Source organism: Sebastes umbrosus, chromosome 8, assembly GCF_015220745.1.
Source record: "Sebastes umbrosus isolate fSebUmb1 chromosome 8, fSebUmb1.pri, whole genome shotgun sequence".
Lineage (NCBI taxonomy): Eukaryota > Metazoa > Chordata > Actinopteri > Perciformes > Sebastidae > Sebastes > Sebastes umbrosus.
This window is the reverse complement of record NC_051276.1, coordinates 16,908,037-16,980,125: the sequence shown is the minus strand read 5'-3', so window position 1 is coordinate 16,980,125 and position 72,089 is coordinate 16,908,037. Positions and strand designations below refer to the sequence as shown.

The 72,089-nt window shown below is 42.0% G+C and overlaps 4 protein-coding genes across 6 annotated transcripts in view; 1 reads left to right on the top strand and 3 right to left on the bottom strand.

Moving 5' to 3' along the window:
• LOC119492456 (leucyl/cystinyl aminopeptidase) overlaps positions 1 to 3,444 on the bottom strand; it is a 15,888-nt gene extending 12,444 nt beyond the window's left edge. For both annotated transcript variants that reach the window (XM_037776921.1, XM_037776922.1), the window contains exon 1: positions 3,074 to 3,444. In XM_037776921.1, coding sequence (XP_037632849.1) covers positions 3,074 to 3,101 — 28 coding nt within the window. In that variant the 5' untranslated portion in view covers positions 3,102 to 3,444. The remainder of the gene's footprint in view (positions 1 to 3,073) is intronic.
• Positions 3,445 to 5,060: 1,616 nt separating this feature from the next.
• Positions 5,061 to 12,603, bottom strand: erap2 (endoplasmic reticulum aminopeptidase 2). Its single transcript, XM_037776926.1, has 22 exons — positions 12,547 to 12,603; positions 12,306 to 12,391; positions 11,268 to 11,620; positions 10,968 to 11,154; positions 10,706 to 10,875; positions 10,475 to 10,613; positions 10,252 to 10,386; positions 10,024 to 10,144; positions 9,780 to 9,934; positions 9,585 to 9,698; positions 9,350 to 9,481; positions 8,874 to 9,005; positions 8,279 to 8,347; positions 7,981 to 8,156; positions 7,737 to 7,816; positions 7,443 to 7,626; positions 7,179 to 7,338; positions 6,917 to 7,101; positions 6,601 to 6,762; positions 6,239 to 6,379; positions 5,768 to 5,849; positions 5,061 to 5,506 (listed from the first exon to the last, which is right to left on the bottom strand). Exons 3-22 carry the CDS (start codon positions 11,426 to 11,428, stop codon positions 5,336 to 5,338), a joined length of 2,856 nt encoding a protein of 951 aa, XP_037632854.1. The 5' UTR covers positions 11,429 to 11,620; positions 12,306 to 12,391; positions 12,547 to 12,603; the 3' UTR covers positions 5,061 to 5,335.
• Positions 12,604 to 15,126: 2,523 nt separating this feature from the next.
• rgmb (repulsive guidance molecule BMP co-receptor b) lies at positions 15,127 to 63,203 on the bottom strand. Of its 2 annotated transcripts, none has more exons than XM_037776958.1 (3): positions 63,135 to 63,203; positions 19,259 to 19,803; positions 15,127 to 17,480 (listed from the first exon to the last, which is right to left on the bottom strand). In XM_037776958.1, exons 1-3 carry the CDS (start codon positions 63,169 to 63,171, stop codon positions 16,728 to 16,730), a joined length of 1,335 nt encoding a protein of 444 aa, XP_037632886.1. In that variant the 5' UTR covers positions 63,172 to 63,203; the 3' UTR covers positions 15,127 to 16,727. The 2 variants fall into 2 exon arrangements, with proteins under 2 accessions (XP_037632886.1, XP_037632885.1); XM_037776957.1 differs by lacking the exon at positions 63,135 to 63,203 and adding an exon at positions 23,574 to 24,260 and having other exon boundaries at positions 15,128 to 17,480.
• Positions 63,204 to 67,516: 4,313 nt separating this feature from the next.
• The window catches only part of riok2 (RIO kinase 2 (yeast)), a 5,367-nt gene continuing 794 nt past the window's right edge, over positions 67,517 to 72,089 (top strand). Inside the window, exons 1-9 of the mRNA XM_037776954.1 lie at positions 67,517 to 67,748; positions 69,052 to 69,190; positions 69,284 to 69,400; positions 69,722 to 69,897; positions 70,021 to 70,109; positions 70,251 to 70,442; positions 70,551 to 70,643; positions 70,823 to 71,248; positions 71,957 to 72,056. Of these exons, the coding sequence (XP_037632882.1) occupies positions 67,683 to 67,748; positions 69,052 to 69,190; positions 69,284 to 69,400; positions 69,722 to 69,897; positions 70,021 to 70,109; positions 70,251 to 70,442; positions 70,551 to 70,643; positions 70,823 to 71,248; positions 71,957 to 72,056 (1,398 nt within the window). The 5' untranslated portion in view covers positions 67,517 to 67,682. The remainder of the gene's footprint in view (positions 67,749 to 69,051; positions 69,191 to 69,283; positions 69,401 to 69,721; positions 69,898 to 70,020; positions 70,110 to 70,250; positions 70,443 to 70,550; positions 70,644 to 70,822; positions 71,249 to 71,956; positions 72,057 to 72,089) is intronic.

Here is a 72,089-nt window from a genome sequence, read left to right as displayed (position 1 = left end):
CTTTTAACTGAAATCGCTGTATTTCCTTCACAGTTCTCATTCATTCAACTGAAAAAAAAAAAAATAATAATAATAACTGACAAGTGCCCTCAAAAACAGGAAAAGGCAAATACAATGATTACCCATCATCTGGCCATGGCAATGTCACATATTACTGCATTTTACAAAAGCCTGCATTTCCACAAACTAACCTTCAGCATCGTGACAAGAGTTATGCCTTGTCTTACAAAATCCATGTGATTTTCTGGCAGCCGGATTCTCCCCTCTAAAATTCTCAGTAATTCTTGAAACAATCAGAGGCATGTTCAACTTCCTAATTTAATAATAACGAAAGTAGTGAAAACTCGAAGCAATGCAGGTCCCCTGTTTTGCCTCACGTTCCACTCATGCTTTTACAGGCTTACGACAATGCATTTTCAGTCTCAGTTGGTGATGGATTGTGGAAGGCACAGAGAGACAGTGAACCCTGAATACACAGTGTTCATACAGAAACAATGGCACCAAACAAAGGTGAGCTTTACGTAACCAAAAGGAAGACAAGAGTCCAGAAACGCATGAGGTGAATTTAGTTTCTTGTCTGACCTGTATAGTGTTACTGATAAGACTGTACGGGCTGTCACTGTGTCCCTGTCTGGACCACATTACTGTGGTATGAATGTCTATTAATAGGCTAAGAGCTAACTAGTGGGAAATGTGCAGAGGAGGATATGATAAAAATAAGACCCATACAAAACAAATCAAACTTGATGAATAAAAATTGTTGTAGCTACTTCCAATTGTTGTGATATCATGGCGAAAGTAATTTCATATAAGCAAGATGATGTGTTCAGATGACAGAAGCAGTTAATGTGATGGTTATCATCTAGACTACGATTAGAAAACACGCCAGGCAAATGTGAAACAACCAACAACTCCTGTACTTTCGTCAAGCTTGTTCAAGCTATATAAATACAGCAGTGGGCATGTCCACCTGCTGACTGTGCTCTTCCTGTTTACTCAAAACATGTATAACCCCACCTTAGAGTCATATAGTTAAATATATGTGTCTGAGTTTGACAGGTGTTTCTACTAATTCAGCCGAAGTCAGAACAGACACACTACATAGATGCAGGGTACTGAGCCACGGTTATTGGTTGGTTGGTCAATAAAAACGTGTGAAGAGGAAGTATCTGCTTCTGTTTTCTCACCATTATCTAATCAGACAATGAGATTGTGAAATGTGACTTTGGGCTTTTACTTAAAGATCACTAACTCACTTTAAGTCAGAAAAGCCAAGCACAAACAGGAAGAAAAAACAGGAAGTGTAACTGTTGTGATTTGGTGATTGTTTCTTCCAAGTTGAGACAAACATTGAATGATATAACATCCATCGAGGAGAACACAGTGTGTACACTGGGCTTTTTGTTTGTTTTAATTAAAGCCATGGACAGCCAGGGACCATAGTAGAGCATGACTTATCAGCTCTCCACAGCAACACAAAACAACGCCTTTATCAAACCAACATGCCTAAACTTTACTGGGCAAACAGTGCTGCTGTGTTTTAAAAAGAAAACTGGAGTCTTAACAGTTGCATACTGAGTTTCTGTCAAGGCAGCTGTTGTTTTTTTCTGTTTGAAATGTGTTGTTAGCTTTGTTCAGTTAAAATTAAATCAAAACGTTACATGAATAACGTTTTACAACTCTTCTCAGGGACTCCTCCCACCCAGCTCATCACCTGTTTGACCTGTTTGACCTGCTGCCCTCTGGCAGGCACTACAGGTCAATGAAAGGTCAATGGTCAGAAACTCTGTGCAATATTAATACACTGAATGTGAAATACATGTGTCTGTGCAATATATCCTTGATGCAATATACACCTCAAGTGCAACTACCTTTGTTTACATTTTATTTATTGCATCTACCCTACCTATTTTACAAGTGCAATTACCTCTGTTTACATGACATCTATTTTTATATTTTATACCTCTAGTGTAACACTTCTGTTTATATTTATTTATGACATCTACTTTACCTGTTTTATTTGCTTTATAACTGTGTGTGTGTGTTTTACCTGTTATATGTTTTTATCTTTTGTTTAAAAGCACATGACCAGAAGTGGCAACTGTGAATCTCGTTTATTTAAATTGCCCTGTTGCTGAAATGTGCTATACAAATAAAGCTGCCTTTTACTTCTTGTGTGTTATACTCTATTTTATCTTCTACCCTAGCTTTTATTTTTAGCTTGTTTTTATTTTCTAATCTTTAATGTTTTTATAACTGTTTTAATTATGTCTTAATGTTCTTTTGCACTTTGTCACAATGTTCTTGAATGTTTATATAAAGCACTTTGAATTGCCCTGTTACTGAAATGTGCTCTACACATAAAGTTGCCTTTTAATCTTGTGTGTTATACTCTATTTTAGCCTCTATCCTATATTTAATTTTTAGCTTGTTTTTATTTTCTAATCTTTAATGTTTTTATAACTGTTTTAATTATGTCTTAATGTTCTTTTGCACTTTGTCGCAATGTTCTTGAATGTTTATATAAAGCACTTTGAATTGCCCTGTTGCTGAAATGTGCTATACAAATAAAGTTGCCTTTTAATCTTGTGTGTTATATTCTATTTTAGCCTCTATCCTATATTTAATTTTTAGCTTGTTTTTATTTTCTAATCTTTAATGTTTTTATGTTTTTACAACTGTTTTAATTATGTCTTAATGTTCTTGAATGTTTATGTAAAGCACTTTGAATTGCCCTGTTGCTGAAATGTGCTCTACACATAAAGCTGCCTTGCCTTTCTAATCTATTCTAATAAACAAGCTTCACAAACTAGCCCATCCTGCTGTTGTGCTTTATACAGTCATGAGCAGTAAAAGGTTATCATGCCACTGCAGCAACGTCAACAGACTGAATCCCTCACTCTAAGTCACCAAACCAGACCAAACATAAAGGCTTGTCTAAACTACAAGCCCAGCCCTCTCAACATGTGTCCTCTCTGGTGAATGTCACTCCTAGCTAATGTCCTGTTAGTTATTAGCTGGCCTGCTGCTATTATATTAGCTTTGCTGTTTACCTATGATCTTCAGTGCTTACCTGTGCTGTTGCTGTCAAATGGATCCATGGTAGGAGATCTGAGACGTCCAAACACAAGAAAACACGTTTAAAACAGCTCGACACAGACGTTGTGTGTTTCTATCTGGCCTCAACACAACGCAGACTACTAGTCAGTCTCTTACAGTGAACAGCAGCCTGTATCCTCACTGCTCTCACGTTAGCGTTAGCTGGGATCCATAACTTTATAGCCCATAGCTGTTTAACAGACTAAATGCGACGGGCTTATCTAAAAAAAACTGAACCGTACGCTGTAAATATGTAAACAAATCTTCCTCTAACATGCTCGGTGAACTAACAAACGAGCAAATGACACTTTACTTCCTCCCAGACCAGTTGTTGTTGACAACCTCCCGTCAAGTTACAATGCTGACATCCTATTGGCTGTTGATTGGCCGGGAGGCGGGGCTAGTGAATATACGTCATGCATACACGCACGTCAACACACGCATATAGTTTTTATTAGATAGATAAATAGATAAAAGATAGATGGATAGATAGATAGATGGATAGATGGATAGATAGATAGATAGATAGATAGATAGATAGGTAGGTAGGTAGATAGATAGATAGATAGATATCCATCATTTTCTTTTAAAACATCATCTTTTTATCCATCACCCTATAAAACACCATCCTTTTAGACATCATTATTTTACTTCTATCTATCTACCTATTTATATTTATTTTACTTTATTTTATCTTGTTCTTTTTAATCTTGCCTTAATTTTATTTGCACCCTGACTGACAGCCAGCCGCCCTCCACCCCTCTCAAGTGCACACACACATAACAGTCACATGATATTGATCTTGCTCAGTTATGTTTTCTTTCTTTATTTTTTTTTTAATTTATTTTTTTTTATTTATTTTTTTCTCTTTAATTTATTTTTCTCTCCATTTTGTTTTATCCATATTTCATTTTATTTTATTTTGTTATGAGGAAAGGGAAGAAAAGAACACACACACACACACAAAATCAATCAATGAAGGTCATCTGGTATGAATAATATTTCAAAGAGCATTCTTCAACACTCTCAGCACCTAAAATATAGCCTATATGCCGGCCCACCCTGCAAAAACTCTACTGTATGGCCATGCAGTTATTATTATAGTATTAGTAGTGTATAGTAGTAGTATAGTATTATTATAGTAGATTGGTCTGCAGGCCCATGTTATGTGAAAAAAAACAAAAAAAAATTCCTCAACTGGCGGGCATGGGCCTCCACACCAACTGGGCTCCTCCTCCATCTCCTCTCTCTTCCCTCCAATGATTTCCTATGGATAGAAAAGGGCAGAAGCCCTGAGCTATCAAAGCAGGCTCACGAATTGACAATACGATACGATACGATACGATACGATACGCTACGATACGATACACGTCAACACATGCGTATATTTTTTACTAGATAGATAGTAACTTTATTGATCCCGAGGGAAATTCAAGTTTCCAGCATCACAGTCTCATAATGCAAAACATGTTAGTAAAAAGGCAGTAAAAAAGTTAGTAGTGCAAAGTACAAAGTACAAAAAAAAAAATACCAGATATAAAAATACAAGGAGATGAATGAAACTGTTAAAACTGAATATAGTGCAGGGTAACAGCTGTGATACACGACTATTAAAAAAAGTGAAAATGTAGTGCAGAAGAGACTTAAAAATGAGTATAGTGCATTATACTTGTGAGGACATTGTCCGTCTTTATATTAAGGACATGGAGGTAACCCGTTAACCCTACCCGTTACATGCTTACCTGTAACCGCCCCCAAAAAATAACTTTAAAACTAAAACCAAGTCTAACCCCTCAAATAAATGGTTAAGCCTAAATGACGAAAAAACAAACACATTTTACTATACTTGTGAGGACATTTTATTGTTTTATAGGCTATTCACACAGACACAGACACACACGCACACACAATGGTTGTACTTAACACAAGGATGTTTCAGAAACACACACAAAGCCAGGAGGTACAATGAACACTTTTATTGTCTATTTGGTGAAGTATCCATTTACACAGCATTTTATCTCTCTCTCTCACACACACACACACACATCTTCTCACACACACACACACACACTACTGCTCAGCTGCCACTTCCACCAATTATATTTTTTGTTATACCAAATAAGTCAGCTGATAATTTACGCAACACTAATTTATACAAAACTGTCAACTCTTCAGTGATATCTAGCACATTACAATTAGCAAATAAAAAATTCAAATATCCCCTTTATGGCATCTGTCAACCACCACCTCTCTTTCTGCTGTCCTTCATTCGCTCATTCAGCCACTCTCTCAGAGTCTCTAGGTTCCTCTGAAACCAGCGAACATTTTTCTGCACGTTTTCCAGGGCAACCTGAGCAGCTCTCAGCTGAGACGACTGCTCTTTGATGGACTCAAAGAACAACTGCACCTGGGGATCAAACACACATAGAATTACAAAAACACAAACAACTGAAAATTAGACACAAAAATGTAAATTCCTCTTTCAGTTAAAGTCACAATTATGTTTACAACAAGGTTAGCACACATGTACTGTATTAATGCTTAAGGTTTTACAGATATTTCATATGCCATGCAATACCAATAATAATAATACAAATGGTGAAATATTGGTAATCTCTAAATTGCCTTGTAGAATAAAGATTAGTTTAAGATATGAGAGCGCATTTACTTCAGTGAGTTCCTCTGGAGATGAAAACTGGCCTGTGGTGCCAATGATGATGTTTCTAATACAAAATGAGCCCAACTGGAACCTGCAGAGCAGAAAGACAACACGGAGGACACGCACAGATTAATATCTCTTCCTACAGTAAACACTGTTATTTAGGGCTTTTTATAGTTGCAGACTCAACTGCCCAATGTGTTGCTTGTGGTATAATCAGGTCATATTTAAAAACCTGTTCCACTTGTTATTTAAGCAACGATGGATGCCACTAAAAAGGCAGGTCTTACTGGTTTACACACAGTTTTTGCATCCAACTCACAACACCAGCTCAATGAGTAAAAAGCACTTTTTAAAGAGTATATATACTGGGTAAGATATTTAGTTTTAAAAGACTAAGGAAAAGTGCATTTTCATAGCATCACATGACTTATTTGACTTGTATTATCATTCACAATGTCTCCATTATGTTGCACTAACTTTTGAACCAGTGTGTCCCAGTTCTTTTTGACAAAGTTCCAGGCGAGGTGATGTCCCAGTGGGTTCCTGGCCACCATCAGGATGACAGAGGACAGGTCCTGGGATCGGATCACCTTCCCTTCAAGACCCAACTCCAGCAGTCTGCAACGTAAACACACACAATATAACCTGCTCTGTCAACGCCATTATCTGCCATCGCTTGAAGAGCCTCCACTGAAAGTTGTTTAGCACATCTGTAGTATAGACACAGAATAAATGCTGGATATCTGTAGTACTGGGATGCAATACCCTGTGTTTGCCACATGGTGGCAGCATCAACTGTGTGATAGGTAATAACTGAATGTAAGAGGGAGAAGATGTACCTGTGTAGTTTGTTTGTGTCTTTGCTGCATGTCAAGGCAAACAGGATTTTGCTTTTTTGCGCTGCAGAGAGAGAGATGTTGTATGTGTGTAGGAGTGAAGCCCAGCCGTGGTCATCCTGAGCTCCAACTGAAAACACTGTCACTGCCACATCTGTTGGCAAGCTGTGGTAAACACAAGCAGAGACGTGCACATTAGAGACATGGTGAAATTATATCGTCCAACCTAGCACAGGGAACAGCTGCTGTTTATGTGAATGATATAAGTGGTTGTTGACTGATAATGATGTGTGTTAAAATATAATTTAGACAGACATACTTGAGTGTACCGTTGGACTGGAGCCAGTCTTTGAAGCTCTGACGTGCCTGCTCCAGACAGGGAGGGTCATCCAGGTGGCAAGCCAGTGACAAGAGCTCTGACCTCAGCCGTCGCTCGGACACAGTGCCCCCATCGCTCCACGTCTGCTGGTCAATGACTGCACGGAAAAATCGCAGGATGTACCTCTGCACACAGAGAAACGGCATCTCACATGAACTGCATTCAAATACATATCATACTAAATGTGTACTCGTCTTCTTACCCCCAGGTTGCTCGTTACATCATCAAACTCATTCCTTTTCTCAATCAGCCCGTAAAAGGTCTCCAGATAGCCCAGTCCTTGGAGGAGAGGCACAGTGTGTGTCTCCAACTGCAGGTAACCAATCAGGTCTAAGGCTTTATTGAGCGTCAGATGACCTGCCCTTTAGAGACATACAGGAATATTTAAGAGGTTAGGTGCTATTTCAGGTGGGATAATTTAATTAAATCTGTCTTGTCTCACACATACACACAGATAGATGCTTACGTGACCAATTGAAAGGCGTTGTGTATCAAGTGAGTCCTGTCTTTGTAGCTCAGAGCAGTGTGGTTTTCCCTCAGCAGTTTTGTCATCTCATCCCAACCACCGTCCTCGTAATGAACCACATAATAGCCCGTCATGTCAGTGTTTACTTTCACCCAGCTGACTTCCTCTCCTATATGTATGCTGTCTAAATGAGACATACATAGCAAATGAGAGAGGATTGAAAACAATATAATGGCAAAGCAAAAATGAAGATATGCATGAATTATATTTAGCACAGTCTCTCTTCCCTGTTACCTGTGTGTGTTGTCATCAGGTGTCTGTGGGTGGTGCTGGAAGCATCTGTCTTGTATGTCAGAGGGATATGCCAAAGGAAACTATACAAGAAGAGAGATTTTAAAAAGAGTTACTTCAGATTAAAGGTAATAATGGGCATATAGCTGCAAGAGCAAAAACACAGAGTAGAAGAGCAACGTATAGTGTTAACAGAAGAGTACTTTGGATAGTGATAAAAACTTTACAAGTGCATATGCATGCTCACCCCTGTTGCAGTGTGGACCAGAGAGGGTCAGAGGGCATCACTGTCCTCAGGAACCTGTCCTGTCTGAGCAGCAGATGGGGCCCCTTCCTGGTTACCGTTACCAGAGGGACACCTTTCTGCAGAATCCACGTGTTCATCATTGCTGTCAAGTCCAGGTGTTCCCCTGCAAACAGGTACTGCAGGAGACAATGCATGCGACCACACCACGTCACAAGGTCAGAAAATAATCGTGTGTGAAACATATAAGAGGAAACACATAAAGAGGGGTCAGTGAGTGGGTGCTTATATGTTTACTCACTGCATTCTTGGAGGCCTGGTTGCTGCTGTAACAGTGTTTTCCTGAGATGAAGTCCTCCTCAGAGCATGTCTGGAAAACAACAGAAATGTTTTTTTAAATCCCATATACCTTACGGCTGATCATAATGCATCATAATGTTTTAAAATCTGAATGTGCTCTTTCTACCTTCATGGCAGCTTTTCAATTCCAATTCAATTCTGTACAATTCCCTTTGAGAGACTTTAAACTTGCCTGCGATTGGTAATCCATCATAATGGACACCATGTCTGCTTTCATTTTTGTCAATGCTATGTTATCGATGCATGGCACAGTGGTGTAATCTTTTAAAATCACTTACAATTGCATTACTGGCCAAAGATAACATCATTTTGATGGCAATAAAAACAGACATAATGTTCATTTTGATTAATTACCTACTTCATGTAACTTTCTAGTCTCATAAAATTGATTTATGCACCATAATGAAATGAATGGAAAACAATGACTGTCTGGAAGGAGGGAGACAAATCAAAAACATTACAGCATCCATTATGAAATGTTTAGCAGAAATGTAAAATATAGTGAATTTCACAATGAATGTAATTTGTGTTTGTACATTGGCGAGGCTGTCCCACAGGTCCTGGCTGAGTGCATTTCTGTAGCTGTATTTGCGGAGGTATCGTACGATCCCTCGCTGGAACACGTCATCCGTCAGAAAGTGTCGCAGCATGTGCAGGACACACGCTCCCTGGTGGGAGAGAGAGAAGAGCTGTAGGTTGGTTTCAAAGCAGTTTGAATGCTGTTCGTCGTAAATGTGAAAAAGATTAGATTTTATGTTACAATATTAATATAGAGATCAATAGTTATACAGTCACAAGTTAAGAGGCTGATTCCAACTATTTTAAACCAGGCCCATCAGAAGTGAGTAACAGAAACATCAGGGGTTTTCTCATTTACGACGTTTGTTTTATTCATCCCTGATTTTGTAGACCTACATCCCCACAGATAATACTCATAATGAATTGCCGCTATCAGTTGAGTAACCCTCTTTGTGACTGAAGGCACGACAAATGTATGAGACTGAAAGCATACTTTGTCATAGGAGACTGTGTCAAACATCTGTTTGATCTGAGTGGGGTTCTCCGCCGGGCTGGATATCGGCCGAGACGAGTTGAACGAATCAAGACCAACCGCTGAAAAACAGGTGTGCAGTAGATATTCCTCCTGCAAGATGGGCACAGAACAGGATCATCAGTCCTCTCTCCTTAATATTAATCCACCATTCTTAATCAATTACGTTGATTGTCACATTGAACAAAGCACATACCACTTTGAGGTCAGGGTAGGTGGCTTCGACTGAAATGTACTCCATGTATCTGGCAAATCCTTCATTCAGCCAGATATCGTTCCACCACTCCATGGTCACCAAGTTACCAAACCACTGCACGCAGGATTATTAAGATTATGCCAAGCACTTTATCCTGTATGTCATTAGAGAGCAGACGCAGTGTCACGTTCTCACCTGATGGGCGAGCTCATGGCCAATCACCATAGTGACCCAGAGTTTATCAGAGATGGAGGATGTGAGGGGATCGAAGAGAAGGCTGGTCTCTCTGTAGGTGGTCAGACCCCAGTTCTCCATCGCACCAGACTCGAAGTCTGGGATTGCTATCAGATCTGAGAGAGGAGAAACACAGGTCAGGAGACAAAAAGTGATAGACAATATGTGAAAAGAAGTCACAGGAGGAAAGCTGAACAAAGCGTACCTTGTTTGGGTAGAGGATAGCGGATGTTGAAATAGTCCTCGTAGAAGTCTAGCATTTTGACAGCGACCTCCAGGGCGTAGTGGGTTTGCAGCCACTTCTCAGGGGTGGCATAGATGGACACCTGCGGACACAAAATTGCATGAAAAAAAACAACATAAAAGTGTCCCTGAGAAAGAAACATTGTTGACAAGAAATGAAGAAATTCAAACATCACCAGGGAGACCACACCTGCACCCCAGAAGCTGTTGTTGCAGTGACAGATTTGAAGTCACCGATGACAAAAGCTACGAGGTAAGTGCTCATCTTTACACTCGCATCAAAGTGGTCCTCAAGCAGGCCGTCGTTTATTTCTACCGTCTTTACCTGAAATACACAAATAACTCATTGCAGTCATTTTTCACACACACGTTTGAACATGTGTGCTAACTAGCATATATGCAGAAGCACTCACTACAGGCATGTTGGACAGAGAGATGTACTCTGGACTCCTCCTGATCCGTACGGAGAAGTTGGCTTTGAAGCTCGGCTCATCGAAACAAGGGAAAGCCATCCGAGCACTCGTGGGCTCAAAGTGAGTTGAAGCTAAGGTTCTGAAAAGAGGCATCAGCGAATACGTTTTGTAGAGTACAGACAACAATGTAGCTGGAACCTCCCTGTATGTGTACGATCTATGTGGTCTTACCTGGTCTCTCCTGTGCTGGTTCTGTAGGTGCTCTTATAGAAGCCATAGAAGCCTTCTGCAAATTTTGCCCCAAACTCAATATACAGAAAGTACTTTTGCCCGCTGCTGAGCACCCTGGGAGAGAAAATACCAATCTGCTCATGGGAAGGGTTATGAAGAACAGGAAGAACCTAGAACAGCAGGAGACGGAGAGAAGTCAGGTCCATTGTGGGTAACAATGACAAAACAAGCTGTAATAAAACTGCTCTGCATTTACAACTACCTGATCAGACAGATGAGCGCGGTTCTGGTCCACTATGGTGGCCTTGGAGATCTGCAGACCCTTGCTGTGTAACACAACCCAGTTTGTGTTGTTCTGGACATCAATCTGGATCAGCACTGAGCCAGTGAAACTGAGACTCGTGAGGTTGGGGTGCAGGAAGAGGTGGTAGTGGAGAGGAATGATGTACCTGACATAAAGAAACACTTTGCTTTTTTAATCAATGAATCAAAACATAGAGGTCCGGCAGTTTTCTTGTTGATTTCTCGGATGAGACTGTTAAAAAACGAGCGTGAAGGGTACCTTGGCAGGCGAAGGCGGCTCCAAGGGAACGACAGATTACCGGTAACCAAAGGAGAGTGTTCTCCTGCGGGGTGAGGAGGGCTCATTGCCTGCTGGGCGGGCTGACACCCTTCCAGAGACACGTGGAATAGAGACAGCACTAACAGCCTCAACAACACCATTGTAGACGAAATGTCCTGATTTTTTTTTTAAAAAGCCAACTTTGTGACAGGCTTCCAGCTAGTATTGAAGTTTACCACATCCCAGAGGTGAGGAGCAATGAAGGACCACCTGATGTGAGTGTTGAACGTCTGCCAGGATGATTTGTTCAGAATATGGTTGAATCAGAAATGTCTGGACCTTTTCTCTTAAACCTGAAAGAGATTAGAGCAGAAAACACCACATACATCTCTCAGTGAAACTTTTATACCACTGTTGCTCCTGTTTTCTAGCAGAGAGTCCAATCAAAAATTGACTGTCTTACCACTAATATCTTCCTGTCTCCTTCAGCCAGGTTTATGGTTGTAGTTATGGTTTCAAAAGTTACTATCTTCACTGTAAAACTTTACTACCACTGTGAAATTGTTATCTATACGCCATTAATCTGCCACAAACTCATATAGCTTGCCATGTAGAAAACCTGTCTCTGCCTCCAGTATGTAAAGGTGTTTATGTCAAGGGGACAGTTTTGGACCTTGCAAGCATTCACACATGAATCCTGTTAAGTAGTTTGGACAAAGCTGTGTGTACATTTTAGGCTCTAACCACAACACACTTCAGCCTGAAGGAGACTCCAACATGTGACAAACGAGGCACATGATTTTCCATGAACAAGTTGAGGACACAGCTATAACTGTGAGGTGACAACAGCTGCAGGAGCAGAACTGCAGTTCAACTCAGGCTGCACACAGGCAGTAGTTGTTCTGTATCATGCTGATTATGATGAAACAGAAATGTAACTAATTGTGGAAGATTGTTATGAAGTTACAGTTAGTAAAGTATCTGCTCTAGAAGGTGTGTTTCAACAGAAATGAATAAACAATGGTCAAAATGCTTTACCTCGATCATTTTAGCTTCATCATCCTTCCTCGTGTTCTTCCTGCTCTGTTAAGTTTCACTTTCTCTTTACAAGCTCCCGCCCACTGCTGCTGAGGCAGAAACACACAAAAAACTACACTGTGTGTGTGTGTGTGTGTGGGTGTGTGTGGGTGTGTGTGTGTGTGGGTGTGTGTGTGTGTGTGTGTGTTCACTATAAGAGTGTTGTCTAATGTTCTGTGTGTTGATATGATCAGTGTCTTACCTCAGATCTAACAGCCGTAGGCAGGTGTGTCTCCTGTTGTTCATATGACTCTTCACTGACTCTCCACTGTCCACATGGCTGTCCTGTCTCCCTCTCTTTCTCTTCCTGTGTGTGTGTGTGTGGGTGTGTGTGTGTGTGTGTGTGTGTGCAGGTGTTCACTATAAGAGTGTTGTCTAATGTTCTGTGTGTTGATATGATCAGTCTTACCTCAGATCTAACAGCCGTAGGCAGGTGTGTCTCCTGTTGTTCATATGACTCTTCACTGACTCTCTACTGTCCACATGGCTGTCCTGTCTCCCTCTCGTTCTCTTCCTGTGTGTGTGTGTGTGTGTGTGTGTGTGTGTGTGTGGTGGGGGTTCATTGTTTGTATTTAAAGTCACAACAATGTGGACATGTCAATCCCCCCACAATGCAATGCTCCTGGCTAAGCCAAACCATGGATGTGAGCCAAATGGCATGCCCCCATTTCACACACTCACAAATACACTAAGTGCACACACACACACACACACACACACACAGAGAGAGAGAGAGAGAAAGAGAGAAGACGAGGCAGTTATCACTGAAGCTACTCTAACTAACAGACATGGCTGAGCCATCCAGGGGTCTATTTTACCTTCCTATCATCTACTTATGGACAGGTAAGAGCTTTCCATTTCTAATACATGATTATGGTGAATATTTGAATCAATGGGCAAAAATAATTCACATCACTGTTTGGTGAAATCATAAATATCAATAATCGACTTCTCAGCGGGACTTTTCTTTCTTGGCTGTTGGAAGTCAAGTCAATATTATTTATATAGCCTAAAATCAAGGATTTGCCTCAAAGAGCTTTGGAGTCTGTATAACATATAATACCCTCTATTCTTAGGTTTTTATATTATCAATGGGGCAGCCTAGAGGACTATTAACTCCTCCTTTGGATTTATTAAAAATTCAGAAGGACTGCAGCACAAAAACAAGCGATTGACATATTTGGAGTTGTATCTGACAATAATGTTAAATACATGAAGGATTTGATTAACTGTTACACACTCATATGTAACATAGTGTTATTTTGATGTTTGAAATTCCTTTCTTATAATCTAACAGAAAACATTTTTTTTACGCAAAATGACTCATATCTACAACCACTTTATACATGTTGTGTTTGAACCAGTGTTAATTAACCACAGGCCAGGATCTCTCTGCATCCTAACATCCTCTTCATGTTGTCCTCCGTCATCTTTTAGGAGGGGTAGAGGGGGACATGCTGGCCTCTCTTGCCCCTCCAGTCCACCTGTCAGGGGAGAGGCTGGGCTGGACCCTGCTGGTCTGTATGGTGAGTGACTTCAGGAGAGGGCACCTAGAGGTCAGCTGGAGGTCACCGTTAGAAGGACACATGTCCAGCTCGCCATACAGCTTTGCTGCAAACAGGAAGCATCGTGGCAACAGCGCTGTTGCGATCATCACGGTGTCGACCGGTGACTGGCCATCGTACAGTTGTGCTGTGAGTCACAGACGACGCCCTAAAGTCCCCAGGAGACACCGCGTCACCTCATCAGGTAGGACTACAGCTCATCATCAATTTGGTTTCTGTCACAAATAGAAGTTGCTTTTTATTTTATATTTTTATTAAATTATTTATCATTTCAGATCATAAAAACAAGATCTGCTCTGAATATGAAGAGACGGAAGGTACATTTTAATTGTTTGCAAACAATTAAAAGCAATCCCTGTGATTCATACAGATGTTGTTCCTCATGTTTGTCTGTGTGGTTTGATCTCCAGATGCTGCTGTGTGGACAAACACGGTGGTTGTAATGGTTATGAGGCTGCTTCTCATGAAGATCATCGTCTTCAACACTTTGATGACCACGTACGCTGTCATTAAATGGTAAGAGGATGAGTCTGTGTGCCTTCATGGTGTTGTCTAAAAGTGTGAAAAAGTGTTTTATCCAACATAATATGTATTTGTTCTTAACAATGCATTTGACATTTCAGATGGTTGGAAACGGAGGGCTTTTGATGCACCGTGTGACCTTGAAGAGCAAATTAACCCAGAGAGGGGAACTCTTTCTTGTCTGAAGTCTGCACAGCGAGGATTTCTACACTGGAAGAAGTTGAAAACCGCCCTTGAGGTTGGCTTTTCGATTATGGTTTTATACTGAGTTTTGGATTGGAATCTCATGGATTAAATGGAAGATTATCCACTGTCAGGATCACAGGAGTAGCAGGTCTCACATGCTACCAATCTTTTGTCGCGCTCTTTTCAGCCTTTTCTCTTCGACATCGCAGGTGTTGCCGACTGTGGCAGTTGAAAACAGATCGTGTCTGTGAGGTCAAACCTGGTATCTGATCGAAACCTAACCTCAGACAGATGGGTTGGTGCACATGCTGTTAAACATGTGTGTGTGTGTGTGTGTGAGAAGATCTGCGTGTATACAAACTCAACTTTAATCCTGACTTCCCTGTATTGCTAAAAAAAAAAATATTGTGGGGAAAACTTAACTCAAGTTACAAATATACATAATTTTACATTTTTAGAATCTTGTTTGTTTTATATTACTGTTAAATGTGACATTAATAAACAGGAAGTAAGCTTGGACTGTTTTGACTTTATTGTTTTTTTAAATAAAACACTTGCACACAGTTTTTTTTCCTCCATGTTTTTTTTTTTTGAGCGCCTTGAGTAACACACTGACATAGCAACAGAGCACCACTAAGTGGCAGTACAATCACATCTGACATTTTCTTTTTAAATTATTATCCAACAGCAAGAATATGGAGCTTAACTTCCTCTACAGGACACTACGTTCATAAATAAGTTAAGTATTTCAACATTGACCAGTCACTCTTCACCAAACTGACACTCACACATGATGGAAGAGATCACATTGCCAAAAACTGAGACTAAGCTGATTTTGGCCAAACAAACGGGGCATAATTATACAGAACGATACATGTTAAGAAGGCTCATAGTCTTGAGGGTCTATCAAACGGCATACATTTCCCACAACACACTGCTGAAGTACATCTCAGCAGACAGAGTGGTAGCGTTCTCGGTGATTTGCAGTGTTTTGTCTACCAGTACCTAACACGTATCCCAGTGAGGAGCAGCTCATCACTTCTGGCAGTAGGAGTAAAACAGTAGCAACTTTAAAAACAGGGGAGAGAGTGTGAGGAGTAGGGTGCTGGTTTGGTGGTGAGTTATGATCTCCTTTGTACATAAAAACATACATTATCTGTCTTTGGCTCAAATTAACACAACAAAGAATACGGAGAGCGACATACATGAGCCGGTATCGTCACAGCCTGTTGGCGAAAAGGTGGGAACACCTCTGACATGATTTTCAGAGGAAATTAAAAATACATCCAAGTATATCACAAACTGGTAAAAAAAAAAAAAAAAATGCATTCACACACACACACACACACGCATTCACACACTCACACATATTTGAAATCAGGACTGAGGAAAAACAACAAATTCATACAGCAACAAACTGATGGCATTTGCTGTGACAATATTCATAATACATTCAAAAGAGAACAACTCACATTGACTTAAAATGAGACGCTGAGTTAAATCAGCTACGGAAAGAATGATGCATTTTAACAGAAAAATGGCAGCTCCTTGTATATTCAACAGATTTTTACTTTGAAAGGATCAAAAATCTAAATATAGATGGTCTCCAAAACTTGAGGCATTGGAGATTTTGGTGGAGGACAGTAAGTGAGAGGAAGAAACACTGATGTGGATTTGTTAAAAAAAACAAAAAACTAAATAAAGTGCTTCTGTTAAAACAAACATCCTCTGTCTGAGGTATCAAAGAAAAACCACATCAAATGACACAAAAAAAAAAAAACTCTACGACATTACACTGTGCACTGAAGACAAGCTATTTACAGTTTGGAGTGTATATCCACACACTCTATTCACCCACACAGGTACGTTTGTGTCACTGTCAAGTGTCTTATCCAAAGATGAAGATAGCCGTCATTACATCTCCTGTGTTATTCCTCAGAGGGCTGATTCTACCAGTTAGTGTTGCCAGTATGTCCTGTGCCAAAAACCGAAGTTCCCAGTAACTGTCCAGCCTGCTGTTTCCTCTCCACGTGAGAGAGGAATCAGTGCTCAGTATCAGTGCTCAGCAAAAAAACTCTCTAGTGCACACACATACACGAGCCTCCCGCTCTTACATCAACGCCATGCTCAGAGCACACAGCAGGAGCAGAGCCAGCCGTCTGATAGGTTGAGACTGTATGGTGGAGGTGGCAGAGCCGCGCGGGTAGATCCTCCATCTATCCCTGTGCGGGTGGAGACTCTCCATGTCCTTCTGGGCGCTGTACGCCGCCACCGTGAAGTTAGCATCCCCAGTGGTCAGGAGGTCAAACACACAGGAGTGGAAGTAAATGTCCTGCACCTCCAGCTGCTCCCTGCAGCGCTCCTTCGCCCCCTCTGTACTGAAAACCTGCGTGGCACCGTAGGGTGACGCTTGTGTCTGTGAGGAGTAGCTGGGCCGACGCAGCTGCTGGAGCTGCAGGCCGAGCGCAGGAGGGGAGAGGGGCAGGGGTAGATGCCCCGCCTGGTCGATGCGTTCCCCGCTGGGGCAGCCGTTCAGACAGAGCTGCAGGTCCTGGGTGGCATCGTAGGCCTGAGCCAGCTCCTCTGGGATCCGCACTGCCATGGTCAGGTAGCGGCCCAGCTGGCGAACGATTACAGTCACACCGATGTAGCCGGCGTGCAGCTCCACGTGGTGCCCTGGGCTGCGCTCAGAGATCCACAGAGCCCGGACCTTCCCAGTTGCACCTTCTGTTCCAGCGGACATGTGGATGGGGTCTCCGCTGCTCACGGTTCCATCATCGAAGGCAGCAGGGAGGTCGTCTGTGACAGCCTGGTAGACCCTCTGGTCTGTACAACCCTCATACGGTTTGAAGATGACGGTGATCTATAGAGAGGAAGTCAGGGACGTTATTAGAGACAGGTTTAAAGTGGGTTCAATGAATGACGATGATGGATATACATATGCCACCGCGACCCCGAATGGGATAAGCAGTTACAGATAATGGATGGATGGATGATATACAGTTCACAGTCACAAAGTCAATTCATTAGATATGGAACAAACACAACTTTCATCAAGGAGATAAGTAGAGCTGCAACAATTAATCGATTAGTTTTAGAGCTGCAACAATTAGTCGATTAGTTAGTAAATTAAGTGTCTTATAAAGTAAATTAATTGGCAACTATTTTCTGTTTTGTTATATATGATAGTCAATGAAATATCTTTGTTTGACATTCATAATCATGAGTTCCAGCCCTAATTAATTGATTTGTATTTAAATTTAAATGAATATCTTTATTGAGTATCTTCTGGTTGGAGAAAATTGAGAACTGTGCGTTCACTATTCGCATTGCAAACCATTACAGTCATACATGAATCGAGAAAAAAAGTCACCTGATTAATTGAAAAATAAAATGATCAATAGTTGCAGCCCTAGAGATAAAGGTAAAAGGTCTCTTTCTCTCTCACACACACACACACTTACACATGTTGACATTCACATTACACAGGTTATTGACTCTCATCACACTACATTTGAGAAATGACTAAATGACTTTTTAACAAGTTGTAATTTGACACAGCTATGCAAACATGCTGACACACACACACACACACACACACACACACACACATATAGAAACACACAGGGCTCCAGTGGTGAGTGGAGGCCGTGGTGGGTGCAGGGCGTGGTGTGAGCATTACGGTTAGCACTAGCATCATAGTTCCGGTGAATGGCTGCTTTGTTCACATGACAGCCGTGAGAAATGAGGCCTGGCAGGCCATTAAGCCTGGAGGGCTGTTAATGTGTGTGCGTGTGTGCGTGTGTGTGTTTGTGTGAGAGAGAGGGAGAGTGTGTCCCTAATAATCGTGACTAATAACTTGCCCCACCTCTGACACAAGGTCAAACCTTCAGCTCCCGAGTGTAGCAACCCTACTATTTGCTTAATGTGTGTGTTTCTGTCAACGTGTGCATGACTAAGTGTATGGATGGGTGCGTATGTGTTTTAATAATTAAAGCTATCGACTGAGCTAGAGAGGGCAGATCATCGGGGGAAACATCAACATGGCTTCTTTAACGCCACAAAGATCACCTTGTGTGGCTCGCCATCCATTTGGTGGTGCGTGTGTGTGTCTTTTTGTCATAAAGGGATAAGGACCCTTAACACACATAGTGCTGTGCTAGAGTGCAAGGAGTGCCACTTATGAGACACACACACACACACACAAATCCTTGCAAACACACACATGAGTAAACAGTGGGTCCTTTCACACATCTCATTCCATGTTATTAGAGGTCAGGCTACATGCAGCCATTAACCAAGTTAGGTTTCCAACACTGCTCCAGTCACAAGAGATAGTCACAAGATTCGGCTGTTTGCCTCACACCTGTGAGTCTGAGGGAGACTCGGAGAGCGAGACAGAAAGAGAGAGAAAAGTAGAGCAGGGAGAGCGAGCGTAGCCTCACATTGATAAGATTTCTTACTCTGAGGCACAGAAACGCTACTTAGAGGTCATTATAGAAAAGACGTTTCTCTCTCTAACACACACAAATAAACTAGATTACACCAGCTGCTCTCACTTAAGAAACTCTTTCCGCCTTAATAACTGCTGATTAGACCACGTTTCTCTCCGCCTCCCCCTTATAACAGCTCTCCCCTCACCTTATTGGTTGCTGTGGCGCTGGAGCCCGGCACCACGGGAACATTAGTGACTTGCACCGACAGATAGTCATTATCGATGAGAGGCCACGCCCCCTCCACTTTGCAAGTCTGGAAGCTGTCCTTAAACGTCCTCAGGTGTGGGTCCCCGAACAGCCCGCAGAACAGGTAGACGGGCCGCGGCGAGTGGCCGTGGCCGTGGGAGTGCGTGTGAGCGTGCACGTGGGAGTGCGCATGGGCGTGTTGGGTGCGACTGTGGTAGTTGCAAGGCTCGTGTTGGACCTCGGGGTGCGTGGGGGACGTGGGACCGTCTCTGGAGCAGTTCCTCTGGCTCATGAGGTCGGAGATGCCCAGCACGGCCGAGTGGAAGACCAGGTTCCCCCGGCAGGACTTGGCCGTCCTCGTGGTGCAGGCCGAGTACGCACGTAGAGCCTTGCAAAACTCGGTGTGGAAGCCATCCACGGCCGGCGTCAGGTGGGAGGTGAGGGAGACGAAGTCGGTGGTGCACTTCTGGATGCGGCACTGAGGGGTGGCCACCTGGCACTGACCTGGAGAGGGAAGAGAAATATTGTTAGCAAAGTAATGTCATTACAGGAACAGTAATAGTGATCGGGGACCAGCTAAAACAGCCTTAAAGATGATCACACATCTGATAATGAGGGTATGTATGTACACTATAAGAGCTGGATTTAACTAGAAACGGAACGACAGAAGACAACTTACTTTGACCATAAACACACAATGCTACCTGTTATAATCCCAGCTAGTAAAATTGGAAAAAGAACCATCCGCAGGTTTAAAGTCTTGATGAATCAGTGGTGCCGCTCTGTGAGTGTAATAAACAATAAACCTGAAGTGTAATAAACCAAAGAGCAGCCAGAGAGAAAAGATAAAGAACGTTTTCCCACAAGGAGTGAGATAATACTGCTTATATAGCCAGGGAGCACACACACATACAGAGTTATAGACAGAGAGAGCAAGACAATACAAGGTGTGCTACCATGACTTTATGAAGCTTATAATTGAGACTGTCAGAAAAGTTGAATTATGTGGTCATTTTCGAGGGTATTGTATTTGTGATCCTGTGTAGCATAGCAGATGAAATACACAATCAGAAATATATCTTTATAAGATATAAATGCAAGTTTTTGTTGTCACTTTAATGGTTGTTTACAGCTTTGAGCACCAGAGCAGGCTGAGGTAAGGAAATGCGTCCACAAGACTGATTATTCTGTCCTCGTATACCCATTAGAAACAAATTTCTTGGTCCGACATTGTCCCTGATGTTTTATTCGTTGCTATATTTCTAAATGTAACGGGGGTCAAACCAGCCTTTTATATCATAGATCATCAGAGAGAGAGGGAGTCAGAGCGAGAGAGAGAGATTAGAGAGCAGTCCTAATGCATCAGTCACAGCGTGCTCCTATTAGATTAGGCCAGAGAGAGGCTCTGCAGTGTATGGGCAGCTGCACACACACACACACAAATAGCTATCTTAGAAGGAATGCTGCTTGTGCTTCCGTTAAACGCACGTAGTCAGTGATCTTCAGATGGTGGTGTGGTCTCCTAATGGCCGAGCAAAACCAGGAAGCGCACAGTTTTCACTGAAATCAACAGATTTCCTTAAAGTCACACCATCACGAACACGCAAACACACACAAGCACACAAACAGCACATTCCAGGTCTTCTTTGTATATTATTTAATTTTGGGGCATGACGGAGTCGGGCGCCACCATTTGGGGGCAGTAGTGCTCTGAGTTTTAGAAATCAAGGTGCAGGTACGGACCCCCACTCGCACCACGCTTCAGAATCTCCCTCCTGCCTGTTAAATACTGACACCAACCCACAGACACACACACACATGCACAGGCTGCTGTCCATGCCAACCACCACTGTGCAGACGGTCTGAGCACTGAGGACACATTGTGTCTCTGACTGGCGCACCAACAGCCTCCTTCTCTCCCTCCTATCTGCCCCGCAGAACCTAAATACCGCTCCCAATCTAATCAGAGCGGGTTTATTCTCCTTCGAATGGGGTATCAGAATCATGAGCTGCTCTAAAAACACACAAAAGCACTCATTCACTGACATTCTCCCAGCAGGGTGACGTAGAAGAGAAGAGAAAGTCGACCGTGTAACTGAAGGACTCGGGTTCAAACTGCTGACTTATATAAAAGGTTAAAACCTCTCTGAAGTTTCACTCTTGCCTCCCTGTGAATGCGTCACGCAAAAAAAAAAATTGGATTTTCATATGATAATATTAAAACATAATTTTCATATTTTTTGCTCTTCAAAGCTTCCCTTCCGTGAAGCCGTCCTCCTCAGCGTCCTTTCTAAGCACACATACTTTCAAAAGAAAAACCCAATCTATGCATATAAATAAGCAATTAGTGGTAAGTCGAGTAGAGGTGGTGAATACTGAATCGACTTGAAAATATTGTTAAGAAGAGAATAAAGAACTCCTCGTGCGAGGAGCTGATGCTGGAGAGCCGTTCAACACATCCGGAGTCTGCTTTGTTTCATCCCCTGGGGTGAGTATCTAATATAGACACAATAAAACAGCCAGCAATGCCCACACCACTCCTTCCACGTCCTACCACAATATTAACCTCTCTTTTTCACTCCATCCCCATCTCCCAGGTCTCATCTCTTCTTTTCTCTCAAGACTCATCTGTAGCTCAAATCATTTCCCTCCATCAGCACTATACTGTGATGTACTGTAGTACTGTTCTTCTCTGTTTTCAGCCCTCTCGGTCTGATTCCCCACATCCTGAGGCACCCTCTCCACCATCAGACAGAGGTCAAAAGATCCCCAGCTGAATCTCTCAGGCTCAGTTTAGCGATTCTTTGTCTCCCGATCCGGCAGCCTCCAACTCCTCTGATCTCCGGAGATTAGAAAAGGATCCACTGGGATCATCTCTCAACCGAGGAGGGAATGGCTTCTTGTGAAGTGCTTATTGATCACCTTGTTGTGTGCACTTTCTCTCTCTCACACACACACACACACACACACACACTCTGAGCTCAAATCACACAAACAGCCCTCCAAGCTTAGAGATACAAAGCTTTACAGGAGAGCATGCACTCTTTCTCTCTCTCGACCAGACACTCAGGAGTGCAAACAATAGTCAACAACTCAGACATTCCTGCCTCCCTGTCTAAACAGACACATGATGGAGGTGACGGCTGCAGGCGACAATGAAGTAAAAATGTACAAGTTATAATAAATAACACAGACTAAATAATACGCATTCTTTCCAGGTGACGCACGTGCAGCAGAAGGTGCCAGCAGGGTCTTTAATGTGAAGTGGGTCTCTCTGTTCCCACCAGGCAGCGTGCAGAGGCGGTTTCTGTCCCGCTGCCTGAGCCGTGTTAAACTAATTACTGGAGGTGTGACTGCTCAACAGACAGCCGCCACAACAGCCGACCCCCTGCACACACAGCAACACACACACACTTGCCTCCTCCAAAAAAATAGCTGGTGTCTGGAACATTATACTGCTTTTTGCACTGTATGAAAAATGCATCTGTGATGATGAATTTAAAACCAACAATGTGGTAAATAAGTGGTCAGTAAACTATGGACACAGAGAAGAAGTCATTAGTGTCAGTAATCCTTTACAAACACCTTATTAACTTCCAGTGAACACACTCCTCTTTTGTTTATTTCATCTGTCCTGCAGCATGTGGCTTTGATTGGGATGTGTGAGATTCAGATTTTTTGGTGATTATTAGAAAACTTTAAATCACTTTGACAATCTCTTATGATGCATTTTATCAATTTGCATCATGCAAAATGAACATAAAACTGTATTCCACAAAAGGTTGTAGTCTGATTTACAACACAGTATACAGCCTTTGGTCCTAACTTTTTTATGATCAGATTTACATTCAGATAGATTGTGTTTTATTTGGATATTGCTCTGTAAAGTAAAGCTGTAATCTGTTATATATATATGGACATTAGGAGAGATTCTCCCTCTCTCTTCCCCTCCTCCATGAGCCATTAAGGGGCAGACAGGAGAATGACGGCCCAGGAGAGAGGAGGAGAAACTCGATCCGTGCTCAGACTGCTGCACTGCCGCTGGAGAGAGAGCCATTGTCAGGCAGCACTGCATGGGCCCAACACAAGGATCGGCCATGCAATCACTACAAAAAAACTAATAAAGTATCTCTGAATGCAACAGACTTGAAATAAAATGTTGTTAACTGTGATAGTTTGTGCAGCAATTAGTGCGTAATTGGATAACAAAGTGCGTGAAATGACAGATTAGACACACGAGTTGTTGCAGTGTTTAGGAGTGTAGTTTTAGTTACCTATGTGAGCACCGCAGCAGAGAGCGATGATCAGCAGCAGCAGTGGCCGGAAGCGGCGCACCAGAGACGGGGAGGCGAGGCGCTCAGCCCCGCAACAGCATCCGGCTCTCCCCATCCCCGTCCATGCAGGGCCAGGAGGGGAGAGTGGACAGACCTCCAAAGGAAGGGCGAGGGCGGCTGGTGTCCAGCAGGCCTTCTTCTCACTTCTTCTCCTTCTTCTTCTCCTTGTTCTTCTTCTTCCTCTTCTTCCTCACTCTTCTCTCCTTCCTCTCCTCCTCGGGTGCGCAGGGGCATTAAAACACAGCTGCTGCTCCGCGGAATGCAGGGCGGAGGGAGGGGGTCGAAAGGCAAAGAGAGAGAGAGAGAGGAGGAAAACAAAGTGCAAAGGAGAAGAAGTCACTCCGACGACACTTTTACTTTCTCCCTGTACAAATCCTTTACACCCCCACGTGATTTCTTTCTCCTTGTGTTGGGATCTCTCCGTGCTCTCCTCTCCTCTCCGTCCCAAACACGCACAATCACATCTCTCTCTTCCTCACCATGCAGGCCGGGCTTTCTCCTCCACTCCTCCCCTTTCACTTTCTCCTCCTCCTCCTCCTCCTCTGCTCCTCCAACAAATCAATAGAGAATCAACCAAACCCTGCTGGCGGAAAACCCGCCTACCACCACTCTCACTCAGAGAGAGAGAGAAAGAGAAAGAAGGAGAGAGAAAGGGAGAGAGAGACAGAAAGAGAGAGAAGGAGAGAGAAAGGGAGAGAGAGACAGAAAGAGACAGAGAGAGACAGAGAGACAGAGACAGAGAGACAGACAGAAAGAGAGACAGAGAGAGAGAGAGAGAGAGAGCAGCCTGCAAAATAATGAAGAGGTTGGAGATAAAAGTTGTAAAACGTTGGTAAGATGCCATTAAATCACTGTGTACCGAAGAGAATAATGGGTTTCCGATGTAGTGCTGCCAAGGTATTTTATTTGGCAGAGTGAAGTCACAAACCTAGATTTCTTTATGTGTTTTCTTTCCTTGACAACTTAATAATAGGCTAATATTACTAATAATGATAATAATAATAACTAACTAATAACTAACACTACCCCTTCTATTACTACTGCTACTACTAATAATAATAATCATAATATCAATATCAATAATATGAACATAAATAATAGTAATCCCTCCACTTGAACAACAACAGGAAACATTAGTTGCCTGGGAAAGGAGCTGTTAGAGACAATAAGGTGTGGTGAGAACCACCAGTGGTATGTAAATTAGTTTTAAAGCTAGTGGCCTATATTCACAGACAGATAAATAACACACACTGTCATGAATTAGTTTTTTTTGTGAATTTGTTTGTTACATAAAAAAATAAAGAATATCTGCATTGTCCAGGTCATAATACAATATGATTATATTTTATGTCCAGAGCAGAAGTTTGACTGTATGACAATGAAGTCTTTTTCTGATAGCATGTAATGCAGTCTAGCATTGTAAATACATGCAAATATATATATATATATAATATGTATATAACTGTGTTTTTTTTACAGTGAATTTTCTGCAAAAACAAGCCAAAGAAACCATAAAGGTGTATCAGAACTCTTATTTTTTCATTGTAAATTAAACACCTTTTTTCTATTTATTTTAGATGCACATGTTGATCTTGAAATTATCGCACCAAAAAATACAATACAAACATATTAAAAACAAAATATTACCATAATACGAAGAGTTTATGATGACTTTTCATACTCGTCATAACTGAGTACAGGACGAGTTTCCCTCATTGATTTTAATCTGCTTCTTTGACCAAATGAGCTGCAAATCCTTTGTGGGAGAAATGCTATTAAATGGTGGAGAGTGGCTGACTCATGTTTGATTGATTGTTTTCTGTTTTCTGATGAAACCTTCACACACTTTTACCTTTATTCCAAATAATGATGTTGCAGTTGGAGGGAGTTTGTGCGCCAGCCTTCCCTCTGTGGATTTCTTGCATCTCTGCTTACTTTACTGGCAAATAGCACACAATAGAGAGCAGAAACCCAACAGAACACAATGTGAAGGGAGTACCTTTGTGACACAAAGCAGTCCGGACATAACAATAGCACACGCACGCCAAGCTGTTGAAACTGTAACAGTCGTAAATCTGAACAGTCTAAAGAACAAACTAGCACAAAGTACAAGGTGAGCAGCCAACATAAACACCCACAGGTGATAATGACAAGACACAGCATACTCAGCTTTATATGCAAAACAGCTTATCGCTATTGCTCCCTCCATACTGCCATAATTAATAAATAAATAACTTCACAGCCACTTTCTGGAGGCTGTTGAAACGGGTTTTAATACTTTTTATTGCAACGATTTTGAACGTGTTCCAAACTCCCTTTTTCAACTAAAGGTTATGGAGTTGGACGGGCTTCAAAGAAAGCGCCGAAGCATCTACATAGATAATGTTTAGTGTGCACATCTACTCTGTGTTTGTTCTTTTAATGCTCAGTCTGTATTCTTTCAAGAGAGTAAGTAAGTCGAAGGCGTGCATGTGTTTGTGCAGAGCTGTAATCCTCGGCTGCATTCTGCCAGACTGTGCCACGCCGGCTTAACTTGTGTTTGCATATGTACAGTATGTGCATATGTGTGAATATATGTGTGTGTGTGTGTGTTTCCATAACCAAACAGAGCTTCTCTGTGGCTGATATTTTATGTGCCGTGTGTCACAGCCGGATGGTTTCACTCTAACATGACTCACCTATGTACACTCACATCACTGCTGGCCATAAGTTTGGTCATGGCCGCTCGTTCCCCACTGATTGTGTCAGTAAAATAAACACACACGGTCACTATAAAGCTCATGAGGATTTGACGGTAAGTGTGGCCATGAGGAGATGATGTGTGCAATTCAAACAGGCTCTGATATTAGATTATATTGGCTTCCTGTTTGTGCCAGAAGCCTCTGATCTCACCAATGAGGAAGTCTGTGTGTGTGTGTGTGTGTGTGTGTGTGTGTGTGTGTGTGTGTGTGTGTGTGTGTGTGCGTGTGTGCGTGTGTGTGTGTGTGTGTGTGCGTGTGTGTGTGTGTGTGTGTGTGTGCGTGAGTCAGTAAATCTTGTATTACAGTGTGTACAGTGTGTATAGTTTGTGCTTTTAAAGTAGACCTGGAAGAGGTAAACAAAACAAAGACAGGTGACAAATAAAGGAAAGTTTTAAGTTACTTGCACTTTACTCGAGTATTATACTACCGGTATTACCATTTTGACGCTACTTTATAGGCTACTTCTACTCCACTACATTAAGGTAAATGTTGCATTTACTACTTCACTACATTTATTTGACAGCTATAGTTACTGGTTCCTTTTTAGATTAATGACCAGTTTGTAAAACTGTAATGGAGTAAATGTTGTACTACTTAAGTCAAAAAATAAGTCCACATCTTCCCGCTATCTCTCTACTGCCCACTATCAAATAAAAGGCACAAAATGCCCTAAAATAATTTTAAAAAGTGCTCTGTCCACCACTGTTGATAATAATTAAAATGCTGTGAATCATATGATCAAGGTTTCACAGCCACCAAATCTCAATCCAATTAAACACCTATGAGAGATTTGGGACCAACGTGTTAAACAGCGTCTCCACCACCATCATCAAACACCAAATGAGGAAATATCTTTTAGAAGTGTTCACCCCTCGAGGTCCAGAGGCGTGTGGAGAGTTTCTGCTAAGGAGCTCATGATGGCCCAACACCTTTCTAAGACATTTTATGCTTGTTTTTCCCTTAAAGGTGCTATATGTGAGATTGGGAGCATTACTATTGCCTCCACACGGCTCTCAACATGGCGATGGCTGAGCCAGCGGCTCGCAGCTAACAGTGCTAACAGCACTAAGAGTGAAAACTACGGCAACACTGCTGGCAGAGCTAACAGTGGTAACCTGCGGAGGAACCGGAGGATGGGTGCTATGCCCCTGTGACAACGCTCACATGCACTTAAAGCATGCACGGCCGGCCTGGCAATGTCAACGAAGCACAGAGAAGCGCAGATTACAACACAAGCAGAAGTAACTTCATTCTCTGCTCAGGTAGACATTACTCCTCTTTATCTTTACATAGCAAATAACTGTCTGCTGCTTTATTAATGCTCTGGATATAATATAGAAGAACTTAAATTTGACACCCAGCTGTGCATCAAATATTGGGATGGAAATGAAACAAGCAGCGTTTTGTAAGTTAAAACTGCCCCCCCCCTCTGCAGGATGATACACACAAGGTGAACATTTCATTTATGCAAACACTCCCAACACAGATTGGTTAATTCAATTACATGAGTGCATATGGTGCTATTCATCATGACTAATTTCATATTTCATTCCAATCACACATCCGCCTACATAGACACACACCAACCTGGATAACACATGACCCTATTCATGGAGTTTAATTCTATATTTCATACTAATTTATTTAATCAATTACACCACAGCTGAGACCTGGGAGCAGGGGACGCTGGAGCTGACTCACCCCCCTCCACACACACACACACGTACATCTCTACAGAGCTGCCTATCACACATGCATTCACACACTGCGCCTCAGGCACAAAGACAGTCTGTCTCTGAACGTCCAGCTTGTCTTCACCTCCACACCTCTGCCTCCCATCTCCACTTCTACCTCTCTCCACCTCCCCCTCTCACCCCGACGCCAAACAGACCATCATTCAACAAATGGCTCTCGCTACTCCATGCACACCTGTGTATGCATGTGTGAGTGTGTAAGTGTTGAGAGTTTTGCACTGTTGCAAACATGTCACAAGGCTGTGCTTAAAGGAAAGGTAAGATGTTGCAATGAATCTCTACTTATCTGTCACACACACACCTACACACACACAGGAAGTGGTGGAAGAAGTGCAAAATCTGTACTCTAGAATATATGGATTATATTGTTGATGTATTAATTTGTAAGAGAAAAAAACTAAACCTGTTGGTGCAGTAAGAGTATTTCAACCTGGCTTTGGTTCAAAATGAACTTGTCAAAAGAACAGAAAGTATTCTGAAACAATTAAAGTGTATGCAGCACTTGAATTATATAGCAAATAGAAAATACTTGAAACAAACTAAGTTGCATTAACAACCATCTACAAGTTTCCTACTGCACTGCTGGATTTTTACACATTTTGAGAAAATAAGTCAAATGACTTTCCTTACTTTTCTTTTTATTCTCAGGGACAATGCACACTGATCAACATCACTGTGCCAGTGTTAACCAAACGGCTAATTTACAACTGTTGTCCTTTGGCCTGATGTTAAAATTGTCCATTAAAATAACAGATAAATATAAAATTAGAACAGGAGTAAGCAAAACATGCTGAACATGATAAAAAAATGTAATAAAGAATTGTTTTTGCATGTAACAAATGCATTATAATTTCAAAGGGGGTGGTATTTTGTATTAATACTCGTACAGTAATTGGTAAAGTAACTAACTACAATTATTAAAAAGGGAGTAAAAGTTCAATATTTCAGTGGTGTAGATCTATTAAGTAGCATGAAATGGAAAATACACAGTACTTGAGTAAATGTACTCAGTTACATTCCACCACTGCACACATATCCAGTTCTTCTCTTTCACTCGTTCTCCGTGCCAGCCACCACAACACACACACACACACACACCCCATACCTGACTCACTGATGGGTGGTAAAGGTAAGCGGGGGACTGCAGGTGTGTGTGTGTTTATATTCCTGATGTGAGACGATAACACAAAAGATAAAATCCAGGTATCAAAGCCTCTTGTAATGCGAGTGGAAACCCAATCCCATAATAGCCTGTTTGATAGCTGTTCCACTCCCCGGCCAAACTCATGTTGTGTTTCACTTGAGTTGGCCTTATCAGACCTCCTGTGTCTGCACATTCACTCCACTGTTACAAAGAGAAGAGGCTGAGGCTGCTTTCAGGTGCAAAAAGTGTCAAAGTGGGAAGGCGAGATCTCGGGGTCAGTTTATCTTTTGAAATGCTGAAGAGAAACGAAGCGTCGTCGCAGAGCTCAGATCAGCGGGAGAGGATTCCAGAGAGGGAGAGATTATCACATTGATCCTTCTCTCCTTACACCCTCAGCCCCGCTCCCTTTTCCCCAGACCGGCCCGCTGATGTGCATTGATTGAAAACTGACGTAAAGACAAAATACTATCATGACACTGCAGTTGAAAATAGAAACAGAGGAGAGAAAATAGAACACATACTAATCATGATTATTGTGCTTTCTGTTCTGGTGCTCCAAACACACTCTCCTTCCTCTCTTCTCCCGCTTCTTCCTCCTCTTATTACCACTGTTTGTCTTTTATATATACATAAGTGGAAAGTATCTACAGTAAGTGTGTTTACTCCACTACTGTAACTGAGTACAATTTTGAGATACTTGTACATTTTTATGCTACTTTATACTTCCTCTTTTTCTTCTAGGACTATTGACCTCACAGATTAGATTACATACAAAACCATGATCATACTGTAAAATACGATGCATTGTTATGGATTAATAACTCAACAATATACACTCAGTCACCATTTTATTAGGTACACCTGACTTTTACTTGCAAAGAAGTATTTTTACATTGTGGTATTACTACATTTACTTGAGAAAAGGATTTGAATGTCAGAGCCACTTTCCTGTTTTAGCTGGACAACGTAGGATTTCTTGGGGTTAAAAGACACATACTGGTATTGAAAAGTGAATTATTTGCCACAAGGGTGTAACAAGTCAACGGGGAAGAAATCCGAAATAAACAAGTACGACCCATTTGACATAACATACATTATTTTTCTACCATCTCTTCATCGTCTTTATCTTTACCCTCTCCCTCTTCATTTCCCTCATGTATCATTTCATCCTTTGTGTAAGAACATCTGAAGCACACACAGCTGCATCAGACGGCGCAGTGACAACGAAGCCTCTGTTTTCTCAGGGCCAACACACACACACACACACACACACACAAACACAGAGCAGTAGGAAGGAAGCAGCTGAAGGATGTAATAGGGCAGATGAGGATCATGGGGTTGCAGTTTGGTTTGGGTCAGGGTGAATGTTTGGCAGCTGTGAGACAAAGACGCGCTATTAAAACTGCTCCCTTTTCGCCTCCAGCTCGCTCTGCAGTGAAACTTGTTTTGTCAGTCAATTTGCCAACTAACATCAAGTTAAATAAGCGGAAGCCTTGTGATTCTGTCAACACTCCTTCTGGGACAAGAGGCGTCTTTCTGTGTATACTTGAGTGCATAACTTCCAAAAACTGGGACATTTTCAGGCCTGTATACATCTGATCAAGGTCTGATCATCTGATAATTGTTCATCTAGTTTGACGCTGCTTTCTCTGCCTCTACTTGGATCACATTATACACACATCTCCCTTTCTGTTTTTCTGTCTCACACACAAGCAGGTTACTTTGTTAATGGGCTGGGTTTTCCACACATGCGAACACATTTACACACACACACACACACACACACACACACACACTCAAGCTTCACAGATATTTTGAGTCTTGCGGCTACAGATGGTCAGCGGCATCTCCTGCTGAGCCATCCACATCCTCCAGTGGTAAACACAACCCCCAAACACACGCACATGCACATGCACACACACACACACACACACACACACACACACAGACACAGAGAGAGAGAGAGAGAGAAAAGGTATGAGCATCTATAAATCACTCACACTCCGGAGCCATATGCTCATACCTGTCTTTGAGGAGGAAGCCCAAACACAGGTGAGCCTCTCACATTCCAGCAGCCTGCAACCTGACAGGAGAGAGAGAGAGAGAGAGAGTGTGTAGGTGTGTGTGAGGGAGAGAGCCATGTTCCCATTCAAATGCACAAATTTTAACCGCATTCGTCAAAAGAAAATGCAAATTTACGGTATGCACGTTTCGATCCATTACTGTTATGCAAACATGAGGAGTTGGATCATCGAGATAAACAGTAGGTGGGGCTAATTCTCCAGTCAGGTGCCAATAAACCATTGCAGAAGAAAAGGATGCAACAAAAGGTCGTAATTAAAAGAGAGTCATGTCTAGAAGTAACCCGCAGATGGCGAAAACTCGCTAAAACTTGCAAAAATTCTCGCGAGACTACCTATCCTAACTTAACCATTTGTGGTCAACACCTTCTAGCCATAACCTTAAAAAAGAGAAAGTCAAACCTCGAACGGTGTAAAAAAAAGAATGTAGAAAGCGTGATGGAAATAAGGCATTTATCTTTGCTTCATGAATTTTTGAGGAACGTTACAGTTTCCTCATTGCTCCACACAGATCTGATGTTTTTGTCTGCTGCCATTTTTAATCTCTTCAGTGGACGCCACATGCTTTGTGTACCTCGTGATGAATTGCCAAGTCTGTTTCCATTTCACTTTCTCGCTTTTATTGATACACTAACTTCTCTGACTCAGCCAAGCGTAAACATGTATTGCAATATTTTGTGTTTGTTTTTTTCAGGGGGGTTTTATGCGTAAATTGAAAATGTGCTGAAAAACAGGTGGGTAGAAACACACCTATTGAGAGCGAGAGAGAGCTCACCACTCGTCTCTCCCTTTCCCACATCCAGCTGTGAGTGCCTCCCCCTCTTCTCCTCCCCCTCTCCTCCCCTTTCTTCCCCTTGGGATAGAGTGCTCACAGAGTGGCAGATGGGTGGAATGCATAATACATAGACTATTTGGGGGGCTGGGTGTGTGTGTGTGTGTGTGTACGTGTGTGTACGTGTGTGTGTCTGTGTGTGTGTAGTCAGTCCACGGGGAGTAGGCTGTGGAGTCATTATAGATCTAATGGTTGTGTTTTAGACGCTGCGCCGTGCCAATCTCATTTGAAGTGCAAAAGCTAAATGAGTGTGAAGCGTTTCATTACTCATGCTCTGTGTGTGCACGCTCCACCTCGGTTCATGCGAGGCAACAGATCAGTGGTGCAGTCACAACTTTCTAACTGACATCTGAGAAATATATATGCATGTGTGTGTGTGTGTGTGTGCACATTCACGCATGTGTGTTTTGAAGGACGTTTAAGGTGGATGCTGGACCGAATCTTTTGTTCTGCACAGTCGTGGTTCTTCTGCCTCCCTGCTCGTGTCGACCGACTTTATTCCCCTAATTACTGTGATTAGAGCAAGATGAGGCCTATGTATCATAATGTTGTGTAATTAGCACTCAATTGTGAACTAACAAGGCCTCCTCAGGCATAGGTAATGGATTTTGGATAGACAAGCTCAGCTGAGGCATGACTAATACAAGCATTGGTAGAAGTTTAATTACAGCCTCCTCACTGGAAGGAGCTTCTTCCTCACACAAGTTGGAGAAACAAAGCGTCAGTCGGGACCGTTTTGGGAGAAGTTCCTCTAATCCACATCATTAATAACAGCAAGGTGTCTCTCAGACCATTGACTAGCTTGGGAGTTAAAGGGGATGTGTGAGATGTGCACCCAGAGCAGATAAAGGAGGCTTCTCAGCTGATGGAGACGAAACCCACCGCACTGAGAGAGGCAGCGTCGGTTTAGGCAGACAAACAGCGAGGGGGTGGCGGGGGGGAGGGGGGGGGGGGGGGGGGGGGGGGGGGGGGGGGAACAAGATGAAGAAAACAGAGTGAGAGAACAATGAAGACAAGACAGAACAAGAGAGAGCTGGCAGGTAGTGGTTCTCAGGAGATTCATTAGGCTTGTCAGAAATTCTGGCTGTGAATATGCTTGCACAGCAAGCTCCTCGGCGGGCACACACAAACACACACAAACATATACACGCCAACGCAGGTTGCCGCAGGTGTATAGAGCTCTCATCTGCTGACAGGTAGGGATGAAAGCGCGATGGGGACGGTGGGATTTGGAGTCACACTGTGCAGACAGCAGGCTGCAGTGTCTCCAAATGGCTGCTGTGGGATTTAACATATCCTGACTGGCATTAAGTCCTGTGCTGCGTGGCACACGGCACCTCAAGTGATGAGTGAAACATTTATTTTGTGTAAATGTGAACTCAGTTTTAAATTTCAATGAGTTTTGGGGGACTGTACACACAGCAGCCTTGCTTTCTAGTGCTGTACAACACTTGACAAACAAGCTTGACAGGCATCCCAACGTGAACACCGGTTTAACTGGACAATTAGCAGTGTGAATGTACACAATATCTGTGTGCTCCTGCTTCTGGGAGAAATAATCACTGTTGAGTTTGTCAATTTGTCCTGTTAAATAAGGCTTAAAATGCTGCTGAGTGAGTGTGTAATGAACTGATACAGTAGGTAGCGCGTTATATCAAAAGTAAGCTGCTTGAACAGGAACCAATTTGTACACAAGAGACTCTCTTCCTGTCTTCCACTGTCTGAATAAATCAATGAGTGTATTATCATTGTTTGTTTAAGGTGAAACACTTAGGATGAAAAATGACTTAACAGATGATGAAATGACCTGAAATGTATGATGCAATCTGTGCAAGTGGAAGAGTCCTTTGTGTGTATGCGTGCATGATTGCACGCATATGCATGTTCGTCTTGGCACAGGAGCGCCGTGTGTGTGTGTGAGTGTGTCTGGGCTTTGGGCAGTGTGTAAATCCCAGCGTTTAGAGAGAATCACCGTCTGATTCCCCAGCTGTTCCTGCAGCCGTTTCTCTGCCTCGACAGCCTGACCGCTCACAAAGAAATGTTTACTCTACTGTACACACACACACACATGTAGACTTTCAGGCATGCAGACAAATGCACATGGAGAGCTTACTGACAATGAATAGAGGTTTTTCTTTGCAGACAAGTGTTCCAGTGAGTGAAGTGCCAGCCCCCAGATGCAGCCTCTCATCACACAGAGGACCTCAGTGGGAGACGGAGAGAAACTCCACACCAGCATCTGGAAGCTAGATGACTGTTCCATGTGTTCATGTCTCACTGGAGATCCATAAAGCCTGACCGATGCAGCCTGGGACCCATCCTGTGTGTATGTGTTTGAAACAGACAGTGAGAGAGAAAGACAGAGCCAGAGAACCGCCTGTATGTATTCATCACTTCCAGGAAAGTATTGTATTTCATCTACACCCTACTGGCAGTATACACTACATAACATTTTATATCATTTTCGTGGCCCCTGTGTAAAGTGGCCACATAAAAATAGTCTCTCTCTCTCAAAGAGGACATTTTTTTCTCATACACTTTGACTTGGTGTGACAGTATTTATTTTCGCCTCATTTTCAGTTCAAATGATCGGGCCGTTACACTGCATCTCTTTCTCTCTTTCCTTCCGGGGACTCAGCTGTGGGCTCGGGATCATGGGACTATGTTTCCGTGACAACCAGACATCATCATCTGATGTTGACACTAAAATAACAGACTGAATAATTTAGACGGATCCATTTTTAAACAGCATGTCAATTCACATCACCGGCCACAGACACCCCGCTTGGCACCCTGCAGACAGGCCCACCCAGGCCGGGTGAAGGGTGAGGCGCAGCGTCCAAAACTCATTCAACAACAATAATCTGGCTGTTAGAGCTGGAAATGCCATGGAAATGAAAGTAGTTGTGTTATCTAGGTCAATGTACTCTCTTGAGATAAAAAAAAAAACCCTTTCAAAATGTTTTAAATGGATATTTTGCATCATGAAAAATGCATTGTGATATAGTTAAAAATGAATCAGAATATGGAAAGACAGAAATGGAATTTATACTAATAACATCCAGCAGCACCATGTCATAAAATCTGATTTTATCTGCGGCACTGAAGGGAAAATGCTTGTTTGGTGTTTATGTCACGAGAGATGAAAGCAGTCCGGGTTAATGAAAGTAGCACATGGCTCCATGATCAAAGTTCAAAAGACGCCATCCATCAGGACTCATTTTCACGTCTGATTTTCTCATTTAACTCCGTTTAAAAAGAGACTGCAGAAATTAGCATTGATGGCTGACCATTTATCAGCATGAATTATTGGTGAAGTCTGATAATAAGAAGGTCTAATTAATTGAGACAGATTTGTAATGCATGTTTTATCAAGGAGTAAAATCTGGGCCAAATGAGAGTTTAACAGCTGGGGTCAACCGCAGATTTAGTTCTATTTCATGTATTTATAAAACATGCTTAATTTGCACTTTTGTCCACTGTTCCACCTCACGTATTATTACTTATTATTATTCCAGCTGAAATGACAAGCTAACACTAACAGCACACACTCCCTCCTTTCATCTCCCCCAGGTTTCTTAAAAGCTTCAACATTTTAAGAGGATCTTTTCTGTGTTTTATGACAAGCTCGAGGAAAAACATGAGCTCAGGGCTGCAATTCATACATCTGCACAAATAAAAAAAGAAGACACAAAGTAAAAACAGACACGTACACACGTTCACACACACACACACACACACAGTTCCTACTGATGGCTTATTCAGATGGGCTGAGAATCAAATATTTGCACACATGAATTATCCTGCTTTCATCAATGTCTGTGTAGAGAAATATTCAGACATCATTGTGTCTGCACGTGTGTGTGCGTGTGTGTGTGTGTGTGTGTGTGTGTGTGTGTGTGACTGCTCTCTCGTTATTTTACAAGCTCAGACACACACGCCCAATCACCAGAGGGCTAAACGGAATAAAGGAAGCAGAGGAGGTAAAGGGCCTCGCAGGTGTCTGTGTCTCTTTGTCTCTGTCTCACTCACTTTGTCTCATTTGAATAATGTCTCATTACCCTCTCTGCTTCTCTCTCTTCTTCTGCCTTCACGCAGTTGTTGAGCAAATTTTAAGCAGTTTTTTAGAATCATGAAAACTAAAATACTGTACATATCAGTAAAAGCAGAGCCATGTCTTGAAAGCAAGGTTACAAATTGAAAGTTTAGTCAGACCCGTACACAGGGTTGTATACTCGTACTGAGAGAAACACTCTTTAATATTTGATTCACATTGCATCTGTGCCAAAAACTGCAGTAAGTAAATACTAAATAAATATTCTTCCTGACGACAGAGCTGCTCCAATAAACACAGTGGAAAGAGTCTTTATGCAGCGTCTTTATGTCCATGTCCAGTTAAGAGAATTTGAACTGAAATTTCCTGCTTCAATTCTACATTTCTAATTCAGAGGATGATCATAATTTGCATAAAAATACCTTCCAGCTCTTTCTTTTTCCTTTTTTTACCTCTGACACCATATTTTGAATTTGACCTTATTTTGTGTTATGGGATTTTGGGAGAAGAATCCTCCTGACGCTCCCTGTCATCCCTTCACACACACACACACACACACACACACACACACACACACACCCTCCTCCCACCCCACCAACCTTCAGGCGGTGCACCTGGGTACAACTCTTTACACACAGACACACATACACAAAACGTGAGCACATTCCCCAACACATACATATGCAAAAGGACAAAAACACACAAATGCACGCTCACACAGACACACAAACTGTGTCTAGTCTCCAACAGCCAATCAAATTGTGTATCAAACCTGGTGTTTGTGCAGAATTTATCTCCTAACAGCCGTCGTCAGGAGGTCTCCCATTAGGTCTTATAGCACGACCACCTGGGAAATGACACACACATACACACACACAGTGTGAAAACCACTGAGAGACACGCAGCAGGATTGATCTTCCTCAATGGTATTGATTAGTCTACCCCCAACTCAGACCAAAAGATACCAGCTGTGTCAAGCCATTTGCCTCCCGAAGCGCTCCCTCTCCTGCATGGAAGATGAAAGTAATGACGCTGCGAGCATCTTCTCTCAGACAAATTCTGCTGGCTGCAAAAGGGCAGGAAGTCCACGGGGAAACAGTTACCGCAGATGAGGTCGCTCCAAGCCATTTGTTTTAACCCCTGCCCTGGTCCTACTGAATGTGCGTGTGTGTGTGTATGCTGTATGTGTGTGTGATATACTACTCTTTGGGCTTATATCTCAAAACTGTGTGTCTCGTGTGTTAATCTTTCTGTAACTTTGCATGTGGCGTGTACACACTCACACAACGACACACAGGCACACACTCAAATGCAGAGCTGGGAGAAACATGAAGGGGATTCTATTCAAATTATAGTTTCACTGTATTTCATTCTCAGAGGAGAGGACACTTATTTTACATTTCCTGAAAAAAGCATGAATACATTTCTTTTCCAAAGCTGATAAGATGATAATATCATGATGTACGATTTACAAGCTTAGTAAAGTTTAATGAGCTGCTCTATTTCAGTTGTAACTTCCAGATATTCCCTACTTTTATCACTATTCTGTCTAAAATGAAAAGACTACAGAGTCGTACAGAGTGAAATGTGAAGAGTAAAATCCAGTGCTATTTCTTTCAAAACCACAATTACTATCTGTATTATTTTCTCATGAAAATACAGTGTTGTATTACTGCCAAAACACCTGTGAATCATATCACTAGTAAAAGCAGCTGGAGGAGCCCAAATTATCTTATTGTCAATTTTGAGTTTTGCATTGAATTTTTCATATTTTTCCAAAAACAGCATCGTCTCTGACAGAAAATACAAGTTTGTGCACGTAGAATAAGTGTTGGGCAGTTAATAAGGTGTTACAGTGATTTTATTACTTTTTTCAGTAACAAGTAATATAGTAAGGGATTACAATTTGAAATACATCAATTGCATTACAGTTGCATATCCTAGTAATGCTAACGTTTGAAAAACCAATAAGGACATTTTAAAACACCATTTTACTGAAAGCATTTTTAGAATTCCCCAAAAACTCTTCTAACCATCTGCTGAATGATAAAAAACAGATTTTCAACCCATTTCCTATAAGCTGCACCTTGAGACAAAGATGGCAGCCCGCCAGCTACCTGGATGTAGAACAGAGTATTTCTACATGTGTTAAATACAGAATATGTGACCTGTGGGTGTGGAGGATTTGGAGTTAAAGGTGCCTTTGATGGAACTGGGTTGGGTGATGAAGTAAGGTCATATAATCACACAACAGGATAAGTTTTCTTGTCTTGAAAAAAAGAAAGTTTCCTGTAACTTCTAGCAGCACAATTTGCTTTCCCTTATATCCCTGCCTATTAAATATTCATTTTACTGAAATACTTTAAATAACCCCATGTGGCGGAACTAAACAGCAAAAAGCTAAAGCCAGAATCCAGGATATGTCGGGTGGATATACTGCAGGATAGTATAAGAACCACTTCAGTTTAGGGAGAAACTGCACATAAACATATCAATTTCAGAAGGGAGCAGGTTCAGTAAATCACATGTGGCCTTGTGTGTAGACTAGATGAGCACACATGACAAACCTGAAGCCCATCGATCACGTCATTCGTTGAAAATGTGAGGAAAGTAATAGATATGACAAACTAACAGGAGCAATATCAACGTGATTCGTCAAGTGTCTTGAATTGTCTGGTGTTTTAGAAGTTTATGAAGTTGCACATTTTCAACATGTGAAATTTAGATGTTTTTTGCTGTGCAGGTGAGGCATCCTGCCTGGCACCTCAGCTCTTCAAACATCCACCTGATGTCTCTCTCCTACTCTCTCTCTCTCTCTTTCCTTCTCTTCCCCCATTTCCCTCTCTTTGCCCTCTCTGTATTTTTGACAAGCTGGCACACTCAAAGGGCATTGTCAAAACGTCAAGCTTTATAAAATATAGATGTAGGAAGAGATGTAGCCTACAGAGGCCGAGGAAAAGGGGGAAGAAGATGAATGAAGGGAATGTGTGAGAAGTAAAAAAAAAAAAAAAAAAGAAGAGGGAAGACAGAGTGAGAGAGTGAGAAAATAGATATGAGCTCTCTGTGGTAAAAGACAATAAAGTGTGAAAGGTTTTTCCTTTGGTTGATGTCCTCCCCTCGGGGGCTTTGTGACAGAGACCGCTGCACAGCCCCAGTTAAAAGAGGAAAAATGACAGGAGCCATTTCTCTCTTTTTCTCTCTCTGGCCCTTCAGGATGAGAGTTGTCGGAGTATGTGTGTGTGTCAGAGAGTGAAAGAGAGAGAAAAAGAAAGACAGACAGAGAAAGCCGGAGAGAGGGAGAGGGAGCCCTTGGGGTCTAATAAATCAGGCCTGCATTGAGCGGGAGGGTCCTGCAGGATCTTGCGTGGGAAGACAGGTGTCCATAGCATTCTGGGGCAGAGGTTATGGTCAGACACATCAGTCATCTCAAACAACACACACACACACACACAGGCAGGCAGGGCTGAAATTACCCAGAGACAAAACCCCATTTCCTCCTTGTGTACCTCATTACCATGTCACAGCCCTCTGCTTCATATTTGGTTTCGTTTTAAATGTGAAATACTGCCGTGATCAAATAATGAGAAGGAACGGCAACGCGAGCCGCTTTTGTAAACAGTTTACCATTGATTATTCCGCCGCTTATTGTGTTTCATTGTGTTTTCCTTTCAGTTTATAAAAAAAAAAAAAAAGAAAAGCGAGGCAGGCACCTTGGCGCACACAGTGGCAGTAGGCTCCTCAACAACATTAGCATAATAATAATTCACAGGCTGGAGTTATGGAAATGAAATAAAGTAGTGTTCTTTTATTCTGCAGCACGCAGCGGTATGCCGCTAAGACATCCAGTTATTATACATGACAAATATGAATTAAAGACACGGGTTTGAGCTGGAATGAAGGTCTGTGTGAACGTGGAGGGAATTCGCACCTCTCTGCTGATTGTGTGGGAGAACGAATGTGTGAGTGCAAGAGGTGTGTATGTATGTATATGCATATGTGAGAAAATATGTGTTTGTAATAAACACAGGAGGTCCTGAGAAAATGGGAATTATATATTTGTTTCTGGGATAAAAGCAGAACAGTCAACTCTCATCATCTGTTCGAGTCATTTCCATGTGTGTGTGTGTGTGTGTGCGTGTGTGTGTGTGTGTGTGTGTGTGTGTGTGTGTGTGTGTGTAAGTGTGCGTAAGTGTGTGTGAATGCATCAGGGTCACGGATAGGGGAATGTTGCGTGCCTCTCTTCTCTGTCCTCCTTTCTAACCTTACAGATTTAGAAAAATGAAACTCTTTCTTGCCGCAGATACACACAAACTGTACAAACACACACACACACACACAAATACACACATGTGCACACATGCAGACAGTCAAAGAGTGAAGGGTCCCGCAGAGTTCATAAGCTAGTGAATAATAAAAGCTGCACACTGGACCTGGCTGTCTGTCTGCTGTAAAAATGGCCTGTCTGTGACATGAATATGTTTTTTGTTGAGTGTGTGCATGTGTCCGTGCACATGCAGATGTGTGTGTGTGTGTGTGCTCTCTATGGTAACTAGATGAATTATTCACTGTTTACTGATGAGGAAGCATTTAGGCTCCCAGGAGTGGTGCTCAGAAGCAGGCCTCACCTCTCTCCTCTTGCCCTCTCTCTCTCCATCTTTAGCGTTCTCTCCTCCTCCTTCCCTCTTTCCCACTCTCCCCCCCATCACACTTTCATCATCCCTCTCCATTACCGGAGCCGTCAGTTCTAACATCACGCCTTTGTGGGATAACGGCGCAGTTTCGAGAAACACGCTAGTTAAAGTGTTTCCTCGCCTTTAGCTCCAGATCTCTGCCTGTCTGATCCCACTGACCTAGTTGAGAATCGACGTTCTGATGGTAAAATCTCTGTTGTGTGTTAGAACACAGTAGGAATCCATTTGCATGCATTAAGTAGACGGATGGGATTCGGCTCGTTCTCTTTGGGGCTGCCTTCGCTGAATTAGCATCACTTCACTGACTAGACTCAGACGTACAGATATACTCACACAAGTAAGCACAAATCACTGGAAGCCAAGTTTAATCTTTCTCTTACACACCCAGGATACACACACACACACACACACACACACACAATCACATTGGCTAGAACACAGTTAATACACCCACTAATCAAGCTCCTATTACCAGGAGGAGGCTTTCACACATGGGGACCAAACTCCCTTCATCTAATTGGTCCGTTGAGAAAATTGCTAAGCTGTTCACATCTGCAGGGATACATACACACATATATACGCACATACACACACATGTATGATACACACACATGCGGTCACTCTGAGCCAATCAGTGCAGAGCTCCTTGGGCAATGTGCACAGTTCCATCCTTTCCTTTATCCATCCCTTATCCCCTGGTTCATCCCTCGCTTTCAGCTCCATCGGTCCCATTACCACAGCCAGGGACCCCAATCCCTGGAACAGAAATCCAACACACACACACACACACACACATACACACACACACACACACTAATACAGCACACTTAACCACAGCCCAGCTTCCACCATAACAAAACCAAGGGTCCAAGCTTTTTCAGCCTATCTTTCCTGTGTTGTTTGTGGTGTTTTTGTACATGTGTGTGTGTCTGTGTGTGCTTGGAGTTGGGTGGTTTCCCATCCGGAGCAGCCGTTGTGCTGCTTATTAAACAAAGCCTGTCTAAAGCTGTCCTAATCCTTTCCCATAGCTATCCCTGACTACACATTTATACACACACACACACATGCACAGATTTCTGCGCAGTTACTGAAGTCCAGCGTTCAGCTACACATTCTGTCCTCCGTCAACCACGGCAGACCGAGAGAGAGAGAGAGAGAGAGAGCTATACACACATTAATACACACACACACACCCGCACATAGTTTCTTTAGGGTCTGGCGGCTAGTCGCCCATCTGGGACTGGAGATAACCCTCGCTACCCACTAGTGTATGCAGCAGTGTGTGTGTGAGAGTGGGATTATATGTGCTTCAGAACCCCTTGCACCCAGTAGCACCAAACCAGCACCCAAAGCCTCAAAAACGCTGCATCAGCTAATAAATGTGGGGTTTCTGAAGCATAAATTCATCTCTTAATGAAGGTAAAAGAAACCTGCAGACTTCTCTTGGCTTTATTTCTAAATAATAAGGCACAAATTACAGTGCTGATAGACAGGACTAGATGAAGAACCGCCTTTGGACTCACAACACAAGCCTGAGTCCATCAAATACTTCAGCTCATTTCAGCTGCGTCTAACAGTTTTAGAAGATTGGCCTACTGAAAATCTTGGCTGGTAAACCAAACACCAAAATAACTCTATCAGTCTTTTTAATTTGTGTGAATCTAAGGCCTAAGTCCTTGTCCTTCTTCGTTTTTTTTTGTAAATGTAGCTTTTTCTATGTGATTTGGCCTTTCGTCCACACCCAAGCGGTGTTTTCACTAATGACGCGACATGTCGTGCAACGGCGGCATAAATACACCCATGAACGGCAGCCAAATAACCTAAAATAAAACTTTTTTATGCTTTTACATATAAATGTAAAAGGCTTTCATCCAAGCGTTTCACTTTCATGTTACAATCAGCTGTTTGTTCGTGTCTCGTGTTCACAACGTTCAGTTTCATTTTCACTTTACAAACGTAGTAGTTTTAAGCGGCAGTATGTGACGAGTTGGAATGAGAACGGTGTTTTTGCGTTTTCATCTGGATGGAGATTTTTTTAAACTGTGCTTGTGTGGACGGGATTTGTTTTGAGAACAAATGAGAAAAAACGATGCTTACAAAATACCTGTGTACATGTGGACAAGGCCTAAGTCTGGTAGTCTTGAGTAAGGGAATTTATACAATATAGGATACAAGAATAGTGTATTTAAGCAAACTGTGAAATACATCTGAGTCCCCTAATACTGTAGGTGTAAATGATTACTGATTCTACTATATATAACCATGAAAGATGCCCACGTCATTATTAACACCAAGCTGCACGGTAGTGACTCTCAGTTTTGCACATTTGTGGGTCTGATGCTGATCTAGTTCATGACGAGTGATTGAGGATTGATTTGTTTTTAACTTTGGCTTGTGTAAGTTTCTGAAATGGATTATTTTACGCATTGATGTGTAAAACTTCTCACATATATTACAGAGACCGGATGACTTTGTGGGTAATTCAATCACAAATTCCTGTGGGACTGACTCAATAGACAATTATGGGCTTAATACTCTGCAATGCCGGCCCACTTCACAGAAAAAAATCATCTTTATTTTATTCATATCGTTTCACCTTGAAAGAGTGCAGAATCTGTGGACTGCCTGACGCCTGATAAGCAAGTCATATCTGACGTTACGTATAGCTGTATTTACTTTACCGTCAGCTGATGTGTGTGTGCGTAAGTCTGCGAATGCATGTGTGTAATGAGGCTTGTGTGTTTGTGGCTCTGGTCACTAAATGTGTGAATGAGACTGGAAGTGTGTCCACATCTCTGTTTGTCCAAAGCTGTTTGCTATGATATTTCCAGCTCTGGTTTGTGTGAGGACAGCACACGGTGACTTTGGTGATAATTGAAGCACATACAGTATACCCCCCCACCCCCCATAGAGGTGTGTGTGTGTGTGCGTGTGTGTGTGTGTGGGCAAAGGCAACATTGACCAATAGAGATAATTACCTCAAAATGCATCTGCACTCTTAAGTCATCACTTATGGAGATTACATCCTCCGACTAGTTTCATTCATTAATCCACACACACACACGCACACACACACACGCACACACACACACACTGAAGTAGAGGTGATTTGACTATAGGGCTGGGGCTGTTTGAAGAGCTGCTTCAGACACACACACATCCCAAATAATTTCAATGCATCTCAATGAAGAGTCCTCAACGTGGACGCAGCTGTCACAGACACATGCACATATTAGACACACACACACGCAGAGCTGTCTCTTCAATAAGTGTGTATTATGTGTGTGACCAAGAAGAGCATGGCCACGAGCACCTCTTTGTTTCAAGACAAAGAGCGGGTCAAAAACATCATTAGTCTGAGGCTGCAGGACACACACCCTCTCACACACTGTTTTCCAGATGCTAATACTATTGCCAGTAGGGGTTTGTGGGCCACAGTGAGGCAATCACTGAACACACAGTAGGAAGAGCATCACTTCTCTCTGACACACATGCACACACAGCAGTGGCAGCATTTCTACCCCAAAAGAAGGATATTGAATTTTTATAAGAGTGGCAAAATAAAAATCAGAGGCGAGGTGAGGGGGAGTGGAGAATAAAAAGAGAAAAATAGTGTACACATCTTTTGTCCAGCTTGTATAAAGGCACAAAAGGGAGTCCTCTATGTAACCTTGTCCTCGCCAGTCAAGGTATAAATCACTGTAAATTGTGTTTGTTCACACTAACCCAACCTTGGTGTTGCGTGGAACCGTGCAGTCAGCACCTATATGTGCACATAACCTCTCACACACACACACACACACGGCAGGCTGACCTCTCCTCTCTTAACTCCTCTTAACTGACATCAGCTTCACGTAAAGCTCTGACATCAGCTTTTAGAGGCCAGAATATCTAATAAAACCACTGTTGCGTCTGCCTTTTTTGCCTCAGCTGTTATTGATGCATTTGCAGCATCACCATGTAGCAGCCAATAAAGAAACTCTGCTCTCTCGCACTTTTCTTTATTCTCTTTCTCTCTCTGCATGACTGCATGGTGTAATCCCGGTCAGGCCAGAGGAATGTTCCGGTGTTGTTCTGGTGTCTGAGCCTGTATACACACACACACACCGCACTGGTAAAGCAAAGGACAGCGTTCCGACACATACACACAAAGCGAGGTTGTGCTACTTTAAAGCGCCACAGAGCAGAGCGTCAGGGCCGAGTGGAAAACCACAGGATAGGGGGTGATGACAAAGAGATGTTACACCTCTCCTCTCCTCCCCTCCCCCATCGTTCATTCCCAGGCATCAAGGTCGGGCCGTGTTACAAATGAAGCACTGCTCCACCCCTCTTCTATCCACTCTACACACACTCTCATAAACACACACAAACACAAACACACACACAGGCGGATGAACGCCCGCTGCTGTAACTCACTTCTTGCTGTGACATCATTAATACGACATACTGTCCACAGTGACATCATTAATAAGAGCTGGGGTGCTGACTCTTCCTTAATGGCTCTCTAAATATGACAGGTTTGACTTACTGTCCATGTGGTGGTCCTGTGTGTGTGTGTGTGTCTAGCAGGGAGGCCTGTGCATACACTGGTGCCTGATTTACACTGCAGGCTGCTGTTTGCAGGGTGCAAGCAAATGTCAGCCAGAGCAGGCTCCCTGTCTTTTTTTTAAGCAATTAGGGAAACAGTTTCTGTCCCACCCTGCGACACATCCTCACACACAGACACACACACTCATAGTTTCCTGGTTGACGGCCTACACTGAGCAGAAGATGGATTCTGAATAATTAGGGAGATAATTGCCCAGGCGGGGGAGAGAGAGAAGATCAATGGCTGATCTTTGAAGGAGTTTGTGTGTGTTCTTGTGTGTGTGGGGGGGAGGAGGGAAAATATATGTATCGACGGTCGAAGTGTTCAGTTCAGGTGTTGCTGTTTTAGATGGTGGAAATGTCAAGTAGAGGCCAACACGACTACACAACCTTAAACAATCTGGCTCAGTGACACCATAAAAAGTATTATGTACACTGCGACAGTGACCTACATATGAATATATGTATATATAAATAGAATAAATATATATGGCAGTAAAAACGATAGTCGGGGATGGTGGTGTCACAGAAGTAAAACGTGTTTTGAAGTAGTGTGCACATAAAAGGCAATGCTACAGCGGAGGAGTGTTTCATCCTGTGTCTTTGTTCAGCCTGACATCAGTAGAAACAGACTTCCTTGCCTTTGTTTGGCAGAGGGGAGAGATGGAGTAGAAAAGAGAGTGATGCAGGTGGGGGGAGAGCGTGGCAGGTCAGACTGCACCTGCTAAGCAACGGATATATTGTCATGGCGAGGCTTCTTCTTTCCCTCGTTCTGTCTGACACACACACACACACACACACAAATCTCTGACAAAAGCTTGATCACAGCCTCCTGCTTCCTCTTAAACTTCCTCCAAAGCTTTGTCTCTCTCGCTGCTCTCTTCCTTCCTCTCCCCTCCTCCCTCAGACAAAAGGTGAGAGCACACGTCAGACTGACAATCAGACTGGAGCGTGCATATAATTAGCACACACACACCTGCTGACATACATGATGAGTCGCCGACACCATGGCGGCCAAACAATGAGCCTCGCTGACATTCATCTCCGTCATATTTATCTCCTGGCAGACTAGAAAAAAGCGGTCACCCCCGGCTATCTGGGAGTTCTTTTCTCCTCATTTTCTCTGTGCTGTGCATTTACATTTCAGTCCTTTAGTATTCACAGTCCCTGCATTTACAATCATTAATTTAGTATCTAGGCTACCAACAAAGGCAAACAACTGGGACAGCATCACTGTCATCCCTATTAATAGAAGTTGCTCTGCAGTGAATAAAGAGTTATTATAATATATGGAGCGGACACGGAGGAAGGAAGAGAGGAAGGATAAGAGATATATTAAAGTCAGAGGGGGCAGCTGTGGGTGTAATGCAGCAGCAGATAGGAGGTGGCAGGTCGAAGCCTGGATGCATCTCCATATGAAAGGAGCTCTGTGCCACTCTAAATACTACGTATGCATTTGTAATGCAGCTCAAACAGAGGACTGGGAATTCATCCACCGCTGCGTGTGAGTGTGTACGTGTTTAAGCAGGTGCTCCGAGGACAAATAGTAATCAATCTGAATTCAACTAGTCCTGTCCCCACCTGGTACACAACATATCCACCGTCCCTGAATGGAGACAAGTCATCTTTCGAGCATCCATCGAGGCCATGTCATGCAAATAACAAAGGGAACGGAGCCGTGATAACTAGGTGTCCACCCCTCTAATTACAGCTAAACTGATTGTAAGCGGTGACGTTGTGATGTCTAAATTAGCTTCTCACAGCATGCCACCTTCGCTGTTTGAATGATAAAAGAGGAGACATCTCCAGCAGCGCAGGCCTGTCTGTCTTTGTGTCTCTCTGCCTGTCGGTTGATCCGTGATCTCAGACTGGAACGCTGCAGCTTACAGTAAAGCTGGCAGCTGACTGACAGCTTAAGTCAGAAACATGAAATATGTTATGTTTCAGCACCTCCCGACAGACGACACCCTGGGGAAGGATAGTTAACTTTAATGGTTTGTTTAGTTTGGAGACCTGTATGTGTGTGTACGTGTGTGTTTATTTTGAAGCGTGGGGGGCTTTTAAACTGTAACGGGGCTGTGTGGGCTGATGACTTCACGCTCAGTTAATTGGCCAACTTGGTTATTTCCGTGCAACACTCACTTCCACAGGCAGACCTGGATCAACCACACACACATATATATAGAAACACACACCTGCTAAAGGCTCAAGCTAAACATAAAGTCTGCTTTAGCCAGATGTTGCTTTCTCCTTCCAAGTTTTAATGCCCAGACAGGTGAGTATGTGTAAAAAACAGTTGGAGAGAAACGCTGTCATGTTATCATCAGGTGCTTAAATGACACAAAATCCCACTTTCTAGCCTAAAAAAACACTTCTGTCTACAGAAAATGACAAAAGAGTGAACCACCGCTGCCAAATGGCTCCCTTCTAGCTCCAAAAAGTGTTTTATGGATACAAGTATCCGGCTGGGGAACTTCATTCATTCATCTCCGGAGGCGTGTGGCACATTTACTTTTCAGCAGCTGAAACATTTTCTGCAAAATGACATATCTGAGTTTTAAACAGCGCGAGCACTTCCACTGGAAACTCTATCAGCCTTGATGGGGAAACAGCTTTTTCAGGAGAGTAATAATACAACGTGCACAGACGACTGTGTGCAACATAAAGCGGGAAAAAATGTTAGTAACCACACACAGTGACAGGAATGAGAAATAACGCCATTATGTCTTCTCAGCAAAACACAGAGAGCCATAATGGAATAATCCGCTAAACGCATTAACTTAACATTACACTGTCACAAGGTGGTTGATATGCTATTAACTACTACCACTATTACTGAACTGTAGGGGCAGTGTGTTCATCAGTAGGGTGCTGCTGCTGCAGATGTAAAAGTCCTCGAGGATTTACACACATACACGCACACACACATACACACTGTGCAGTTTATTAGCTCGTTGTGTTTTTGCCTTTTTCTGTCCATAAACAGATCTGTCAGAACAACAGAACACAACAGACTGGTAAATCCAGTTATCCTCCATCCACAGAGGAAATGACCTGGACCAGGCCATCTGTGTGTGTAAGAGTGTGTATCTGATCTGTGTGTGCGTGTGAGAAAACAAAACAGGGTGGGGATAAAGCAAAAGAGAGAGAGAGTTTGCTGCTGATGCTCATGTGTTATTCATGAGAGCGCAGAGAATTTGAGGAATAAAAGCTCTTTCAAACATTAAGCAAAAGAGGGGACAGCAAAGTACGGAAGAGTAGGGTGAAGAAGCAGTGAAGCTGAAAGTATGACTTCACTTGGCTTTTTGCTGTTTTATCTCTCTGCCTCCATCTTCCACCCTCCCTTGTGTTTCCATTCTGAGGCTGTCAGACGATGTAAGGGACTGAAAGAGTCCCAGACAACCAGAGGAGGAGGAGAGAGGCAGGGGAAGAAAGGGAAGCAGACAGGGGGAGAATTTGAGGAGAGGAGAGGAAAGAAGAGGAGCTGAACTGGAGTTGGATAAAAAGATTGAGGTTAGAGGACTGAAGGAGTAAAGAGGAGGCTCGGGGAGACAGATGGGCTAAATGAGGGGGGCAGTGTAATGTTCCAGGTGCCACATCTCTCAGGATGAAAACAGAGCAGGGGAAACACGTCGCTGTTGTCTCTCTAACTGACTGACATTTGAATAGAAAACTGACACCATATTGGTTGTATTAGCCTTTGGGAAGGCTTACCAATGGAGATAAACAAACAATTACACATTGTTGTACAAACACAATGCATCCTAGTATGCAAATGTGATGAAAAACACTTACAAACAAGAGCGTACCTAATTACAAACACTGAATGTGTTAATTGCGCCCAACACTGATAGAGATCTCTTACCTGCGTGCAGTAATTACTAAACTATACTGGCCTTATTTTCATAAAACATGGAGGAATAATGCAGCAATTTTTTTAAATCATAAAGCTTATCTTGTCTCTTTTTTGAGCTGCTGTAATAAAAATGAGTAATTAATTAAATTCCCATTAGATTCCAGCAATTAATTTTCCTTCCCCCATAATGGAATTTTTAATTGCAGTGATTGGTCCCAAGTGGTTGCTGCAGGGCACATTTCCACAACAAATGTTCTTATTAAAGTGTTTTCCGAATATGAAAACAATGGTAAATGCAATTAATGCACAGCCACTGTCAAACACAGATAAGGCCAAATAATGTCCTAATATGCAACTTTCATTAAAGGGTAAACTCCACTAATTTTACACTTCAAAGTCTGTTTACAGGTCTACAGGTCTACTACTACTACTGCTGCTGGTGTTGAAAAAGTTGTATAAAGCGTTTTGTGGCTCCAGAGAGAGCTGCACGAAATCTGATAAATCTGAGGGTGTGGAGTTAAAAAGAAGTGAGCTTAGCAGACCTCTGCACTCTGCTCCTCATCTGTGCTCGAGGCTGGCGCCCTGAGGCTACATTAGCCGCGAAGGCTGCGTTCCAGATGCAACTGGGAACTCAAAGATTTCTGACCTCCTACGTGTAAAGGACACAGTAGTCTGATGTCACACAACAATGGAAGCGCACATTGTAAATGGTAAACCATCAACTAAAACAAGGCAACATAAAGTATATTTGCCTGTATTTAATTAAAATAATACATACCATCATATAGTAAAACCTGTTCTGCATTGTGGGTAATGTAGGCAACAGCAGCCTTTGACAAGTAAGAAGAATGTTTGGAATAAAAAAGACCATCTCTCTGGCTCTCATCGATATTGATCGGTGCAGTATTCTTTAAAGAAGCCCCTCAAATAACAACACAATTTCAAGAAACATTATCTCGAAAGCACCTCAGTGCCTTTTTAATCACCTAAACGAAACAACTGTGTGTGAAACAGCGAATGAGAGAACCTGTTTGGTGGCAAATGAAACAAACTGTTCTGCTTCAGGCTGTGCGGACCATTTTTCCATCTCACCACCACCAAAATACTGAGTGCACTAAACCTGCGTCTGGAGCGCAGCGAGAGTGCGTCTGCGAGGTCAGTCCCATAAAAGTGCACCAGCAGGTGCCTGCTACAGTACATCACACAGAATTACACATTCAATCAGACCCCCCCACACACAACACACATGCATGGTTGAGCTGATACATCCAGACGTCTGACTCCAGAGCTTCTAAGTGCTGCTCGTTTCCTTAAATCACCTCTGAGGGAGAGAAACGGAGAGACAGCGAGACTTCACCCTTGTTTCTCCCTTTGCCCCCTTGAGTGTGAGATAATCCAGATCAAATAAAGAGTTGTGTGTAATACACAAGGGGCAACATAACAGATATTTACACCATTCATAAAACCCCAGAGGTAGGACGGATGAATATAGGAGCTCCAGACTCTCCAGATGTCTGTCTGATTAAGATGATACACTGTTATGCTTCTTGGTTCTGCCAGGGGGGTCTGGCGAGGACTTTACTACAAGCTCTCTGATTGGCTGGCCTCTGGGTGACCCGGAGCTGCTGGGAGTCTTGAGATGTCAGACGCGATTCTGAGGAGAGCTGCACACATGTAGTACCATGATGCTCTGAGGAGAGACTTTGGCACCCTTTTACAGATGGGGCAAAAAAAGTGGGTCAGGTGCCTGGCTGCCATTGTTGAGGGAAAGTGTGTCATTGTAACCATGGTTGCTCGTTTTTTTTCTCATCTCAGAGCTTCCAGGTGTATCAGCGCTGATTTGTACACTTCCTACTACTGCTAAACCAGCCGGAAGACCTGTTAACAGCAGTCCAGCGTAACCTCACCTAGCCCACATTTAACATGCACACTGATCAAAGCATTTATCAACGAAATCAAGTTGAACATTTTATTTCTAACGTGTTCCTGAGAGGCACGCAGAGCCCACAGCGGTCTGTCTGTCTGACTGGTTTGTTTCAAATATTGACAGGAAGCCGTTAAGCGCCTCGGTTGAACCAGAGGCCATCAGTAAATCAGAGGAGATACATACATCACAGGATATCTGACAACACGGACACAAATGTCAGATAAGAGGAGGTGGCAGTGAATAACGTACGGCAAACAACAACATCATTATTAGTGCTTGGTCATATTTTACCACGGCTGAAGAGGGGTGACATGATGTGTGTGGGTGAACATGAATGATGGCCGGAGCAGGTAGTGTGGCTCTTTGGGACAGAGCAGAGAAAAGACAATCAGTCCAGTCCTCCAGGAAAACAGAGTTGTATTGATGTCACTGATCCAAAATACATAAGTAATACGGGATACTGCTAGCGGTCTACGAAAAGAGAAGGTAAAGGCGCTGAAAACAACACTTAAAGCTGCAGTGGGTAGAATTGGAGCAAGTAAGATTTAAAAAAAGGTATTTTTATAAAACGGTCACTATATCCTGACAGTAGTGCATGAGACTGGTAATCTGAAAAAAATGTGCCTCTGTGTCCTCCGGTGTTCCTAATGGCATCTGCAGGATTTCACAGACCGGAAGAAAACAACCAATCAGAGCCGAGCTGGAGTCTGCCGTCCTTGAGCAGCTGTCAATCACTCGCGAACTCCAATCAAACGATCAAACTAGGCAGCACTGATCAAATATGAATCAATATTCTGTTACTGTAATGCCTATTTCTCTCATATAAAATGTTTTCAGAAACATCTTGCGTGTACTGTTTAGCTGTAAAATGAGAAAGTTTGTGACACGGCAGCCATTGAGATCAGCTGAGGAAATACCATTCACCGCCCACCAGCCAGCGCACAGCCAATAGGAACGCTCAATAGGAACGCACTCTCTGAAATGACCTGTGATTGGCCAAAGTCTCCCGTCACAGGCTAGATTTTCTAAAGCCTGAAAACAGAGCCATGATGAGGTGCACAAGTCTAGTTTTCTCACAGAACACTTGAATTACAATATGCTGAAATGTTATTATGGATGTTTTGCCCAATGATGCCAAAAAACGTTCTGCCTACTGCAGCTTTAAAAGAAAACATTCTCTCTAACAAATTGACGAAGAAGGCCAATGCAGCAAAAAAGGCTTCGTTTAGTGGCACATATCCTAACTAAACAAAAAGCCCTTCGCCTATGGCAGGCATTGCAATAGAGGTGATGACTGCGGTATTAAAGGACCATAAAAGTAAGACAGAAATTATGTCTGCTATTGGCAATGTACAACTTGGTGCTATGAGTACCTCTCGGCCACTTTCATTTTGCAAATTAGCTCTCAGAGGAAAAAAGGTTGGAGACCCCTGATATAGATAGATATTTAAGCCCTGAGGTGATCCTTAAGAAGGAAGGTCCCTCATAATAAATGATAATTTTAGATCTGTTTGCTGATTAATGATTCATAGAGACAACCTTCATCCTCCTGTTTGTACCTGCTGTTCTAAGATCAGTCTTTTAAAAATCTCATCACAACTGGACTCATCTCATAGGCTGATGCTCTCCATCTGATGTTAACACACATCAAAGTGTGTGATTGGCTGGTTTGTAGAGATAATACCTAGGGCATAGTGAGCCCGAGGCTGTCCTCACCTGAACGCAATCACAACTACTACTGATGGCCAACATGACTGAACAGAAGAAAACCCAAACAAACCAAAAATGAAGGAACTGTCTCTCTAAAAAGTGCAATGTATAAAACAACTCATCAACGGCCACTTATCACCACAAAGCATGGATTGCCACTGTTGTGCTATGTTACTGTTATCAACCGTGCTGCTACAGTGAACATTCTTGTTTGGTTCTGAAATTGCTGCATTGTGAATGACAGACAGGGCTGAAAAAAATAATTATGAGAATTTCCGCCTACAGAGACCTCACCTCGTTGACATCTGTTTTGGAGCTTAATATTACAGTCTGTTTCTCCATTTACAGGTAGACATCTCAATCTATACATCAGTCTGTTCACATGACAATCTGAGTACCGTCCATCCATCCATCCATACATCCACATAAACATTCATAGGATCCGTCCATCCGCCAGGCAGTGAGCTGTCCTCCCCCGGGGGAGGCTCAGCTGCCTCCTGCAGCCCTCAGACATGTTTTAATGGTGAGCCTGAACTATATAGGCTCCCCTGGCTCTGCTGAGAAGCACACACACACACACACACACACACACACACACACGCACACACACATCAAACACTGCATAAAATTGCATGTATATCAGCAGAGGTGACCTAACCAATGCCTCTGCCACATTTCTATTCCCCTATAGCCTCCCCCTTTCCCTTAATATTTATACACCATTTCTTTATTCAAATACTAATTTCTACTTCCACATGAAACCCCTTTGTTGTTCTTTTTCATCTAAATCCCTGTAAACACTGGTTATTTTCCCTCCGTAGCATCCTTTTTTGTGTTGCTCTTTCTTTTGTTCCTTATCTCTCTGCCCCCCAGCCAGTTCCTCCTTCTGGCTTTCCCCTTTTCTTCCTCTTCTTCAACACCACCCCTCTCCTTTCTGCCCTATCCCCCTTTTTTCCGTCGCTCTTACTCATTTTCGCATTTGCAGAATGTAATTTCGGTAATGTCATGCTGTCCTGTAGCGGATGTCTTTGTGTAGATGAGAGTCGTGTGAGGACAGGATGGGTGCGAGACAGACTCAGAGAGAGAGGAAAAAGTAAACTGTGATCAGCACAGATGGAAGGACACCTGGTCTGTAATGGTGTTTTCAGATGTTCCCGTCTCTTTCTCTCTCTTTCATGCCCTCATGCAAGCGCACAGACACACACAGTTACTTCAGAGAGGCAAACCCGGGCACAACATGAAGGAGCATCCTCCTCCTCCCATGGTGCAATGGAGGCAGAGTGACGGATGGGATGGGGAAAAATGGGAGAGAGATAAAACAACAATATGCAGCCATGGAGACAGGTCCAAAAGGGGGGAAGAAGGGAGTCACACAGAGAGAGAGTGGGGTACAGACAGGGAGTGGTTCACACATTTGGCAAGTGAAAGTAGCTGTGATGAATCCAGCAGAGTGGCCTTATCTGTGTTCAGTTGCGGTGAGTGTGGTCCTGTGAGGCTGAGAGGGAGCAGGTCTGTACAGCTACAGGGCAGACTGGGAGATTAGTATTTAGGCCAAGAGAAGCGCTCGTAGTCCACCTCAGGGGCTGAACCTGAACCTGAGCTGTGTGAGGATTCTTGTGATGATGTGTTTGAAGTCCAGCTTCTATTTAAATACAGTCACAGAAAAGGCTCCACATAGTTCTAAGGGGAAAGATGAAAGGCGTCAAAACTTGAATGTGATGCAGGCGAGAGCATTTAATTACATTTTTGGCTAAAAAAAGGAAAAGAAACAAAACCCATGTGAGAGACTTTGCAACTGGACTCATCACATACTGGAGGCTGATGCTCTCTATCTGATGTTAACACACATCAAAGTGTGTGATTGGCTGGTTTGTAGAGATAATACCCAGGGCATAGTGAGCCCGAGGCTGTCCTCACCTGAACGCAATCACAAGTTAGACATTTGCACTGGCTAAGCTAAGCTGGCCTTCTTTTTACAGTTTAGTAACATAAAACATGAAAGGAGTAGTTCAATTTAGAAATACACTTTCGCTTTCTTGCCGAGAGTTTGATCAGAAGATCGATAACAATCTTATCTCTGTCTGGTCATTATAAAACTGGAACTAGGAGACAGTTAGCTTTCCGTAACAACTGGCCGATCCAAAGTTCACTATCAACATGTTATATCTTGTTTGTTTAATCTAGTGCTGGCCCGAATGCTCCAAAGATTCGACTGTTGCCATGGTAATCAACCTCCAAATCAGTATTTGATTGCTTTGTTTTTTAATATATATATATATATATACAGTATAGGCAAATATAAATATGTAATAATAATGTATAAATCTTGAAATAGCCCATGAAATCAGGAATAATCCCACAACATTATTTATTATTCATATTCAACATTAATGATTATTAGTTATTGTCAGAGGGATATCACTGTTTGTTGTGTGTAGAGGTGCGTGTGTGTACAGCAGTATGGCATCAGCATTGACACGGGGGAGATGGAGAAAGACAGACAGAAGAACATGTAAGCCTGCTGCGCCACACCATGAAGCTTCGAATACCTTTGAATATTTCTCACCGAAGCTTTGTAGCCCAAAAACTGGTATTCGGGACAACCCTAGTTTAATCTGTACAAAAATGATAAATTGTAGTCGTCTGAGGGGTTACGTCCAGGAGTATTTTTGGCCAGGAGTAGTGACATAACCCTCTGTAAAACTGTCGTACATGTGTAAAAACATCAAGTTGTGGATTGTATGAATTAAACAAATGATAGAATTTGTTACCTTTGGAGAGTAGCTGTTTCCAGTCTTAATGCTAAGTAAGGGATAATGTACAGCGAGCCAACAATGACCGGCTCGCTGTACATTATCCCGCTTATTACACGGTTACTTACTTAAGAAATCAATAATTTGACACAGAAATGGTCCTCGAGGGGTCCGACGTCAGAACTGTGTCCATAGCAACTGTCTGTTTTACATAGTAGTGGTCTGCTTTAAAGAAATAACAGACCGTACAATGCTGTGATTAACCAATCAGAATCAAGTATTCAACAAAGCCGTGTAATAAGCTAGATAACCGGGTGCTGGCAGTAGCCTGATATTGAACCCACAGATATGAGAGAGGTATCAATCTTCTCATTTAACGCTTGACAAGAAAACGAATAAGCATACTTCCAAAAATGTCAAACTATTGCTTGAAGGACTTATGATATAATGTAACATTAGACCTAAATGGAGGCCGTTGCAGTCCCATTTCAATGTGCAATTTTTACATAAGAATATTGTATAAATATGTATAAAGCAAAACTTTGATATCAACATGTTAATAATTAAAGTTTGCATTTACTTCAAGTAAGAAAATATGATGGCTTAAATCCTCAATGAAAATGAGAAGGAGGAGGAGGAGAAGGAGGAAGAGGCGTGGTGAATTTTCAAACAATACGTTAGTTCTCAGGAGAGACGGGCAGTGCAGCCCAGCAGGCAAACACACAGCAAAGCCCGTTTCCAGTAGTTCAAATGAGGTTGCTGACACCATGCATGTCAATGAGGAGAGGCTGAAGCCCAAGTGAAGCTTAAACACACTCAAATACACACATGATGCACACACACACACACACAGAGATTGCAAATAAACAAGAACACACACACATAGAATATCTGGTAACTCACAGAAATACCCACACATACAATTATATGCACACATCCCTATCTCATTTCAGTCACTTAGGAGCAGATTCACTATAACATAGCCTACAGAGGTGTCATTAACATTTCAAACATGTAAAATTATGCAAACACCCCACCGCGCTGTGGGGCCAAGCAGCTCTGCTCATTTAACACACTCCTCCAGTCGCTCAGACGGAACCGTTCTCTCATGCGTCAGTGTTTCACGGTTTTACGAAAACAAACATCTTGTCAACATCGTGCATTTACATTAATACACATGCAGACAAAAAATAGCACAGCCAAGGAAAACCAATCTTGGAAAAAAAAACACATTGACATCTCACACATGAAAGATGGTATCAATGAACATTTTCTGCTCCCATCATCTTTCCTGGCCCTCTTGGATAGACTGTCGAGCCTTGTGCCCAGCAAAACCAATCTGCTCATATTTCATTTCATCCCAATCTATTCTTTTGCTTGGGTGAACTGACCATATCGTGTGTGTGTGTGTGTGTCTTTATGTGTGTGTGTCCATCACGCCCAGTGGAGGTCTATGTGCAGGGCCTCAGAATATGAGGTAATCAATCACATCATACTGCCTTAGATTAGAGCCACATCGATCTGGTCTCAGCTCTGACAAACAGCCTGACCTAGAATACATCCACCTGGACAGGGCACACACACACACACACACACACATACACACACAGCATCTCTTCTTTCACTGCATTTCTACCACTCCACATCGCACCCCCTCCTGAGAGTGTACACTACCACATACACACATACCAGGAATATTTACTGAGAACCGCAGTCTGAGACAGAGCGGTCCCTGTGCAGTGAGATCCAAGGTGGGATGATTTTCCTAGTGGGTGGCTGTTCATTTGTATGCTCCTTTCACTGTCCATCACCTCCGCTGCACCCGTCCACGAAAGCAAACACTCACCCAACACTCATACTGACATTCTCGCATACATATTTCTACCTGTGCATGTGTGTGTGTGTGTGTGTGTGTGTGTGTGTGTGTAGTCTTCTCTATATTGGCCACATGCACTCATTTCATTTATTAATGCTCTGTATCGTCCCAATCAATGGTCGGTGGTGTGATGAAGGTCCTTGCCAGAGGGGAGAGAGAGAGCGAATGGAAAGTGCTGTGAGATGTGCAGCGCTCACAGAATCATTAAGTCTGAGTTCAGGCCTCGGAGTGTGTGTGTGTGTGTGTGTGTTGTGTTTAACAAGTAATCATTAGCACTGGATATGCAGTGAGGGTGTCAGAGTGTTATCCAGGTATTGTTTGAAGATATCTAGCTGTCTACCTTGTAGTGCAGGCTGGAGAAAATCAAAGGCCCAAACATCTAAAGTATCTGTATATGTAAGCATGTGTGTGTGTGTGTGTGTGTGTGTGTGTGCGTGTGTGTGTGTGTGTACGTGTGTGCTCGCATGCAGGTGACAAGCCTTCTCCCACCATCCCACTACACAGCAGAGACAGAAATATACGCTCCAGAAAGCTTACAGTCAGGGGGGTTGAAACTTTTCCACCACCTCTGTTTTATAATGTAAAACATATGGCAGAGAGTACAGCTCATTTCAATATTTGATTCAATCTTTACGTCGTAAGTACGACAAACTGCTTTGCAATTTTTACGCTGTGCTTAAAAATGAGCGTAGAAATTAATTTGAAATTTAGTAAATATATATATCTTGCAGCAGCTAAAGCGACGCAGCAATGAAACCATAGTTTGCACACACACAGTGAATTTTAAACACTTATTTACACAGTACATGTTGTGATTTGGGGTTCCTGACTGCTCTGCTACACTTTGCCTGCAGTGAGTCAGCCACAAAAGAATAGTTCAACGTTTTGCAGAAAATACACTTTTCCACTTTATTGTTGAGAGTTAGATAAGAAGATCAATAACACTCTTATGTTTGAGAGTGATATCAATCTTCTCATCTAAATGTCGGCAAGAAAACAAATATAAATAGTGTTGAATTATTCCTTTAAAGTCTGGGTAAAGCAAAAATAAATATGTGTTCTGAGTTTGTCACACAACAGAAAAATGACGTGTTATTAACCACCCAGACAAATTTGAATGATTAAAAAAATCGGCAAGAGTATAAAATTAGGTTTCGAAATCGTGAACAAATCTGAAACGCTGAAGGCTCTGAACCACTGATGCTATAGAGAGCCGTCACGCCCCTTCCGGTGAACCCAATGGGACATTATTTCGGATAAAAATATGAATGGTAGTCAACGGAGAGAGATCAATATTTTTTAGATCCCGTTTGAACTGCGCCACGAATCACACATACGATGTTTGTCAATTTAAAACATAATTTTTTAAGTCAAGAAAGTTTGTCGTAGGTTTGTCAGAGTATCATTTAATTTTGTGAGAAACCGCTCAGTGAACTACATCTCTCATCTCGAACAATATACGTCACCAACACTAACTGGCTAGCTAACTTAGCTATGACCACGCAGAAATACCACGTTATCTTACCTGATGTGATTTATCCAGCGACTCCTGGTCTTTTTATCAGCCGGGAAGAGAAAGAACGAGCAAAACCCATTGCTGGTGTCAGTACATCCCAGTATGAAGCACACAAGCATCGTAGCTTCAGAGAAAGAGACGTCACTTAGGCGACTTTTGGGTGTGTAGTTTTTCTTATTACATATTTTCACAGTCTGATACTTCAACAGCTTTACAACAAACTGTGACTTTCTTGACTTGCAAAATTATCTTTTAAATTGACAAACATCATATGTGTGATTTATAGAGCAATTCAAACGGGATAAAAAAATGATATGTCTCTCTCCGTTGACTACCGTACATATTTTTTTTCGAAATAAGGTCCACCGGAAAGGGCGTGACTTAGGCTCTCTATGCGTTAGGGGAGGGGTTATGCTAAGGATGACTCCAGTGTGTCATCGAGCCATGAGTTCAGGCTGTTTCAAAAAACACGAAAATGGAGAAAAACAGTTTGAAAGTCTATCTCCACAATTCAGTACTACATAGTTCACAGTCTTCTCACATGTTTTCAGCACTTATTTTCTAACATGTATAATGTGTTTAGATATAAATCTCAGATTTTACTTTACCCAGACTTTAAGAGAAACACAACTTTGTCCCTCTCTTCTCACATGAAATGGCTCGATCATGGCGAGTTATGTTTCTGTTTTGATGTTCATACTGGAGCTTGAATTGAGACTCAATGTGTCGTGGTGAGCAACAGCTGAACAGCCCTACAGAGACAGCCGGCTGGACGAGTGACCAATGAAGTTCTCCTGGAGGTGGAAGGATTGACCAATGAGAGAGCAGGGCTGATTGGAGGTGATTTACGTTCCTGACATCTTTAACCAAATTACCCAGCATCCTTTGCGGTGTGATTACTGTGATGCACAGTCTTGGTGCTTGTGTGTAAAGTGTGTGTGTGTGTTATTTCACTTCTCCCAAGGCAACAGCTCGCGCAGAACTGGAAGACGGATTTGGACACAACAGCAATTCAGAATCAAAAATCCCAAACAGGAAAAAGAAAACATGTTTTTCAGATTTTCTGTGATAGTGTGAAATCTGCTTTCTCTGGCATTTATCACAGTTAGCAATCCCACTGACCTGCAGGCGAGGCTTAGACAACATGTTCAGGGTTTTATGAACTAATCTCATTGATCGCTAGCCAACACTGCTGTCAGGACAATCCTGAAGATTTTCACACCATTTGTTTGAATTTATGGGAATCTAATAAGCTACAAGTGTTACATTTTCTAGTAGTGCAAAAGGACTTCACAAAAAATGCATCTGTTTAGCTGACTCCCTGGTGACTACGATGTCATTTTCACAAAGACTAAACCACTGGCCTAAAGATTTTGAAATAAGCTGAGGGAAGCCTTTCTTCAGATATATGTCATCCGCAATATGCAACCAAATCACATCATGCTGACAAGTTACCATTAAAGACAGAATATAGTAGGTACAATGTAGGGAGTCTCTGTGGTTCACTGTGAGATGTCTATCTACTGACACCAGCACAGTTTCTATTAGAGCTAACAGGCTCATCTGACTGGAAGTCTGCTTGATCCATCAGTTCATTTCAGCCACTCTGCTCTCTCAGCCCTGCTCTTAAAGACAGATAGTGGGAGACTGTCTCATTTCACGCTTGCAGGAGTTAATGCCATTAAACTAGACACACAGATACACTCAAATGTGCACGCATTCAAACACACACACACACACACACACACAAGATGTAGCTGCTATCTGATGGCCTGAACAACGGCAACCTCTGAGATAAAGAGCAGCTTTCCTGTTCCAGTGATACACGGCCATGTTCAGCCTCTATGGATGATATGTGTGTGTGTGTGTGTGGGTGGTTGTACCTTTGTGTGTGTGTGTGTGAGTAAGCATTTGCACCTGTGCTGTGACCAATCCCTCAGTGATCCCATTACAAGGGTCTGACAAGCGATGGTTGTTGTGGGTGTGTGTGTGTGTGCGTGCATGCGTGTGTGATGGAGAGGATCATCTGTGAACTGCTGTTAGTTAGCAGCATTCTCTATCACTGTGGCATGTTATTATCTGGCTCGCTCCTACGTTACATCACTCATACTTACAAATACACACATTTGCGCAAAAACACACACAAACACGAATTTGTCCTAATACTTTTGTGAGGATGCTCACATTGACTGCATCCGTTCTTTATTCCACATCACTATACGTAACCTTAAAGGAGTAGTTCACCATTTTGGGAAGTACCCTTATTTGCCCTCTTGCCGAGAGTTAGAAGAGAAGATTGATATCACTCTTTCATTTGGAGGAAATAGACTGTTAGATTAGCATAGCATAAGAACTAAAAACAAGGGGAAACAGCTACCCTGGCTCTGTCCAAAGCACATCTAGAGCTCACTAATAAGCATGTTGTATCTTGTTTGTGTAATCCCTATAAAAACAGAACTGTAAATAGGTCAATTTGCGGTTTTAGGAGGAGTTACGTGCTTGGAGTATTTCTTGGAGTGACTTCCTGGAGTCTCCACTGATTGCCTGGCAACCTCACAGTGATGACGAGACTCAAAGAAGTCACTGCACCCGACCAAGAATTAGTTCCAGCATGTTGCTTCCAGTAAAACCACTAAATGTCTCATCTTAAACATAAGCCTAATCAAAACCCTAAACCAAAGTGTTATCCTTAGAAAAGCCATTTAAAGATGTGAGGACTCCAACATCCTCACTCAAAAAAACTTCAACAAACTCAAGAGAAGTGCAAGAAGAATAAACCCACTTTCACACCACCTAACCGTTTGAGGGGTTGGGCATGTACCACTGACGCTAAAAGGGAAGTCCAGCTTGCTGGTCATGCACACACAGATCCCTACAGACATTATATAAGGTTTGATGTAAGCACACCACACAATGCATTTATAAATAACAAGCGCACATCATTTTAAACCTTTTTTGAATGGCAGTAAAACAGGATCCTATAAGAATAACACGATGTGGCACTGTGTACGCACTCACTATACTGCCAACTAGTCTTTATCTCTATGCAAACCTGCCCTCCGAGTAACTTGTTATTCCTGTGCAGTGCCAACCTGCCTGCCTAACAGTGGAGCACAATTCAGCCAGTCTAGTCCAGGACCACAGGTCCAGTCAGCTCAGACCGAGAGGTTGTTAAACGATACCCCACAGACTGAGTTGCATCCACATGAATTGCAAGTGCAAAACACAAACACTATGATAAATATTCAATAAACCATGGAGTTAAAGCCAAAAGTGCAAATATTGAATAAACTGATCTGTGTCCATACAATGTATTAGTACATAAATGTGTGTATTTAACTCACGGAGGTTATCTTTATATCTGATATGTGGATCGCTTACAATGCACATTTATTACAAAGTTACACATTCTGCATACAGTTTGTGCAATGGTTTGTGAATTTAGCAGTAAAAACTGAGCAGTAAAATTCCCCATAGAGCTAAAACTTTAGAAAGAGAGAACATGAACATGAACATTTAAAGAGCTAATTGAGGGAAATAGTCGTTTGTGTATGTGTGTGTGTGTGTGTGTGTGTGTGTGTGTGTGTATCGGCTTTATCAGCTGGGTTTGCAAACAGGTTATGCCATCCCTCCTCATATTTCTCCTCAGGCCCCCGGTTTACTCGCTGCTTGTGCCGGCACCTGAGAGCCGATTATTGTTTAGGAGACTTGCAGCAGAACAGGCAGAGTAAGTAGATCTCTCCTCTGCTCTAATCTAATCAAATTTGATGTTTCCAAACACACAGCAGCTGGCTAAAGGCACAGCGATGATACCCAAGGAACAAAGCCCACGCTTGTTGTTGGAGACCGACCTAAGCTTCTCCAATTCCTGTCTCAATTTAGCATTCTCTCCCTGAAGCTTAACGCTGGAAAACAACAAGAAAGCAATTTAACAGGCTGACACTGTGAGTGTGTGCTTAGGTGTGTATGTGTGTATTACCTTCAAAATTGTTCATGCCTGTTTGTGGAGCAGACATCCTCTGTGGACTGATGGGGGCAAGTCTCCCGTGATTCCACGTTCACTCTGCAGCAACACAGTGAAGGAAATTCAAACGCCAAGAGATGGCACTTACAAACCCTTTAAAAACAGCTTGGAAAATCTTTCTCCGACTTTTTACAAAGATGCATTACATGTTCAAATGTGCATTGTATTTGTAAAGTAGCTACATAGATGTTGGGAGTCAATATAGGATTGGGTAGAAGTAGATATGCTACCACTTTTAAGCTTGTATGCATTATTAAAACCTCATAAGCAGTTTCTTTTTTCATGTGAGTGAAATAATAGGGGGAAGGGCTGATAGCTTTGATACCCTATGTGTACATCAAATGTAGAGATCAGTTCACTTCAGTCAGTACTGCAAAGGTCCTTTCATCACTTTGACCTATCCAGCTCTCACTTTCATCTTACGCTAACGAGGGGCTCATTAATTTCTAATCAAAGGATCCTGATTTACTTCAGGTCCATTGAGGATATTCAGACTCCATACACAGAAAATGGACGGGGGTCATCATTTTAAACAATACATCTGAAGACCACTGGGCATACATGAGCGCTCATATAAACACACAAGGTGAAGGTGAAGCTGTCTCACAACATTATGGCCACTTTTTAATCAGATTATGTATAATCAGATTATGTATTAGTATTGGATTCTCTACAGCCGAGACTGGGGCGAAGAGAAAAAGATGGAATGGTATGAAGACTGAAAAGAGAGCTGCTTTGTGTTGAAGCATGGCAAAAAGTTCCCTCACACACATCTGGAAAGAAGACACTATCTCACTGTGTGTTAGTGAGTGTGTGTGTGTATGTATGTGTGTGCTTATGTGTGCACGCGCATGCAGGAATGGCCGTTCCGCCACGTTCCAGATAATTCCACACACAGGCGGGTCCACACTCTCTGCCTCTAGCTCCACTAATACACCATCGGTCACTCTGCTCTGTGCTTGTGTGTAAATGTCCAGACTCAGTGAAACCGATGGCTGCGCCTGTCTGTCATAGGCTGTTTAACAAGAAATTCTGCCTCGAGACTCTCAATCTGCTGCTGCTGAGAGCCAGAGGAGCGGACCACAAGTTTTATCAGTAAAAAACACATTCAGCCTATCAGCGGAATCAATCCCATCTCCACAGTCACCTCTCTCTACTTCTTCAAAGCATAACGTACCAGGGCTGGTCTGCTGAATTGATTGCATTTATTAAAAAGATAAATTAAACGATATCAGCAGCATGTACCAGAGTCAACTTCCAACATCACGTTTCGTGTGTCAAGACATTCAGCTGAATAACATCTATGATATTTTTCAGAATGTGTGACAGGACAACATGGTGAAATAACAAACCCAGTGGTTCAGTTAACACTCATCCTGTAATCACAGGCCTGACCATGTTAGAAACAAACACAGTGTCTGTATGATATCACAAAGACACTTCAGTACAAACAAAAGGCCAGGTGCATATACAGGAGGAAATTATTCTGTTTCAATTCTTGACTTAAACCAGAGACAACAAAGGTCTACATGAGACAAAAGACAGCAGTTTGGCAGCTGCAGTCATCCACTTGTGTCACAGTGCCATCTAGCTTCTAAATGAAAAATTGCAAAAACATTTTCTGCAGTCAATTAATTGATAACAAACACTTAATATTTTGTTTTTAAACTATAAATTTGAAATATACAAAAATTCTAACTTAATGTAATTATATAGGGTGACATACTGCATCAAAGCTCATTTGGGAGAATCCTGCAAAGGGCCGTGTTGTTCCCTACAATATTAAACGTTTCGATATTTAATTATACAGTGGGATGGAAATCTATAGAATACATTCTACAGCAATATCCCTGTAATACATACTAACTGATTATAAACTTCTAATGTTAATTTTTTGTAGAGGATGTGTTAGAAACTGCTCCTTCAACTATGTGGTCATTTTTGGCTAGTTTGTAGTGTTGTTGTTTTATTAGAATGCATTACATTATAATGTGTCCCTGTTATTCTGTCCACTACTTGTGTATAAAGTGGGGTACGGATGCATATTTTACCACCCAAGACACACCTGCTGGAGCTGCTAATGCACGCAGCACACCGTATATAGTGACACAAGTTAACAGGCTGGAGCCCCGAGTGGTCATAGGCACAGAAAACAACCATGACGCAGAGCCGAGAGTGTGAATAACCGTTTAAAACAAACATTCATGAGACCTGCAGAGCACTTACAGACACTGAGTGAGCTCATTGTCTCACTCCTGCATGCTCTCCGCACACTTGTCCATTTTGTCACGGGTAATAAACTTACAATGTTTCGGAGTAAATTGATTACTAATAAAGGAGCCAATTCAACTAGAGGATCTACAGTAATATAACACAAAGGTCAGTAAAACACCTCTGCTTAATTTTGTACACACACACACACCCACACACACACACACAGCATGGCTGGCCTCTCTTTGGACACAGGCACTTGCTGAACCGCAGAATGTTAAATAAACCAGTGGAGGAATTCCACTGAGTCAACACAGCCTGCAAGTGTGTGTCTGCGTGTGTGTGTGTGTGTGTGTGTGTGTGTGTCTGGGAGCAGAACAGAGTGGTGTCTGTCACAGGGCAGTCCTGAGTAAACACACCTACACACCCACACACTCTCTCTCTCACTCCGTTTAGAGCCTACCTGCCCACGAAATGCACAGAATCCAGCTGCTATGGCAACAGAAACTTGCTGGTAAATCTCTGTTAAACACCTTCTCACTCACACACACACACACACCTGACCTTTGGGATGATGCAGTGTTTCCTGTAGCATCACTTTTGCTATATTTCTTTTATTTAATGATACAATATGATGTACTTTATTGTCCCTGAGGGAGAAACTTGTTTTGGACTCACAGCACTGCTGATTCTTCATGACGAAAAAAACACAACAAAACTACACACAACAAAGCCAATAGATTGACTAACCATTGAATAAATAATACCAACACATTCACAATAAATAACAACTTTAGAACATACTCAAACATCCACACAACACCCCCGAATATTGCACACACCCTATACACTCCACAACTCATTTGCATCCATAAGATTTTTTTTCAGCAGATACTTTGACTTGACATAGTAGGAAAAACACAGGTGCCACTTATAACATTAACAATGGCTCTGTTCTATTCAAGTGAGCCAGTAAGCCATGACAGCAAGTCAGCATGCACAATAGGAGTCTGAAACTAATGCAGCTACTCACTGTTCCTTTTATCATTTACACCAGTGCTTTTTGTCAAAAAGTCTTATGTAACAAAAGCCTATTTTCAACGCCGTACACCCACACAGGTGTTTTCAGTTAACCTGGCTGATTAGACCTCTGCAAAGGTTGATGTTGGCTGAAGCTATGCAGGGAACTATGCAGGAAACCCACCTAATGTCACCAAAACCTATGCACTACACATAAAAAGTGTTATGAAGAGAGTAAGGTACCCACAGATGTCAGTCAAGCACAGTTTGTACAGGCCAGCACCGCACTGGGAAGATGTCTAATCAGTCAACAAGTGAAGACACCTGTGTAATGCAATGAGTAGGGGCTTTAATATTTGACTGTAGTTGTGTCTCAGCTCCATACTACAGTAATGCTAAGAAGGTTTTGAATATGTAGTGTTTTCACATTAAAATTAAGTTTAAACTAAAAACACTTGATTTTTGTGAGGGATGTCACAATGCAATACAATTAATACAATGCAGCAATCACATGATTAATTGCTGCATTGTATTAATTGCTCAAGTCATCTTTGTTTTTTTTTGTTTTTTTTTAACAATATTTTTATTGAATTTTACTTATAAACATATATACATATATATATATACATACAGACAGACTGACAATATTAATAATTAAATTATACAATGACCATGGTCAAACCTGTGTATGTCAAGAAAAACTCTCAAGTTAATTTCCCTACTTTACCGCTAGGTAGTAGTAAATAACCCTCTGCTGTATATATATATATATATATATATATATATATATATATATATATATATATGATATTAATGCTATGTGTGTCGTTTTATTATGTTCTTCTTCTTCTTCTTTGGTGTTTATTGGCTTATAGGTGCTTTACCGCCACCTACTGGACTGGAGTGTGGAGCAGTAGATTGGCAGAAAAAAAATTAAAATAATAATAATAATAATAATTTAAAAAAATAACAATAAAATGAATTTAATAATTATTAATAATAATAACAACAATAACAATTAAATTATCTCCATTATTCCTGTTGCCCTTAAGTAATTAATTAGAATCATGTGTGTTGTTTTCAAGGTAGCCTTTGGTGAGTCAACCACAAGATGACGTCGAACGTAAAGCGGAAGTGACGTTTCTCCCGTTTCCTGAACTTCCGCCTTACATGTGTGTTTACTAAAACATGTGGACGACTGAGTCTAAGAAGAACTAAGACAATATAGTAATACTAAACATTAACGTTAGCTGCTGGTTACCCGGTTGAAACATGGGGAAGCTGAACGTCGTGGTGTTGAGATACTTATCTAGAGATGACTTCAGAGTCCTCACAGCGGTAAGTAGCTAAGAGCTAAGCTAAGCTAAGCTAACAGTCAACTGTTCTCTACCAGCTGAGTTAGCCTGTGCTAGGCTAGCTAAGGCTAACGTTACAGTACATAACACGTTACATCAACCAACTATTGACAGCAGCTCATTAATTAGGGCTGTCAAACTGTTGTGTTGTCATTGTAGAGAGTTGACAGAGAGGTTTAAGTCTATCCTAAAACAGTACTTACAGGCCTGCCTTGAAAAGGAAATGACTGTGATCATTCCTCCTGTCCAGACTGACCCTGAAGACATCCCTTCCTATTTCAATGCAAGTGATGAGGGCTCAAAATCCTTAGGCTTCCTCATTCTGTGCCTAAATGTCTTCCAAAGTTAAGCTGAAGCTAAGGTTTCAGCAGTCTGTGTTAGACTAATCAAGTAGATATCTTACTATTACTAGATGAGTTACTGTCTTTTTGGTGTAAAATCCCCTGTTTGTGTTTCCTTAGACATTGTTTCCTTGCTCAGAAATGGGAAAGTTGTACTAAAAAGACTGTAACTGCATTCTTGCATAGAAAGTGGCCTGTGGATAATGTATCACCATTTTTTTAAATTTTTTTTAATATTTTATTTATTTATTTGCACATATATAAAACTGCACAAAATCCAGTCAATGAAAAAAAAAAAAGAAATGTGTTAGGAAAGGTCAAGAAGCCCCAGGCTTATACAAAGGACCTCCCCCCCAACCCCAGGAGGGAAAAAAACAATCACAAAAAAGGAAGAACGATCTAAACTAATTTTAAAAATACAACAAAAGTTAAACAACAACAAGAAGTACACAATGTGCAGAAAAACCTAAACAAACAGTGGAAAACAATCCAATAAAAACAATGAAATACATACAAAAAAACAGTACAGAAAAAAAGAAAATGTATCTAAACATATCAAAAGATAATTAGACATCATGAATTAAATGTGATGATAACTTTCCTTTTAAAATGTTCTAAGGATAACGAGCTCTTGATAACGTGTATTTTAGTGTTCCATATCTGTACACCAAGATATCTGAGGTAGTACTGGCCATCTTTTGTTCTGTAAAAAGGCAGGTGAAGATGATTAACCTGTCTAGTATTATGTGAATGAATTGGAGAATTAGAAGTAGTGCTCCCTATGAGCAATAAACCAAAGTCCCAGATTATGGTCTCATGAAGCAGTGCTCATTTCATGTCAATTTAGCTCTGCAGCACGTGTAACACTGTTGCTGCAAGCAGGCTTGAATTTCAGCACTTTAATGATCTGATTGTGATTCTTCCTGTGAACTTGCCCTCACACAGGTTGAGATGGGGATGAAGAACCATGAGATTGTTCCAGTGAGTCTGCTGTCCTCCATCGCTAGCCTCAAACATGGCGGCTGCAACAAGATCCTCAGAGAGCTTGTCAAACACAAACTCGTAGCCTATGAACGCTCCAAGGGTAAGATAACCCACAGGCACGCTCACTCTCTAGTTTTAAGAGATGGTACATGTAGGTTATTTTTCTAATGTGGCATATGTATGTTGATTTCAGCTGTGCAGGGTTACCGGTTGAACAACGGAGGATATGACTACTTGGCTCTGAAGACCTTGTGCTCCAGAGAAGTGATCATTTCAGTTGGCAACCAGATGGGTGTGGGTAAAGAGTCAGGTAAGAAAAAAAGTTGCATACATAGTATGTTCACATAGCCGCCACTTGTTTGGCATGCACAATTTGGTTGAAATCAGTGGCATGATACAAGTTCTTTATTTATTGATATGTATTATATATCATAATGAGAAATACACACTCATTTGTAAATAGTAGGCCTACCATTTAAAATGAAATAAAAATGTATAAGAAGAAAATGTCATGAAATCATATTATTAAAACATGTTTACTGTAACAGACAATTTCAAATGATATTTAACTATTTTCTGCCCTGTTGTACTGTCATGTTCATAGAAATATCTTTGTGCTCACTTCCTGCAGATATATATATTGTGGCGAGTCCAAACGACGAGCAGTACGCTCTGAAGCTTCACAGATTGGGTCGTACCTCCTTCAGGAACCTGAAGAACAAGAGAGATTACCACCAACACAGGAAGAACATGTCCTGGCTCTACCTCTCTCGCCTTTCTGCCATGAAGGAGTTTGCCTACATGAAGGTAATAGAACAAATCAGAGGCAGTAGTGGAATAGAAAGAAAATGTCACCAGCAGTTCCTAAGATGTGCTGTAAAAATCCAGTTTTGTGTGCTGCATCTTTTGAGTCTTCTCCTAATTTTTCAGGCGTTGTATGATCGGGGCTTTCCTGTTCCCAAACCTGTGGACTATAACAGACATGCAGTAGTGATGGAGCTCATCAATGGATATCCACTGTATGTAAACAAGCCATCCCTCTTTCTTGTTTATATATTACACTAGTAATAGCAAATGGCACACTCTCTCTACTCTCTGTTCCTTATATACTTTGTGTGTTTTATATAATTAATGTGTATTGTTTGTGTGATGTTTTTCAGGTGTCAGGTGCATAAGCTGCAGGATCCAGCTGCTCTGTACAATGAGTTCATGGAGCTCATAGTCAAACTGGCCAATCACGGCCTGATTCATGGAGACTTTAATGAGTTCAACCTCATGCTGGATGACCAGGACCACATTACTATGATTGACTTCCCTCAGATGGTGTCCACCACACATGCTAATGCTGAATGGTTGGTGTCTCTGTTATTAGATTGAAAATTAATGGGACACCTAAAATTCATAAAACCGACAAAAACATGTATCCGTTGTTCACTTTTCCTAACTAACTTTGTTTATAGGTATTTTGACAGAGATGTCAAATGTATCCGAGATTTCTTTGCCAGACGATACAATTATGAGAGCGAGCTCTTCCCAACCTTCAAAGACGTCAGGTAACTACTCATATTTATGTTTCAGTTGCATAAAACTCCTGTAAAAACGTATCATGTTGATTTTAGAAAAATTACATTTTGCATTGTTAATTGTTTTTTCCACATTTATTTAAAAGCGTGATTTGGAAGTGAAAAGCAAGTCTTGCATGATCTTTTGTTGTCACTGTTTATTCCTACAGGCGGTCTTGTTCTCTAGATGTCGAAGTCTCAGCTAGCGGCTTCACCAAAGATCTAGAGAGAGATGCTGCATTGCTACACCCAGCTGGACCCGAGGGAGAGGAAGATGATGAAGAGGAGAGCGATGATGAAGAGGCAACAGACGAGGAGGTAGAAAAAGAAGAAGAGGATGTGGACCTGGAGGAACATAAGCATGCGATGCTGGAACTGGAAGGTCTGAAAGTCAGCGACTCGCATGCTGACATACAAGATGAGGAGGAGAAGGAGAGTGAAAAAGTAGAGGAACAGAAAGAGACTGAGACAACATCTACTGCTAGAAGTGATGAAGAGCCAGAGAAGGTCTTAGAGGAAGAGTTGAATGAGGCAAAGGATGAGTGTCCAGAGCTGGCAGACCTTTCTATCTCCAACAAAGAGTTCAAACCCTTCAGGTAAACACAACGGAAAGTTAAGATATACAATGTTTTAAGCACATTTGATAAGATGATAATGATGATGAACTTAAATCAGTCATACACTGTCAATAACCCTCTAACACCTAAATATCCACTGCTGCCATTATAGATTGTAATTTTACAGTTTTTAATGCACAACATTTTATAGTATGTACGTATCATCTATCAATGTCAATATAAATACTGTACATAATCATCCAGTCCATGTATATCCACCATTTATTTCTTTGCACTATTTGTATTGTTTACAGCTTACAGAACACTTGACTTATATATGGTCATTGATACTTTTTATATGTATTTATATAATATTTATATATGCCTATTTTTTCACTACTTATGTACATAACAGCCCTGGCTATCTTTTACCTTTATGTGTCCAGCTTTGTTGTCCTTGTGCCTAGCTGTTATTTCTATTTCTGTGTAAGTACATCGAGAGAGATGCATGTTTGAGCACTCGACCTGCAGCTGTAGTACAGAGCCAACAAATCATTTTAAGTCTGTTAATATGAATGCCTGGTAACTTGAGAAACTGTCGATACATTTCAGAGAATAAAATATAGCACCATTTGTGTCAAATCAAACAGGGTTGTTGAAAATGTGTAAATTACACCTCAACAGTGAATTATTGTTTTTTGTTGTGCCATAATAGCAATTGATTTTTTTCTGTGTTTTCTCCTGCAGAGACTCGGACAGTCTTCTACAAATGGCAGAACACAGGAGGACGAGGACAGACAGTGAGGGTACAATGGGCAGCAGAGGGAGCTGCTCTACGATACCTCCAGTAAGTAAAACGCAGACACACATGGCTGTCTGC

Excerpts from the sequence above, each read along its gene's own strand:
- erap2 (XM_037776926.1), bottom strand. The coding sequence starts at position 11,428 with ATGGTGTTGTTGAGGCTGTTAGTGCTGTCTCTATTCCACGTGTCTCTG. Across the intron at positions 8,157-8,278 it reads ACCAGGCCTCCAAGAATGCA|TACCTGTTTGCAGGGGAACA; the intron begins GTGAGTAAACAT and ends TGTCTCCTGCAG. Across the intron at positions 7,817-7,980 it reads TGGTCCACACTGCAACAGGG|TTTCCTTTGGCATATCCCTC; the intron begins GTGAGCATGCAT and ends CTTCTTGTATAG.
- rgmb (XM_037776957.1), bottom strand. The coding sequence starts at position 23,688 with ATGGGGAGAGCCGGATGCTGTTGCGGGGCTGAGCGCCTCGCCTCCCCG. Across the intron at positions 19,804-23,573 it reads CTGCTGCGGTGCTCACATAG|GTCAGTGCCAGGTGGCCACC; the intron begins GTAACTAAAACT and ends TTCCCTCTCCAG. Across the intron at positions 17,481-19,258 it reads GCGCCACAGCAACCAATAAG|ATCACCGTCATCTTCAAACC; the intron begins GTGAGGGGAGAG and ends TCCTCTCTATAG.